We start from the raw sequence: 72,089 nt of genomic DNA on the forward strand, positions 1-72,089 counted from the left end.
CCCCATTCATCAGTATAGTTCCACTGACTGATTCTACCATCGTACATCCAGCCACGATTATCCATCCTCTAATCAGCACCAAAATAGACAAACATAGCATTTATATATCAAATAGGAAATAAATGCATCATATCTTTTTTTTTACGCGTGCATCAACCTGAAACTCTACTAGGTGGGCTCCTAGCAGCCGCCGGATCCGTAGATTGAGTACGTTCTCCCAGCTCTACCCCGATCCGAGGCAGAATTTCGGCAGCACCTCCCCGCTGCTCTCCCGATACACGTCCCGAGAGGGGTGTGCATCCGGAGAACAACGGGGAGGCGCTACCGAAATCCTGTCTCGGATCGGGGTAGAGCAGGGAGAACGTACCCAACTACGCATCCGCCGGCTGTCCCGATAAATGCCGTAAGAGTTACGGTTCATAATATACGAGACCACTAATGCATATTTATCCGCGTAACCCTTACGGTCGGGAAGAGACGCCTAGGTATCGCGACAGACTTGGTGATCTAGACCAACAAAAAAAACTAGGTACATGTAAAGGTGGGAGGGAGATTTATACCCTAGACGCGTGAGAGAATCGCCGAAGAAGATCCGGGACGCCGCCCCCCCGTCAAACACCCCTGCGACGCTGCCCCCCGTGTCCACCTCGAAGCATCACCTGCATACCGAGGAAATAAAATAGTCATGCAAGTGAACACGACTTTTTTACAATAGTGGTATAACAATATTACTTCACCATAAAGAATTAAAGTGCAAAATTTAATTTATTTGACCACTTTTACATAAAATTTCCTTGCAGCACATTTCTATACTAAATTCCCTAAATCATATACTAAAATCTACACTAAATACTACCATAAATCCTACACTAAAATCTACACTAACTCCTACACTAAAATCAACACTAAATCCTACACTATAATCTACAGTAGCTAACATCTTACCTGCAGGTGCTGGCGGACAGAGCTGAAGCGGGTGGTGGCGGGTGCTGCCGGCCAGGGGTGAGCAGCAGGGGCAGGGGTACCAGCCCCGGGTGGTGGCGGCGACAAGGGAGGGCAGGGGCAAGGGCGTGGCGCAGGGGAGGCCGCCCCTAGCTCCCGAGATCGGCCGCGGTGGCCATGGCGAGCAGCGGCGGTGCGGGGCGAGCTTGGGGCGAGCTGGGCGGGGGGGAGCAGCAGCAGCGGCGGGGGAGAGGCGGCGTCGTGCATGGCTGGTGGCGTGGCTGGTGGCGGGGGAGAGGCGGCGGTGGCGTGCTAGCGGCGGCGGCGAGGGGAAAAGGGGGCGGGCGCGGTCGAGCTTGATCCAGATGCGTGGCGTTTGTGTGGTCGTGACGACCCCGACAAGTGATAACTGCCAGACGTTGCTGTCAACACCCGGATTTTTAAGTCCAGATGCCTATTATGCCGTACATCGCAATCCCAGGAATATTGTTTTTGCGAGACATAATAGATTGATATCACAGAACATCATTAGTTACATACCATAATCGTCTTACATCAAAGGATCACATGACCCAGTCTTAATACAACATGGTGGATCTAGAGATCCTATTACAAAACACATAGCGGAAGCGAAGTAGCGGTTGCGGTCCATTTATTCCACAGGCAACTGTTGACGTCAGGAGTGGTCCTAGTTATCGTAGACGTCCTGCTGTCCATCTTCATGGTTCTGATACTCCTCTTCATAGTCTGGCCATTTGAATAGCCAGGGACAAAGCCATGAGTACTTTAAAGTACTCGCAAACTAAAACTAGTGTAAGCACTACACAACTATAGTAAGGGGGTTCTAAGCTCTAGGTTCATTTGCATAAAGCCAGTTTTATTTCATAAGCACTTTAGTAATAAAAGACTCTTCATTTGCCTAACTAACTCCTGTGGGAACATTAGTGTCATTCCCACAACTCGGTTGTGATCAATTCAAATTCACCTTTCAAGTTCAAGTCACAAGTCACCCTTCACATTTTGAAAATGATCTAATGACGGAACAGTATGGCCTTTCCAACCGTCCATAACCGTGGACACGGCTATTCGAAAAGTTTTACACTCTGCAGAGGTCGCACACTTTTGCCACAACATTTGCAATAATCCGTCAGGGTTAACTGGCCCTGATTTATCACACTCCGTGTGCGGACTACCAACCATAACCTTTCACTTACATACCCTAGTACAGGCACCTCTCCCCATGAGCTTGGCCTCCCAGTGAAGACAAACCGTCAGCCTGGGAACTGCACAGGGCTTGGGCCAGACATTCACCTCATTTCACGTCATTTCACATCATTTCACATTTCTTTGTGGAGGCAGCTCTCGGCATAACCCCGATGACGCTTGTTTAGAGGGAACCCATACTAAAGTACATAAACTTCCAGTTAAGCCCTTACCCATGTTGGGTATTGTGGGGGTACTTTCAAATTGGAATGGTATCGCATCCGAACCCAACCATCAGTTTTTGTAAAGTTCACCAAGTCATTCACCCGTCACATTCACCTTCAAAATCTTTCAATAGAATGACTCATCATTCCAAGGTTTTGAAAGTCATTGGTTTTCACAAGTTCCCATCTAGAGTAAACAATTTTAGTTTAGCACTAGCAACTAGTCATGAGGGGTGCTAGCTAACTTGTAGCTCTCTAGGCTAAGCTTGATACTCTTGTAAAACTCTATACTTAGACCAAAGTTAACTATAAAAGTAAGCTTGAAAAATCAAAGTAAAAGCTTGTAAGAATAAAACTTGGGATTGGATCCTTAAACACAAGTAATGATGCAATGGTGCCTTGCTCTAGTAGAGCTTTGCATTTGGGTAACTTGCAAGAATATAGCTTGCTCATGGTAATATCTGGGGGTAGCAATAGCTTGCCTTGATTGGTACAGTGGTCAAAGTTCTCTTCTTCTTCCTCGAAGTAGACCTCCTCCTCCTGGTATTCTTCGGTACTAGCGTCTATAAACGGATACGAGGTAACAAACACCAAATAATACTTAAGTAGACTAGTTTAGCCTTAAGGGCTCACTCAAGATGATCTAGCATCATCACTTAACATTGCTCCCCAAAATTATGCTAGGGTTTTCTTACTTAGTGTTAGGAAAATAATTTCCTCTCATTGAAATATGGATTAGGGTTTCTATTTAGTTCTTTGGAGAAATAATTTCCTCTCATTGAATCTTCTTAAGATTTAATCTCCTCAATTAATAAGTGTGAGATCATGTTGACCAAGGTCAATACTTCACATTTATCATTTGGGAAAAAGATTTAAATGAGATTCATCATCTCATGTATTTTAACTACTACTTTGATTTAAGATCCTCAAGTAAGCAAAGATGAGACAATGACTAGGGTCATCACTTTAATTCACCTTACTTGGGAAGATGATTTAAATGAGGTGCTACACCTCATAGATTTAAAATCCTAAATTTGAAAATGATTTAAATGGGCTAGTATTGACTACATAGCCAATTTTTGATTCTAGCCCATGATCATACAAACAACTATGCTATGTTTTTACATAAACAATTAGGGTACTTGAAATGTGAATTATAGCAATTGAATTCACCTCAAAATTCCTTATGGTTGATTTTATACATTTATTTGAATTCTGAAAACTCTCTGTCTTGTTATTTTTACTATTCAAATTCTACAACAGATCTTGGTTTGAAACCAGTGGGGTTGGATAGAACATTTCATAGGCTTTCCAACAATATACATTTCACCAAATTTGGTTCAGTAGATTTGAAGTTATTGAATTTCTAACTAAGCATCAGTATTGAATTTGACTGAAAGGATTTTATTCAAATTCAAAATAACTGGGCTTAGGCGGGAAACGGTATTGGGCCAGGGAGAGGTTAAACGGGCCAGCCCAGTGAGCTGCCACGCGGGACGCGAGTGGTCTGACGGCGGGGTCCACTGTCAGCCTCTATTTACTTTCACCGAAACGGTACGGAACATCGACCGTCGGATTAGAAGACGATCGCACGGTGGCTGGTCGTCCTCGTCCTCGCGACGAACGGCGGGGGAACGCTAGCTACTGGCGGCAGAGGGGGTTGCGAGAGGGGGGTTACCGGCGTCCAGCGAGTCCGGCGAGGCGGGCAATCGGCGTTGGAGACGACGGCGTGTCGATGGAGGGTCGCAGGAGGGGCTGAGGTGGTCGCAATCGACGGCGTCGTCGAGCTACCGTCGCGGCAGACTCCGGCGAAATTGGGGCTAGCTACGGCACAATGTGGAGGAGGAAGGGGTCGAGGAGGCTCAGAGGAGGGAGGTGAGTGAGGTGGTGTGCTCAGAGAGTGAAGGGGGAGGCTCTATTTATAGGGGCGCGATGTGCTGCGGGGGTGCGGGTGAGGTCGACCATGGCGCGGCGGTTTGGAGCGGTGAAGGGGTAAGGCGAGGAGCGCGTGCGGTTGGCGATGTCTCAGCGGTCACAGCGAGCGTCAGAGCGCAGCAGATGGAGGACGAACGCGTGCAGGAGGGTGATGTGAGCGGGCAGTGCCGTGGCGGAGGACGACGATCATGGCGACGGCGACAGGGCTCCCGCGTGCATTCGAGCATGTCTACGAGCTAGCTGGGTCAGAGAGGCGTGCGCGTGCGAAAGGAGAAGGCTAGGGGTGGACGACAGCGACGAGGCTCGGCCGTGTACTGGCGCATCCAGAGTCGTGCCAGTGCACGCTCTGGCGTAGCCTGGGCGTGGTGATCACGCTGGGTCTAGGGCTTTGGCTGCCTCTCCTTGTCCTGGGTTCATGTCTAGCATGTTCAGCATTGTCTGGTGAGGCTAGAGGACATGGTCCAAGGGAGAGGATAGGTCCAGGGGCAGGGGTGGCATGATGGTGAGCATGAGGGTGACATGGTCTGGCATGGAGATGCTTTGGGCATTGTTCTTTGTCTCTGAGGGTTTGTCATGCATGAGTGAGGTGAGGCAAGCCCTATTGACAAGGTTAGAGGGACTAGAGGGGTAGGAGTACCAGGGTTGGCATGGAGAGTTCAAATCAATGGCATGGGCATGGCATTGTCCTTGTGTGCATACTTCTTGTGTAACAAAGGTGCTGCAAGCTTGAGAGGGGTGAGAGGAGTGTGTATGACCTAGTGAGCATGGTTGGGGAAGGCTAGAGTGTGCACATTTGATTAAAGTGAAAAGTGTATGACACACATTGCAATGATGTAGGCATGCTTGGGCATGGTGATCATGGCAAGGTTGGGTCACTTCATTGGTGTGCTTTAGGGTACATGTGTACTAAGGAAAATGACAAGAGAGAGAGGGTGAGAAAAGTGAAAAGTGAGGGATAAAGTGAAGTGTACTTCTATATTACTCTATGTGGACTACTCATGTCTCAAGCAAAGGTCTCTCTTGTGTGCAATTTTGACCAACTTTCTGCATAGATGTGTTCTAAATAAGGTTTGGCAACAATGTGTGGCATTGGTTTGAAATTTGGAGAGGTTTGATGAAATTTCTAAAAGTGGAGGGAATCTAGAATCTGTTTCAACATAGCATCTTGGCTTGACTATTTTGAGCAATGGTCAATGGTCTGGTCAAAGTGGTCAACACCAAAGTTGTTCATCTTGATGAGGTCTTGGATGAGGTGCAAAGAGTTGGCAGGGTTTGGTTTAAGAATCTCTTAATAAAAGGGCTCAAAGTGGGTAAGATGTGAAAAAGGGCATAAGTGACCATTATCACATGCAATTTGGAAATTGCATTTCTTTGATTTTTGATTTGATTTTTCTTGACCCAAATGATGTTGTTGAGTGTTGAAATGGTATAGAGGAGTGATCCAACCATTCACACCAAGTCTTAGGGTCAATTCTCAAATTCATATTTTTGGCCATTTCCTCTCATATGCCTCTATGGACATTTTTATTTTCTTTATATTTTCTTTTGTTTCACCTATGATTTGATTGGTTAAGTACTAGGTAGTGTTTATCAAGGTTTTCCAATCCTCTAAACAAGGTAGAAGGGCCTAGGTTAAAGTTTTACAAAAATAGCCATAGCCCCATATGTGAAGCTATTTGCATTTTCCCTTTTTCTTAAATATTTCATTTTGACTCCAAAGAGCAAGGTTTAGGGTTTAATGTTATTTTCAAACACTTTAACAAACAATCATGGCATAGATCATCAACTACAAGCATGAGCACTATGCTCCTTATAGAACTTAAATAAAGTTTTTGTTGGTTCCAAATTTTGGATAAAGGAAATTCATTTTCTTCTTTGTTTTAAAATTTGGGATGTTACAAACCCTTCCCCCTTAAACAAATCTCGTCCCGAGATTTTAAGAAAAGTTAGGTTCCTAAGAGAGATTGAGCAATTGGATTAACAGGAAAACATACTTGGCATGGCCTGAGGTGCTTCCTGGGCTTCTGTTGCGCTCATGTGGTAGAGGCGGCCGTTGCGGTTGTTCGGGTTCCTTCTAGCTGCAAAGCGGCGCTGTTGCTGGGCAGGTGCAGTGGTATTGGGGGCTGTCTTCGCCAGTTTCTTGGGGCACTCATTGGAGTAATGTCCCACAGTTCCACATTCATAGCAGGTTACCGTTGACTTATCCTTTGGGGTGACGGGGATGGCATTGCTTCCAGTCCTCGGGCCAGTATTGAGGTTGTTGTTGTTACCATTGTTGCTGTTGCTGTTGTGGTTGTTGTTGTTGTTGCCTCCGGGCTTCGGGGGTCCTCCATTATTGTTGGTGTAGTTTGGGCGATACGTCTGAGCAGTTGGCTTGTTGTGTCTTGGGGTAAATCCTCCAGATGAATTGTTGCGGTACTTCTGTGTATGGTGGGGTCCATTCTGGTTCATCATCCTGCGCTTGCGGTTCTCGTTGGCTTGATGCAGCTTCCCTTCCATCTGTATGGCTGAGTCCACCAGGGCTTCCAAGTCAGCGAACGGAATGTTCACTAACACAGTTTGCATCTCATCGTGCAGTCCATTCAGAAATCTTTCCTTCCTCTTCTCGTTGGTGTCGGTCTCATCCGAGGCGTACCTTGACAGAGTGAGGAATCTGTCGCGGTATTCCACCACGGACATCCTTCCTTGTTTGAGTTCGCGGAACTCGTCTCTCATCTTCTTGATCAGTCCTTGGGGCACATGGTACTTGCTGAACTTGAGTTTGAAATCTTCCCAAGTCATCATTTGTCCCGCATTCATTGCACGGGCACTTGTCCACCAGGCTCTGGCAGGTCCTGACAGGTAGTGGGTGGCAAACAGTACTTTTTCTGCGGCTTCTACTCCCGCAACTTCTAAGTTATTCTCCATGGTTTGGAGCCAATCATCTGCATCTAGGGGCTCTTCTGTCTTGCTAAACATAGGTGGGTTGGTGTTCTGAAAGTTCTTCAACTTTGATCCAGGGTGATCGTGGTTTCCATGGCCTTGATTGTTCTGAGCTATCTGCTGCAGTGCGGCAATATTGGCTTGTCGCTCAGCTCTTTCGACTTCTCGGTCTGCCATCATCATCTGCAACATCTGCAGCATGGCGTCTTGGTTGGTGCTGCGGGTTGGTGGGGCCATCTGAACATTAAGGTAGATGATAAGATAAGAGGGAAATTTCTATGGTTTGTTTGGTTAAAGTTTTAAAAAGTTCAAAACTTGAAAACTTGAGTAGTGTTGAGGGGGTAAAACCAACAACACTTTTTCATTCATACCAAGCATCACACATTACATAACTAACACACCGGTGGTTTTAAGAACCATTCATTCGTTCTACGATACAAGGGATCCTGATACAAACTCACACCTACGAGAGTGCTCTAGTGATGCTACTCTTCTTCCGGAATGGTAGATTCTTCGTCTTCATGGGTAATGTGCTTGGCGAAAGGCGCGGGCATTGTCCAACTCCTTGCGGGCCTTGTACAGCATGAAATCCAGGTAGGCGACATAGTGGTTCATCTCCGGGTGCGGTGGCACGGTTATTGGTCTTCCCATGGGGTCATGCCTTGGGTAGTAATTGAAGCGGGTGTTCTTGATCCTGTTCACATTCTGTCCACACAGACGGGCAATTGCTTCTTGCATGGCTCTAGCTATTCCATCCTTCCAAGTGTTCCCCGTTACAGAAAACCAGATAGTTTCCCAAGTTGGGTCTCCAAGCTTTCCTCTCTGATCTGCAGTAACTTCCCACCGAGGTTGTCCTCCTGACTGATTATTGAGTGGTATTCCGAAGAACTCGGGGTACGGGCGTCCTAAGTATTCAACTAGTTGCTTCAACTCCTTCTCGAACATTAGGTTTCCTCCGTGACCAAGCTGATAGGACTCACAGTTGTACTCCATCTGTGAACCATTTAGGATGAGTAAGTTAGTGAAGCGATCAAGTGTGCAAACTTTTATGTAGAATTTTTTCAAGGAAAAGTAGAGCATGAATTTCTCATTTTGAAAAAGATCTCAAGGATAAGAGTGAGAATAAGTTTTCATAACTATTCACTTCCTTTGTTTTGAAACTAAGTTTTTCAGACGTCCATTCTAACTAGGGTCTCCTAAGGTCAAACAATGGCTCTGATACCAACTTGTCAACACCCGGATTTTTAAGTCCAGATGCCTATTATGCCGTACATCGCAATCCCAGGAATATTGTTTTTGCGAGACATAATAGATTGATATCACAGAACATCATTCATTACATACCATAATCGTCTTACATCAAAGGATCACATGACCCAGTCTTAATACAACATGGTGGATCTAGAGATCCTATTACAAAACACATAGCGGAAGCGAAGTAGCGGTTGCGGTCCATTTATTCCACAGGCAACTGTTGACGTCAGGAGTGGTCCTAGTTATCGTAGACGTCCTGCTGTCCATCTTCATGGTTCTGATACTCCTCTTCATAGTCTGGCCATTTGAATAGCCAGGGACAAAGCCATGAGTACTTTAAAGTACTCGCAAACTAAAACTAGTGTAAGCACTACACAACTATAGTAAGGGGGTTCTAAGCTCTAGGTTCATTTGCATAAAGCCTGTTTTATTTCATAAGCACTTTAGTAATAAAAGACTCTTCATTTGCCTAACTAACTCCAGTGGGAACATTAGTGTCATTCCCACAACTCGGTTGTGATCAATTCAAATTCACCTTTCAAGTTCAAGTCACAAGTCACCCTTCACATTTTGAAAATGATCTGATGACGGAACAGTATGGCCTTTCCAACCGTCCATAACCGTGGACACAGCTATTCGAATAGTTTTACACTCTGCAGAGGTCGCACACTTTTGCCACAACATTTGCAATAATCCATCAGGGTTAACTGGCCCTGATTTATCACATTCCGTGTGCGGACTACCAACCATAACCTTTCACTTACATACCCTAGTACAGGCACCTCTCCCCATGAGCTTGGCCTTCCAGTGAAGACAAACCGTCAGCACAGGAGCGCACAGGGCTTGGGCCGGACATTCACCTCATTTCACGTCATTTCACATCATTTCACATTTCTTTGTGGAGGCAGCTCTCGGCATAACCCCGATGACGCTTGTTTAGAGGGAACCCATACTAAAGTACATAAACTTCCAGTTAAGCCCTTACCCATGTTGGGTATTGTGGGGGTACTTTCAAATTGGAATGGTATCGCATCCGAACCCAACCATCAGTTTTTGTAAAGTTCACCAAGTCATTCACCCGTCACATTCACCTTCAAAATCTTTCAATAGAATGACTCATCATTCCAAGGTTTTCAAAGTCATTGGTTTTCACAAGTTCCCATCTAGAGTAAACAATTTTAGTTTAGCACTAGCAACTAGTCATGAGGGGTGCTAGCTAACTTGTAGCTCTCTAGGCTAAGCTTGATACTCTTGTAAAACTCTATACTTAGACCAAAGTTAACTATAAAAGTAAGCTTGAAAAATCAAAGTAAAAGCTTGTAAGAATAAAACTTGGGATTGGATCCTTAAACACAAGTAATGATGCAATGGTGCCTTGCTCTAGTAGAGCTTTGCATTTGGGTAACTTGCAAGAATATAGCTTGCGCATGGTAATATCTGGGGGTAGCAATAGCTTGCCTTGATTGGTACAGTGGTCAAAGTTCTCTTCTTCTTCCTCGAAGTAGACCTCCTCCTCCTGGTATTCTTCGGTACTAGCGTCTATAAACGGATACGAGGTAACAAACACCAATCAATACTTAAGTAGACTAGTTTAGCCTTAAGGGCTCACTCAAGATGATCTAGCATCATCACTTAACATTGCTCCCCAAAATTATGCTAGGGTTTTCTTACTTAGTGTTAGGAAAATAATTTCCTCTCATTGAAATATGGATTAGGGTTTCTATTTAGTTCTTTGGAGAAATAATTTCCTCTCATTGAATCTTCTTAAGATTTAATCTCCTCAATTAATAAGTGTGAGATCATGTTGACCAAGGTCAATACTTCACATTTATCATTTGGGAAAAAGATTTAAATGAGATTCATCATCTCATGTATTTTAACTACTACTTTGATTTAAGATCCTCAAGTAAGAAAAGATGAGACCATGACTAGGGTCATCACTTTACTTCACCTTACTTGGGAAGATGATTTAAATGAGGTGCTACACCTCATAGATTTAAAATCCTAAATTTGAAAATGATTTAAATGGGCTAGTATTGACTAGATAGCCAATTTTTGATTCTAGCCCATGATCATACAAACAACTATGCTATGTTTTTACATAAACAATTAGGGTACTTGAAATGTGAATTATAGCAATTGGATTCACCTCAAAATTCCTTATGGTTGATTTTATACATTTATTTGAATTCTGAAAACTCTCTGTCTTGTTATTTTTACTATTCAAATTCTACAACAGATCTTGGTTTGAAACCAGTGGGGTTGGATAGAACATTTCATAGGCTTTCCAACAATATACATTTCACCAAATTTGGTTCAGTAGATTTGAAGTTATTCAATTTCTAACTAAGCATCAGTATTGAATTTGACTGAAAGGATTTTATTCAAATTCAAAATAACTGGGCTTAGGCGGGAAACGGTATTGGGCCAGGGAGAGGTTAAACGGGCCAGCCCAGTGAGCTGCCACGCGGGACGCGAGTGGTCTGATAGCGGGGTCCACTGTCAGCCTCTATTTACTTTCACCGAAACGGTACGCAACATTGACCGTCGGATTAGAAGACGATCGCACGGTGGCTGGTCGTCCTCGTCCTCGCGACGAACGGCGGGGGAACCCTAGCTACTGGCGGCAGAGGGGGTTGCGAGAGGGGGGTTACCGGCGTCCAGCGAGTCCGGCGAGGCGGGCAATCGGCGTTGGAGATGACGGCGTGTCGATGGAGGGTCGCAGGAGGGGCTGAGGTGGTCGCAATCGACGGCGTCGTCGAGCTACCGTCGCGGCAGACTCCGGCGAAATTGGGGCTAGCTACGGCACAATGTGGAGGAGGAAGGGGTCGAGGAGGCTCAGAGGAGGGAGGTGAGTGAGGTGGTGTGCTCAGAGAGTGAAGGGGGAGGCTCTATTTATAGGGGCGCGATGTGCTGCGGGGGTGCGGGTGAGGTCGACCATGGCGCGGCGGTTTGGAGCGGTGAAGGGGTAAGGCGAGGAGCGCGTGCGGTTGGCGATGTCTCAGCGGTCACAGCGAGCGTCAGAGCGCAGCAGATGGAGGACGAACGCGTGCAGGAGGGTGATGTGAGCGGGCAGTGCCGTGGCGGAGGACGACGATCATGGCGACGGCGACAGGGCTCCCGCGTGCATTCGAGCATGTCTACGAGCTAGCTGGGTCAGAGAGGCGTGCGCGTGCGAAAGGAGAAGGCTAGGGGTGGACGACAGCGACGAGGCTCGGCCGTGTACTGGCGCATCCAGAGTCGTGCCAGTGCACGCTCTGGCGTAGCCTGGGCGTGGTGATCACGCTGGGTCTAGGGCTTTGGCTGCCTCTCCTTGTCCTGGGTTCATGTCTAGCATGTTCAGCATTGTCTGGTGAGGCTAGAGGACATGGTCCAAGGGAGAGGATAGGTCCAGGGGCAGGGGTGGCATGATGGTGAGCATGAGGGTGACATGGTCTGGCATGGAGATGCTTTGGGCATTGTTCTTTGTCTCTGAGGGTTTGTCATGCATGAGTGAGGTGAGGCAAGCCCTATTGACAAGGTTAGAGGGACAAGAGGGGTAGGAGTACCAGGGTTGGCATGGAGAGTTCAAATCAATGGCATGGGCATGGCATTGTCCTTGTGTGCATACTTCTTGTGTAACAAAGGTGCTGCAAGCTTGAGAGGGGTGAGAGGAGTGTGTATGACCTAGTGAGCATGGTTGGGGAAGGCTAGAGTGTGCACATTTGATTAAAGTGAAAAGTGTATGTCACACATTGCAATGATGTAGGCATGCTTGGGCATGGTGATCATGGCAAGGTTGGGTCACTTCATTGGTGTGCTTTAGGGTACATGTGTACTAAGGAAAATGACAAGAGAGAGAGGGTGAGAAAAGTGAAAAGTGAGGGATAAAGTGAAGTGTACTTCTATATTACTCTATGTGGACTACTCATGTCTCAAGCAAAGGTCTCTCTTGTGTGCAATTTTGACCAACTTTCTGCATAGATGTGTTCTAAATAAGGTTTGGCAACAATGTGTGGCATTGGTTTGAAATTTGGAGAGGTTTGATGAAATTTCTAAAAGTGGAGGGAATCTAGAATCTGTTTCAACATAGCATCTTGGCTTGACTATTTTGAGCAATGGTCAATGGTCTGGTCAAAGTGGTCAACACCAAAGTTGTTCATCTCGATGAGGTCTTGGATGAGGTGCAAAGAGTTGGCAGGGTTTGGTTTAAGAATCTCTTAATAAAAGGGCTCAAAGTGGGTAAGATGTGAAAAAGGGCATAAGTGACCATTATCACATGCAATTTGGAAATTGCATTTCTTTGATTTTTGATTTGATTTTTCTTGACCCAAATGATGTTGTTGAGTGTTGAAATGGTATAGAGGAGTGATCCAACCATTCACACCAAGTCTTAGGGTCAATTCTCAAATTCATATTTTTGGCCATTTCCTCTCATATGCCTCTATGGACATTTTTATTTTCTTTATATTTTCTTTTGTTTCACCTATGATTTGATTGGTTAAGTACTAGGTAGTGTTTATCAAGGTTTTCCAATCCTCTAAACAAGGTAGAAGGGCCTAGGTTAAAGTTTTACAAAAATAGCCATAGCCCCATATGTGAAGCTATTTGCATTTTCCCTTTTTCTTAAATATTTCATTTTGACTCCAAAGAGCAAGGTTTAGGGTTTAATGTTATTTTCAAACACTTTAACAAACAATCATGGCATAGATCATCAACTACAAGCATGAGCACTATGCTCCTTATAGAACTTAAATAAAGTTTTTGTTGGTTCCAAATTTTGGAAAAAGGAAATTCATTTTCTTCTTTGTTTTAAAATTTGGGATGTTACAGTTGCCGTGCGGTGCAGGCTTTGCCGTGCGGCAATGCTTCTTTGCCGTGCGGTGAGCTTTGCCGTGCGGCAAGCTTTCTTTGCCGTGCGGTGCAGCTTTGCCATGCGGCAAAGTGTCTTTGCCGTGCGCTTTTGATCTTTGCCGTGCGCTAGCGCACGGCAACGTTTTCTTTTAATTTTACCATTTCAATTGAACATTTAATTTTATTTCAAATTAAATTAAACCTATTTTTCCAACATGATTAATATTTTATAATGTTCTAATCATGTTTTCTTAAAGCTAGAGGGGTGCAAACTCGATCGCATAAATGCTAACCCTAACCGCCGGGGCACACATGCATACCGCTGTTTTGGGGGGAGGGGGAGAACGACCGCCGGAGCACCGGAACCCTAACCCTAACCCTAAACCTAAAAGAATGAAAAAGTACATTGGTGCACCCTCGCGCGGAGAAATCTAGGGGGTAGACCCGTCGGGGCACACATACCGTTGTTTTTGGGGGGAGGAGGGGGAGAACGACCGCCGGAGCACCGGAATCCCACCAAATCTTGCATGTGGACCTATGATATGTGTGAAAGTGTGGTGGAAGGTGTAATGGTGCAAAAGTAGCTCCCCTAAACTCTAAACCCTAAACTGGGGAGGCTTCGAGCCCTAAACCCCTAGACCCTAAACCATTAACTACACGTGCTGACACCGGAGCCTTGGTATGCCCACTTTTGAAGATTGTCTTGAAGAACAAGTTAACGAGAAGGGTGGCTCATGTGATAATGGCCCTAACCCTATACCCTAACCCTAAACCCTAACCCTAACCCTAACCAGTAGATCAAGGCAGTTCTTCTTACAATAATGTGCCTAAGTGGTGCCGTCAGCGCATGTGGACTACCTTGTTGAAGACAACGCGATGGATGATATCTGCTTATCTCACCGGCATTGGATGGGAACCTTGGTATCCCCACTTTTGAAGATTGTCTTGAAGAACAAGTTACCGAGAAGGGTGGCTCATGAGATAATGGCCCTAACCCTAAACCCTAACCCTAACCAATAGATCAAGGCAGTTCTTCTTGGAATAATGTGCCTAAGTGGTGCTGTCAGCGCATGTGGACTACCTTGTTGAAGACAACGCGATGGATGATATCTGCTTATCACCGGCATTGGATAGGAACCTTGGTATGCCCACTTTTGAAGATTATCTTGAAGAACAAGTTACCGAGAAGGGTGGCTCATGTGATAATGGCCCTAACCCTATACCCTAACCCTAACCAGTAGATCAAGGCAGTTCTTCTTGGAATAATGTGCCTAAGTGGTGCCGTCAGCGCATGTGGACTACCTTGTTGAAGACAACGCGATGGATGATATCTGCTTATCACCGGCATTGGATGGGAACCTTGGTATGCCCACTTTTGAAGATTGTCTTGAAGAACAAGTTACCGACAAGGGTGGCTCATGGGATAATGGCCCTAACCCTAAACCCTAAACCCTAACCCTAACCCTAACCCTAAACCTTACCGAGAAGGGTGGCGCATGGGATAATGGCCCTAACCCTAACCCTGAACCCTAACCCTAACCCTAACCCTAACCAGTAGATCAAGGCAGTTCTTCTTGGAATAATGTGCCTAAGTGGTGCCGTCAGCGCATGTGGACTACCTTGTTGAAGACAACGCGGTGGATGATATCTGCTTATCACCGGAATTGGATGGGAACCTTGGTATGCCCACTTTTGAAGATTGTCTTGAAGAACAAGTTACCGAGAAGGGTGCCTCATGTGATACTGGCTAGCTGTTTTTGGGGGAACAATGAAAACACCTGCATCATAAACCCTAACCCTAACCCTAAACCCTAAACCTATACCTAACCCTAAATCCTTACCTTGACCCTAAACCCTAGCCCTACCCCTAAACCCTAGCCCCAACCCTAAAGCTAACCCTAACCAGTAGATCAGGCACACCCTCGATCGTGTGATAATGGCTCTAGCTGCAGGTGTATGTGCCAAAGGGTCCCAATCTTGGTTCTCCATGTGTATATGTCCTAAACAAACCTAAAAGAATGAAAAAGTACATTGGTGCACCCTCGCGCGGAGAAATCTAGGGGGGTAGACCCGCCAGGGCACACATACCGCTGTTTTTGGGGGGAGGAGGGGGAGAACGACCGCCGGAGCACCGGAAGCCCACCAAATCTTGCATGTGGACCTATGATATGTGTGATAGTGTGGTGGAAGGTGTAATGGTGCAAAAGTAGCTCCCCTAAACCCTAAACCCTAAACTGGGGAGGCTTCGAGCCCTAAACCCCTAGACCCTAAACCATGAACTACACGTGCTGACACCGGAGCTGCAAAACCCTGCATCATAAACCCTAACCCTAACCCTGAACCCTAAACCTATACCTAACCCTAAATCCTTACCTTGACCCTAAACCCTAGCCCTACCCCTAAACCCTAGCCCTAACCCTAAAGCTAACCCTAACCAGTAGATCAGGCACACCCTCGATCGTGTGATAATGGCTCTAGCTACGGGTGTATGTGCCAAAGGGTCCCAATCTTGGTTCTCCATGTGTATATGTCCTAAACAAACCTAAAAGAATGAAAAAGTACATTGGTGCACCCTCGCGCGGAGAAATCTAGGGGGGTAGACCCGCCGGGGCACACATACCGCTGTTTTTGGGGGGAGGAGGGGGAGAACGACCGCCGGAGCACCGGAAGCCCACCAAATCTTGCATGTGGACCTATGATATGTGTGATAGTGTGGTGGAAGGTGTAATGGTGCAAAAGTAGCCCCCCGGTGTGACCTTCCTCACATTTGGGCGATAACACTTAGCAGATTTTCCGAAGCGCGGATTGCTCCGAAACCCTGATATATGTGGGGGATGAACATGGAGAGTAATTTTGTATTGCACAATGTCTTAAGTAACACTAATAAATAGTCATCAGAAAGTAAAACTAATTAAAAAAATAATTATAAGTATTCGATGAAATAAAATAGAAAGAAAAACAAATAAAATGTATGCTGGCGCACGGCAAAGAAAATAACGCACGGCAAAGACGCCTTTGCCGTACAACATGCCTGGCCGCACGGCAAAGGACGCGGCACGGCAACGTCCAGAGCCTTTGCCGTGAAGCATTTCTTTGCCGTGCGGCTCATAGGGTCTTTGCCGTGCTGCTTCTCTTTGCCGTGCGTATTGGTTGGACTTTGCCGTGAGAATGTTCTTTGCCGTGCGCCACTGCTGAGTATGCCGTGCAGGGATTCGTTGCCGTGCGCTGCGCTCAAGCTTTGCCGTGCGCTTTGTCTTTGCCGTGCGTGCTACTTGCTGCGCACGGCAAAGACATCTTTGCCGTGCAGCGGCTCACGGCAATGATTTGCTGCACGGCAATGCCTTTTTTTCCCGTAGTGTCAGAGGGCATTCCCAGGTACTTCTCACTTAGTGATTCATTTTGAACATTGAGTAACAACTTCAACTCATGCTTGATCATCGCGGGGCAACGTTTGCTAAAGAATATAGAGGATTTATCCAAATTGATGCGCTGACCCGAGGCTCGACAATAAGCATCCAGTATGTCCCGTGCAACACGAGCACTATCTCCATTTGCCTTGAAAAACAGCAGGCTATCATCTGCGAAAAGAAGGTGATTCACTGCCGGGGCAGTAGCTGCAACCTTTAATCCATGTAAGTTCGATGATTCACTTCTGACTTTTAGGAGGCACGAAAGGCCCTCTGCTGCTAACAAGAACAAATAAGGTGATATCGGATCCCCCTGATGAATGCCACGAGAAGGCTTGAAGTCATCCAAGCGCTCCCCATTAAATAACACTGAGAATGAAACAGTCGTTACCATTCTCATCACCATCTCCACCCATGATCTGTGGAAGCCCAATTTTTGCATAATCCCTTCCAAATAATCCCACTCCACACGATCATAAGCTTTCCTCATATCAAGTTTGAGTGCACAATATCTATGCTTAACCGCTTTGTTTATCTTCATGAAATGCAGACACTCGTACGCTGAGATAATATTATCCGTGATCAGTCTACCTGGTACAAAAGCGGATTGCTCCTCCGAGATAACTTCTGGCAACACCCTCTTCAGTCTATTAGCCAGAACCTTTGATGCGATTTTATAGATAACATTGCAAAGACTAATGGGGCGGAATTGACCCAACTCCTCGGGTTTAGGAACCTTTGGGATTAACACGATGAAGGTCCTATTAAAAGCTGCGGGATCATCTTCTCCACGCAGCACCCTAAGTACAATATTTGTTACCTCTTCCCCACACATATCCCAGTGTCGCTGAAAAAATGTGCTGGTAGTCCATCCGGGCCAGGCGCCTTGGTAGGAAACATCTGAAACAATGCATCACGAACTTCCTCTTTTGTGATTGTAGCCGTGAGCTCAGAGTTCATCTCTGCCGTGACACGGGCAGGCACGTTATCTAGCACCACCCTCATATTTTCTGTACCCTCATATTCTTTTGCATGGACTCATGAGTCCCGATCGATCTCTCCTCTATGGCCCATAGGCCTTTCTTTGCTGCTGGCTTTGACTGGAACACGCACACAGGGCCTGCACGTAAGTATATCTGGGTTGGGGCCTCTGGATTTTTGGGGCCTGGGGCGGCCGCACTGCCTGCCCCCCCCCTAGGGCCGGGCCTGTTTGACAGTGAAACAAGATCCATCCTCCTCCTCCGCAGATATAGTCTCTGTCCACTCGATCTGAGTCATACTCACAATAGTGACACTAGCTGTATCTACGGAATATGGCGACTGGAATGGCTGAACAGATAGTATGTCTCGTGGAATTAAAAATTTAGAACCGTCTCTGTCCAATGGAAAAATCTGCAAGGGTCTCAACTTCGCTTTATCTGGTGGAGAAGTCTTTGCTTCAGTGGAGCTTTCCTTCCTGGGCCATTGCATTGTTAATTTGGACGGCTCTTTAGAGAAGACCAGCAAAAAACTTCAACTAATACGACTTCCGACAACTCCGTCAGACCGTCACGACACTACTCTGCACCTCTTGTTTCTATTTTGTGTTGCTTCTTCTCTCCATAAAGCCTGGCAAAGCTCCTGCCTGTTATCTCAACGAAAAGAAAACTAGCCATGTTTGGACCTAAGCCGATGGATTCAGTCAGTTGGGTGCTACTTGTCTTTCTTGCAGTGCTTTCCGCACTAGCAATCACCTCCTGTGCCCATGGTGACGGTAACCTCACCATCCGATGCCATCCTGACCAGGCTGCAAGCCTCCTCCAGCTAAAGAAATCCTTCTCATTCTTCCGTTACCCTAGCGCCCTTGCGTCATGGCAGGATGGTACCGACTGTTGTCTTTGGGAAGGCATCAGCTGTAGCAGTTCCTCAGGCCATGTCACTGCTTTGGAACTCAGTGGACTTGGCTTGTACAGTCCAGGTCTTGACCCTGCAATCTTCGAGCTTACCTCGCTCCAACGACTAGACCTTAGCATGAATAGTTTTGGAGGGCAGAGTATCCCGACAAGTGGGTTTGAGAGGCTCTCCTTGCTCACCCACCTCAACCTCTCCAATTCGGCCTTCAGTGGCCAGATTCCTATTGGCATCGGCAGACTTGCCAACCTTATCTCCTTGCATCTTTCTGGTCTACTAGAAAATATGCACAGTTACAATCCTCTGTACGGTGATGATTATAGTTGGGATTATAGTTTTCTCCTGCTGGAGCAACCCAACTTCCGGATCCTAGTGGCTAACCTCAATAGTCTGAGAGAGCTCCACCTTGATAACGTGGATATGTCTAGCAGCAGAGATTGGTGTCATACTCTTGCTAAATCCCTGCCTGATCTCCGAGTTCTTAGCTTGAGCTACTGTAATCTCGTCGGTCCTATTTGTCCGTCCCTCTCAACCCTTCATTCCCTAACTGTGATCAACCTCAAAGGCAACTTTAGTACATCGCCTGCTCCATTTCCAGTATTTTTCATGGATTTTCTCAATTTAAGTGTGCTCAACCTTGCGGAAACAAATCTCCAAAGATTGTTCCCTCGTAGAACCTTTAGATCAAAAACTCTACGGGTTCTTGATTTATCCGGGAATCGGGATCTCTCTGGGCATGTGCCCTATCAAAGATAATTGTAGGGTTTGTCGTTGCCCAAACTTGGGTCGACGGTGTGACTTTATATTGCATACACAGACATACAACAGGGGACAGTCGGTATACGTTTCCTATACACATACGATATCCGACTGTATGAGGAGGTTGAACATTGTACGTTTAACACTTCCCCTCAATCATAACTTATCTAAGTTAAGATTGCGTCTAAATATTTCTAGCTGTCTAAAAGAAAGAGATTTAGTAAATCCATCAGCTAGTTGATCCCCTGATGGTATAAACCGTATATCTAAAAGCTTCCGAGCCACCCTCTCATGTACAAAGTGATAATCCACTTCAATATGTTTTGTCCTTGCATGAAACACAGGATTTGCAGAGAGATATGTAGCTCCAATATTGTCACACCATAAACACGCAGCTCTTGGCTGTGGTACTCCCAATTCTTTCATCAATGTCTGCACCCAAATGACCTCAGCTGTAGCATTTGCTAGCGCTTTGTATTCTGCTTCTGTGCTTGAGCGAGAAACCGTAGCTTGTTTCCTTGCACACCATGAGATCAGATTTGACCCCAAGAATACAGCAAAGCCACCTTTAGATCTTCTATCATCTGGACATCCTGCCCAGTCGGCATCTGAAAAAGCACTCACAAGAATAGAATCTGACTTACTCAACCGCAAGCCAACAGAGATAGTTCCTCTCAAGTACCTTAGTATCCTCTTTACTGCTGTCCAATGAAGTGAGGTTGGTGCATGTAAGAACTGGCAGACTTTGTTAACTGAAAAAGCTATATCAAGTCTTGTAAGAGTAAGATACTGCAATGCTCCAACAATGCTTCTATATCGAGTGGAATCATCACTACTCAAAGCTTCCCCATCTGCTATAGACAAATTTTCTGACACTGACAGAGGTGTCTCGACAACTTTGCATGACTGCATATTAACACGGGAAAATAGATCATTTGCATATTTCTGCTGAGAAAGAATTATTCCATCAGGAACCTTCTGAACTTCTATTCCCAGAAAGTAATGTAGTTCTCCGAGATCCTTTAGAGCAAACGCCATACCAAGATCATGAAGCAAAGCATCAACTGCTGCACCCGACGAGCTGACTACAACAATGTCATCAGCATAAATAAGCATGTAGATAGACACTCCCTCTTTGTTGTAGAAAAAGAGCGAGGTATCAGCTTTGGAAGCCAAAAAACCAAGGGCATTTAATTTAGAACTCAGCCGTGCATACCAAGCACGAGGAGCTTGTTTGAGACCATAGAGAGCCTTATCAAGTTTGCAGACATAACCCATATGACCAAGATCCTCATAACCAGGAGGTTGCCGCATATAGACCTCTTCTTCAAGAACACCATGTAAGAACGCGTTCTTCACATCTAGTTGTCGAAGCTGCCAATTACGAGAAACAGCAAATGCAAGTACCAAACGAATAGTGGCTGCCTTCACAACTGGGCTAAACGTATCCTCATAATCAATGCCATAACGTTGCTTGAAACCCTTTGCTACCAAACGAGCTTTATACCTGTCAACTGTGCCATCAGCCTTCTTCTTAACCTTATAAACCCATTTGCAGTCAATAATATTTCGTCCAGACGACGGAGGAACTAAATGCCATGTGTCATTGCGCATAAGAGCCGAGTATTCTTCATCCATAGCCAATTTCCAATGAGGAGAACTCAAAGCTTCTTGGAGATTAGTTGGTTCACCGGTAGCCAAAAAAATTGCAAACCTGCCTTTGTCATACCGAACAGTGCCGTCGGTAATAATTTTTGGTTGAAACACACCACGTTGAGACCGAGTAACATGACGTGCAGGAACAGCAGCAGGCGCAGCAACCACAGAAGATCCTGGACTGGATGTACCGGATCCAGAAAAGCTGCCAGAGGATTCGTCCGTATCTGCCACAGACGATCCAGGAACAGAGGCTGAAGAAGAAGGCGCCACAGAAGATCCGGAGCGCAGAGGAGACAGCGCGCCAACTGCGTCAGCCGCGTCAGCACGAGATTCGCCACCAGATCCTATCACGGGCCCCGCAGAGGCAGAAAAAGGCAACGCCATTGGCCCATGCGAGTTTCCGCCAGGAAACGACAGCGCGATCTGAGGCTGATCGTGGCGCTGGATCCAAGGCAGATAATGTCGCTGTTAAGGAAACATCACCAGAATTGTCTCCAAAACTGCTATTTGACAAAAAATCCTCTGATTCCTGGACAACAGACTCAACATGCAAATGATTAGCAGGATTAGCATCAACATTAGCTCCTAAATCATGACCCCCAATCATAGGTAAATGAAGATCGGGAGAAAGAAGCGAAATTTCTGCACGCAACTGTGCACCAGCATTAGGATGAAGATCAGCGAACGGAAAAACGGATTCATCAAAGACGACATCTCGGGAAATATAGACACGACCAGTGGATATATCGAGACATTTGTAGCCTTTATGGAGACTACTATAACCAAGAAAGGCACATTGCTTAGAACGAAACGCAAGCTTCCGTGCGTTGTAGGGACGAAGATTAGGCCAAACTGCACACCCAAAAATACGTAAAAACGAATAGTCAGGTTTGTGTTCAAACAGACGCTCAAGTGGTGATTGGGAAGCAATGACTTTGCTAGGAAGACGATTAATCAAGTAGACCGTCGTAGAAAACGCCTCATCCCAAAATTTGAGAGGCATGGAAGCATGTGCAAGAAGGGATAATCCAACCTCAACAATGTGCTAATGTTTTCGTTCAGCAGAGCCGTTCTGCTGATGAGCATGGGGACATGAAACATGGTGAGAGATGCCAACTTTTTGAAAGAAGGAATTAAGCTTTTGATATTCACCACCCCAGTCAGTTTGAAGAGCAAGGATTTTCTTGTCAAATAGTCGTTCAACATGATGCTGAAAGTCATGAAACCGTTGAAAAACATCAGACTTATTTCTTAACAAGTAGATCCAGGTATATTTGCTATAATCATCAATAAAACTGACATAGTAATTATTACGACCAACGGAAGTTGGAGCAGGACCCCATACATCAGAGAACACAAGTTCTAAAGGAGCAGAAGACAGACTTGAAGACTTAGGATAGGGTAGCTGATGACTCTTAGCCTTTTGACAGGCATCACATACAGACCCTTTATTCGACTCACTAAACTGAATATTATTATCTCGAAAAATTTGCTGAACTATAACTGAAGAAGGATGTCCTAGACGCATGTGCCAATGAGATGAAGACTGAACGCCAAAAGCTTGTTTCCTTGATGATGAAGATGAAGGAGGTAGTGGATAGAGGCCACCCACACATCTACCTTCCAGAAGAATTTTCCTCGTGTCCTGATCCTTAATAAAAAAAATGATTAGGCCAGTACTCAGCGAAGGCATGATTATCTTTTGTAAGCTGGTGAGTGGAAAGAAGGCTTTTAGTGGCTTCGGGTACATGAAGAATATTATTGAGACGAAGAGCATGACTAGGGGTATGATGTAAGGAGTGACCAATGTGATGTATATCCATACCTGAACCATTAGCATTATGGACCTGATCTTGACCAGGATAACGGTCTCTCACAGTCAACTTGTCAAGTTCTCCTGTAATGTGATCTGTCGCCCTTGTATCACTATACCAATTAGTGTCTATGCCATAAGAACTGGTCACCGCACCCACAGATCGTTCAGCCTAGGATTGGTAGTTCTTGTTGAAGCGCTTCTAACAGCGAAACGCTGGATGTCCCACTTTGCCACATATCTGGCATATCACATCAGAAGCTCCACCGTCCTGACCACGTCCACCCCCTCCTTGACGCTGCTGATACTGCCCGCCTTGAGGGTGGAAGCCTCCTCCTCCACCATTGTTATTTTGGGGATAAAAGCCACCCCCTCCATTGTAATTCTGTTGGCCGCCACCACGACCACCACCATAACTTCCACGCCCGCCACCATTATGGCCGCCTCGCTGTCCATAGCCACCCCTGCCTCCGCCACCGCCAAAGGCTCCATTGCCAGGAGCCCTGCCTTCTAGACGAGCTTCATATGGAAGAAACATGGAGTACAGATCACTGACCGTGACCTTCATCGCTGTCTTCAGTAACGCCGTGATCGACGCCACAAATCCGTCATACTGATCATCAAGACCAGCTAGGATATAGGATATAACCTGAGAATCATCCAATCTTTCCCCGGCGTTCGCCATCTCATCAGCCAGGGATTTAATCCGCCCGAAGTAGGCCTTCGCGGTCATGTTTTCCTTCTGCATCTTGGCCAACGCAGTGCGAAGATGAACGATCCGACTTTGCGAGACTGCAGAAAACATCTCTGTCACCGATGCCCAGACTTCCGCCACGCTTTCCAAGCCGGCGACCTGCACCAAAACCTCTCTTGTCATGTTCCTGAGAAGGTATCCAAGGACAATCTGATCTTCCGCAATCCAGTGTGCATAGGCGGGATTTGGGATACTGGTCTCCTTCCCGCTATCATCTTTGGTGATTAGCTCCACCTCTGGCGCCTTGATCGAGCCATCAAGGTAACCAGCCAACTGCGCTCCTCTTATCGCCGGCATGACTTGAGTTTTCCAGATCATGAAGTTCTCTCCCGTCAATTTTTCCGAGAGAGACTCGCCGAGCGAGCTGCCAGAGGGCGCCATGGAGGTAGACGAAGAAGCTCCAAAGTTCATGACGAACTAGATGCGATCTGATGAACTAGATGCGATTTCTGAAGAAGCGTGGCTCTGATACCATATCAAAGATAATTGTAGGGTTTGTCGTTGCCCAAACTTGGGTCGACGGTGTGACTTTATATTGCATACACAGACATACAACAGGGGACAGTCGGTATACGTTTCCTATATACATACGATATCCGACTGTATGAGGAGGTTGAACATTGTACGTTTAACATGCCCAACACAAGTTTTGTAGAGGCAATGATGCTAGATGGGACCAATTTCTCCTTTGCAAAACCAGGCTCTCTTGGCAATTTCAAGTATTTGACAATGTTAAGCCTTGATGTGAATTTCGTTAGTTTGGAGTCTCAATCTTCACTTGGTATATTCGGGTCTGTTGAGAATTTGGAACTCTCTCAGATGGACTCTACAAGAGATTCAGGGCCCATTTTGTCATGGATCTTCTCTCCGGCATCAATGTCTTCAGTTGCCAAACTCAAGAGTTTGAGAAGCCTGACACTCATTGACTGCAGCTTCACTAGGCCAGTTCTATTTGCTAATCTACTAGGCTTGACAAGCTTGGAGATCTCTCGTTGCAGCTTTAATGGTCCAATGCCATCAACAATTGGCAACCTGACCAACTTGAAAAGCTTGATTATCGATGAATTCTCAGGGACAATACCATCTTTAATTGGAAATCTCATGAACCTGAGAAGCTTGGTAATAAATTATTGTTTCAGTGATTTAGGTAACTTTTCATACATTTTTGTACTAATTCCTTGTTCAATTTTTTTCTCGATAAATGGGCAACCTCAGTAAGTTGATAAGATCGTAAATCTCTGATTGTGCGTTTTCAGGACCAATGCTATCTGCACTAGGCAATTTAAGTAATTTGGAGAGTTTGGAAATAACCTCCTCTGAGTTTTCTGGATCAATACCTTCCGAAGTTGGGCTACTCAAGAAGTTAACTTCACTACTGATTGTAGGGTGTGGCTGTTCTGGGACCATACCAAATTCGATATCTAATTTGACTCGTTTGATTGTGTTGGACCTTTCAGAGAATTTTCTTAATGGTAAGGTTTTAATTTGCCGATTCTTATGTAAATATTTTTTGTGTTTCGAGGATATTACAATGATTTATGTGATATGAAATTGATGTCACTAGATTCAGTTCAAAATATTTTCTTATGACTGTATTTTAGCATCACATAAATCACATATTAATGGAGTAGTTTTTGGTCAAAGTATTGTCTTAATGAAATAAATGATTCAAGCCTGTTAGTTAGTCTAAGTGGTACACCAGAGAAGGTAACATGCTTTACTCTATATACAGGGGAACTTTCAACATCTCTTTTTACTATTCCAACATTGGAACGCCTAGATATTCAGTCAAACCAGCTCTCTGGTTCTATACAAGATTTCGATGCAACTTTTTCACACATGGTGTATGTGGACTTAAACACAAATCGATTGACAGGAAATATTCCCACATCATTCCTTCAACTCAAAAGTTTGGCATATCTTGATATTGGTTGGAATAACTTTGTGGGTTTGGTGGATCTTTCCTCATTTTTGAGGTTGGGAAATCTCATTTATTTGAGTCTTTCCAACAACAATTTATCAGTCATGGATATGGATGGAGAAGGTAACAATTTTGCGTCAACCTTTCTCCCTCGAGTTACAAATTTAAGATTAGCAAGTTGCTATTTAACAAGATTCCCATCTTCATTGGCACACCTTAAACAAATGTATTACTTGGACCTGTCATGCAATGGAATCAGTGGGGCAATTCCAAAGTGGATATGGGTGACATGGAGTAGTAGTCTTACATACTTGAATCTTTCACACAACATGCTCAGCATTATGGAACTTAATTCATACGTTCTCCCTTTCAATCGGCCGCAAACTCTTGATGTCAGTTCCAATCAGCTCCAAGGGCAGATACCTATGCCAAGCCAACCAATGGCTGTCTTGGATTATTCAAACAATGGTTTTTCTTCACTACTTCCAAACTTCACTCTCTATCTTGGCCTTGAGTTCAGAATTTCTGAAAACAACATTAATGGACATATACCAAACTCAATTTGTGATGCAACTCTCCGTGTCTTCGACCTATCATCGAACAACTTCAATGGGAATATACCTTCATGTCTAATAGAAGATGGTTACATGGCCGTGTTGATTTTGCGGAATAATCAATTTGAAGGTGTGCTGCCTAATAATATCAAAGATCAATGTCAGCTTCAGACATTAGACTTGAACAACAACAAGATTGAAGGGGATCTTCCAATGACACTTACCAAGTGCTTGCAGCTTGATTTCCTTGACTTCGGGAATAATCACATGGTAGGTACTTTTCCATCATGGCTAGGGAAGCTCCCCGGACTCCGTATCCTCATCTTGAGATCCAACAGATTCTATGGCCCCATGGGTGGTGATCTTCACGGAGATGACAAATATGGAGAAGCCTTCTCTACCTTGCAGATTCTTGATCTTGCCTCGAACAATTTCTCTGGCAATTTAAGTCCAAAATTGTTTGTGGGGTTGAAATCAATGATGGCAGAGTACAACACCACAGGAGAAATTGTCGGTGCTTTCAACAGGACAAAATATCAAGATATTTTGGCGATAACATATAAAAGTGTCTATAGGACATTCGATAAGATCTTGACAACTTTGACGTTAATTGACCTGTCAGATAATGCATTTGATGGTACCATTCCTGAATCGCTTGGGTGGCTTATTTCACTACTTGTACTAAACATGTTAGGGAATTTTTTTTCGAAATGGGGATTAGAACCCCGGCTTCTGCATCATGATGATGCACACGGCCTTTTATTAAAAAGTTACGAGTACAAAGTTTTAAAACATCACAAGCATCGCCTAGGATTGATACAAGAATCAACCAGCGAAAGAAACAAAGCAAAATAAGAGTACACATCAATGTAGTCGCCTAGTGTGTCGCCAACCAGCCTGGCACAAGATATCCTGAGCGACCATCTGAAGCCGTGTGCAGCCAGTAGCCATAGCATCCCGCTGCTCTTCTGGTGACAGCAGAGCCCACAACTGAACCCAATGTGCCACCATATGGATAACCTGCAAAAAGTGAAAAAATTGTTTTTTGTTAAAAATAATATCATTCCTCGCCCTCCATATAGACCAACATAAGGCAGACACCCCAATACGGATGGATGCCTTAGATTGTCTATCAACTCCATTTAACCAATTACCAAACAGATTCGTAATATTGGTAGGAGGTGGAAGATCAAAAGTGAAATTGACTGTACGCCAAATTATTTTAGCTAAAGGACAAGTTATGAAGAGGTGTTCAATAGTCTCCTGCTCTCCACAAAAAACACATTTCGTACACCCATTCCAACGACGTTTAGCTAAATTATCTTTAGTAAGCAAAACCTTATTATTTAGAAACCACATAAATATTTTTATCTTAAGTGGGACTTTAACTTTGCATAGGTATTTTCTCAAGAAAGGGGTGTGGTCATTCATAAGATCTTCATACATAGATTTGACTGTAAACAAGCCATTGGTTGATAACTTCCACACAAATCTATCGTTTTCCTCATTTAGATTAACCATCATAAGTTTTTGACATAACTGTAACCACAAAGTCCATTTGTTACCCACCAACAGCCTCCTAAAACTAATATTCAGAGGTGTTTAAGCTAACACGTGGGCTACCGTTACATTCTTGTGATGCACAATATTATATAAAGATGGATATTGCTGGGCTAGTGGTACTTTTCCTAACCAAGTATCTTCCCAAAAACGAGTATTTGCTCCATTACCAACTTTGAAAAAACTTCTACTAAATAAATCATTCTTAACCCCCATCAATTCCTTCCAAAAAGGAGAGTCAGTAGGCTTAGTTGTGACCTCAGATAAGGTTCTTTGTCTTAGGTATTTATTATGTAGCAGTTCTTGCCACACCCCGTCCTTATTAAGAAGTTTATAAAGCCACTTACTCAATAAACATCTATTTTTGAGTTCAAGAACCTCAATCCCTAATCCCCCTTGATCTTTGGGTCGGCAGACAATATTCCATTTTGTAAGTCTATATTTTCTCTTTTTTTCATCGGACTGCCAAAAAAATCTCGACCTATAGAAGTCCAGTCTTTTCCTTACCCCAACAGGTATCTCTAGAAAGGACAATATAAACATAGGTAAGCTTGTTAAAACTGAATTGATAAGAACACGTCTATCCCCATAGGATAGTAATTTGCCTTTCCAGCATCCCAATTTGCTTTCAAAACGAGTCTCCACTGGATACCAATCAGAATTTCTGAGTTTTCTATAATAAATAGGAATACCTAAGTACCAAAAAGGTAAAGAGCCAGCATCGCATCCAAAAATTTGCCTCTACTGATCAACCTCATCTTTTGCCTTACCAAAAAAAAATCTCACTTTTGTGAAAATTTATTTTAAGTCCTGAGAGCTCTTCAAACAGGCATAAAATTAGTTTCATATTAACCGGTTTTAAGAGGTCGTGCTCCAAAAAAAGGATTGTATCATCAGCATATTGTAATATAGAGATGCCACCCTCAACCAGATGAGGAATAAGCCCCCCAACTTGACCATCACTCTTCGCTCATTCAATAATGATGGCTAGCATATCAACTACAATATTAAAGAGCATTGGAGACAATGGATCTCCTTGCCTCAAACCTTTTTTTGTCTGAAAATAATGACCAATGTCATCATTTACCTTTACACCTACACTCCCCCCTTGAATAAACTGTTGAACCATTGTACACCATTCTGGAGCAAATCCCTTCATTCTTAAAGTCTGTTGTAAGAAGGGCCATTTTACTTTATCATACGCCTTTTCAAAATCAGTTTTGAATAAAACCCCATCCATTTTCTTACTATGTAACTCATGAATAGTTTCATGCAGAATGACCACCCCTTCCAATATATTTCTCCCTGGCATAAAAGCCGATTGTGTTGGCTTTATAACTCTTGGGGAAATCCCCGTTATACGATTTGTACCCGCTTTAGTAAAAAAATTGAAGCACACATTTAATAAACAAATTGGTCTATATTGCTGAATCTGAACAACATCCTCTTTCTTAGGTAATAATGTGATAACGCCAAAATTCAGTTTGAAAAGAGGCAAATCCCCATTACTGAACTGATTAAACAGCGCCATCAAGTCCTCCTTTATTACCACCCAAATTTTTTGATAAAACTCCGCCGGGAAACCGTCAGGCCCGGGAGCTTTATTATGTTCCATCTGTGAGATTGCCTCATGAATCTCTTCCTCAGAAAAAGGAGCTGTCAAGATCTCATTCTCAACATCTGAGATCTGAGGAATGTCCTGCATCTCCTCCTCTACTAACAAAATATTATTTGACGCCGGTTCCCCAAACAATTTCTTATAGAATTCAGTAATATAGACCTTGAGATTATCTTCACCAACAATAGTGCCTTCTTGTTGTTCTAACTGAAAGTTTTTCTTTTTTCGATGCTTACCATTTGCAATCAAGTGGAAGTATCTCGTATTATTCCCCCCTTCCTGAACATGTTTAACCTTCGCTCTTTGAGCCCACTTAGACTACTCTTCTCTTCTTAATTTATTTAGCTTATCATTTGCGTTTTTTAGAACTTCCCTTTTCGACAAATTCAAGTTATTTGTTTCAGCTTTCACATCTAAATGATCAATAATACCTAGTAGTCTCTCCTTCTCTTTCTTATATTTCCCACTTTGATTTTTTGCCCATCATTTCAGAAACTTTCTTATATGTCTTAGCTTATTCAACCAAACATCCATCGGATTCAAACCTACCATAACCGAATTCCACTCTTTTTCAATCATATCGAAAAAACCTTCTTGTCGCAACCAATGCAACTCAAAAGAGAATTTAGGCTTATTACATAAGTGTGCTTTCACCCCTGAATCAATAAGAATCGGTGTATGGTCAGAATCCGCCCTTGTCAATGCACGAACAGTGACTAAGGGGAATTTTTGTTCCCAAGAGATGGAAGCTAGAACTCTATCTAGCTTCTCATAAGTTGGTACTGCTCAATGACTCGCCCACGTAAACTGTCTCCCTGATAGAGTAATTTCACGCAGGTTCAAGTGCTCAATAATTGCATTAAAGATAAAAGTCCAACGAGCCTTAAAGTTATTATTGTTTTTTTCTTCGCGCTTCCGAATAATATTGAAATCACCACCTACCAACATAGGTAATGTTTCAGTCTCACATGTTCGCACTAATTTCGCTAAAAATTTAGCTTTATGTGCATCTTGGGCAGCCCCATAGATTGGCACTAAGATCCATTCGAAACCATCTCTTTTACACTTAATGTGGAGTTTGACACAAAAATCTCCAATACTCACCTTTAACACCTCAAGAGTGTCTGAATTTATTCCTACTAAAATGCCTCCAGATCGACCATGAGGTGGTAAACAGAACCAAGAGTAATTGTATCCCGCAGCAAGTTGATTCAAAAAAGGAATAGAGAAATTAGATCTTCCAGTCTCCAACAAGGCTACAAAATCTAATTTATGCCTCCTAATTGCCTCTTTGACAAAAAGATGATTAGCAGTATCCCCAAAATCACCAGGTTTCCAAGTCATACCTTTTAAATTCTGCATTATGAAAACTGTTTTTTAATTCTTCTCCTAGTACTTTTATGAATATTACTAGTATCGTAAATTTTCCTGGCTCTACTTTTCTTTGCCTTGACTACCGGCTCTAGATGTTCCAAATGATCATCTAAGTCCAGTGGGATGCCATCATCCTCAATCAAATCCTCACAGAGAGTGGAAACTTTTGACATGACAAGAGTTGAAGGACCTTCATCCTTATTCACATTCTCATCTACATTCTTTTGCAAAATCGTTAAAATTCGTTCCTGTTCTAATAACTTAATTCCTTTAATTGATTTTAACACCTCCCCTTTGGATTGACCTAATGATATTCCCAGACGATCTGCCTTATGAATAATTTCAGACTCAGGTATATTAACAATTGAGTAATTTGGAGTTAAAGGCTTACCTGCACTAGAAGCTACATCCCTCAACTATGCATTCATCATTGCCTTCTCCAACTGGGGCCTATCCACTCCAGGCTGGCCACTCAACCTCTTACTAGTCCTCACATCCAATGAGGGCTTGGGAATTCCCCCAAAAGTAATAACCTCCTCCATAGTAGGTCGAGCTGGCATATTTTGAGGTGAGCATTCAATTAGGGATAAAGAAAAATTAGAACTTGCAGTGGTTGCTGAATCCAAAGACAAAACTGGAGTCTTACCATCAGTTCTTGGATATGAGGCAATCCCCATTGAATCCTGAATTCCTATGTTGGTAAGCCCCTCTCTTGTAATCATCAACACCTCATCAGCTTGACCCACCTTAGTTTGTTCCAACGAACTAACCAATTCGGGTCCCAAAACCGAACCTGCACCATGAGAAACATCTTCAGTATTTGAAAGATTGGAAATAAAATGCTCAACATTACCCATATAAGACATATTGTTCATATTTGCAACAGGGAACATACCACTACCCACACACAAACCATGCACACCAGATCCGTCCTCTGCCACATCTGCACCATGAGCAGGAATCATTGGCACATGATTGCCATTGCTCACCGTGCCCACTTCTCGTCGGCCAGCATGCGGTACCCGGATTTTCTATGGCTCAGAAAAGGCGCCCTCGGCCAAAATCTGCTGCTCAGCATCCACAGAAGATCCGCCAGCAGCTCCCCTCTAGCACGTGGCCGACAGAGGATGGCGTGTGAGCGCTGCCATCACGCTCGCGAGACGAGGCCGCAGGCGTCAGGACGCCACCAGTAGCTGGCTGCTGCTGCTTCTTCTGTCGGGCAGCGTGCGGCGTCCCATTGGCTCTAGGTGACAGCAGCACGCCATTGTCCACCCGCTGCCTAGTGGCAGGCTCGACAGGAGCGGATCCCCAGGCGGTTGCACGGGACAAAGGCTGCACACCGGCCACCTGCTGCCCAATAGGAGACTGCATGCACCGATCCCGAGCACTGACCGGTGAGGATCCCAAGGGCGATCCCCTGGGTCTCAAATCTGCACCAGAAAACATGCCAGGTTCGTCATTTAGTGGCAAAAAATCAACATAAGATAATGGCTTGTAATTAAGCTCTTTTTTGTTCAAATTTTTTGCACAAGAAGGAGAACCTGGAGGAGTAAGTGTGACACGCATTGTCCCAATCTGAATAGCCTCTAAAGAGCAAAGTTGCTCTTGCATACCATCAACATCATTATTCATATTCGATGCCTCTTGCTCATCAGTGTTGGATGGTCCATCCAAATCATTTCCTTTGGTCTCCATGTCCATAGTATGTCCACCACTGTCTTTCGCTTCTCCATTGTGTGCATCATCATTTCCATCATTTCCATTAGTTGCATCCATCATGTTCACTTCTTGAGACTGATGAGCTACTTCCACCTCAAACGGAGTTTAAAAAACCCCCTCCTAATAAACATGTCACAATCCTCCGGGATAAGGTTACGATCCAAACATCCAATCTTGATCCTAAGCACTTTATTCTTCCGAGTATATGCCATATCCACATCCAGAGTCTTTCCAAATAAAGTTCCCACACCCCATAAGGATAGATAATCTGATCTAATATCCGATGGCAAACCTAAAACACGAACCCAAACCTCTGGTTGCATATACAAAGGATCCTCCAAAGATGACCAGAGGTCAAAGGTCAGGTGAGATTCCCTGTCTGTGCAAATATAAGCGCCAAAAAATTTCAACCTCTGAACTTCAAGCTTGCTTGGTAGCTTAACTCTGTAAATATTATCTTTGAAATGGAAAACTTCCCAATTGAACTTCTCAGAAGGTACAATCTTCTTGAGTTGCTCAATTAATTGTGGTATAGTCATAGCATCTCCATCCACAGTAACTTTGGCCAAATTTGGATTTTCAGCTTTGGCCTTGAAAGCACCACATGGAAGTTCAAAAAGCATAAGTGCCTCATTTGCATACCCATGGAGAATAGCTGTAGGCTTTGGAGCATTCAGAAGATGACAAGCTGTGGTTGCATGGTGGATGGACTCACAGATATCACAGAAGGGCATTGGACAATCATCAATATAATGTCCAGGTTGCTTACAACGAAAACAGCCCGCTTTATCCTCCTTCTTCTTCGGAGGAGGACCCTGGACCTCATTATCCTTCCCCTTTGCACCAGCTTCCTGAATAACCTGAGCCTCCTGACCTGAAACAATCGGTTGTTGAAGAGTAGCACTTGGTGCCGCAGCCGGCATGCCCCCTGTTGATCCTTAGCCATACCCTAATCTGCAACTTGAGTTACCCTCATAGCTGGCGGTTCACTAACTTTTGTAGCAGCTGTCACCGCCGCCACCACCGCCTGCACCGTCTGCTGCAACAGCTCAGCGTCAATACCATTCATTGCATTTGCATCAGTTCCAGTGGCACGAGGGCGATTCACATAACCTCCTCCTCGCCCCGTGTTCCATCGCTGCTGATTGCCCCCATATACAAACCTGTTATTATTGCTGTAATTGTTACCCCTCTGGTAGTTGCCGTTCGGACCTTCCCAACTATCATCGCCATGACCCGCACCTTTGCCTGCCGAGTTGCTGGATTCACCCTGGAAGAAGGTACGGCCACCTCCAAAACCAACGTTGGCATTGTTGCCTTGATACCCTCGCCCATGTCCGTATCCCCGGCCACCACGAACGCCACCCTGGTTGTAGCGTCCCCGTGCCGCGAAAGCTCCACGTGAATTGCCATAACCGCCGCGACCTTGGCCCATGCCGCCACGACCAGCATGGAATCCACTGCGTCCTGGGTTAAATCCTCCCCGGCCACCATCGCCATTCATCGGAACGCCTGCACGCCGCCACTGAACCACAGGAGCACCAGACTCGCAGCGTTTCCAGGCTAACCCTAGTAGATTCCAAAACGCGTGCCCAGCGACAGCGTACCCAACCTTAAAGAGACGTGGACCCTGGTCACCGTTCAATCGAGATGAACCAAGGCCTTTGCGATGTCGTACCAAATTTGGGCCAGCAAAACTCGATCTGTTGTGGACTCCAGCCCGCAACCTGACGAAGCCCACATCTGATTTTTTTGAATTTTCCTCTTTCCTCGGATCTCGGATCTTCTCGTCAGACGCCGGCGACCAACGTCTCCGGCGAACGACAGTCCAACCCTCAACATTGTCGTCGAAAAACACGTTAGGTTCCAGAACAGGTGGTGCCTTGAGGCGAGCACCATGATTGCTGCCCAACGGCAGCGAAAGCGAATGGGACGGAGACATACCTTCCGTCACAGATAGCAGCAGCGCCGCTCTGGTAGCCAACCGCTGATCATCCCGCCTTTGGATCCTCTTTCGATGCCTCCTTGCCAGCTCCATCGATCCCTCATGGAGATCAGCATCGCTTACTGGCGAGGGAGATCGGCAGAAAAAACTTACCGAACCAGCCATGTCCTCATCCTTACCTTCTTCCCCGTCTTCTTCCCCATCGTCCTCATCATCTGAAGATTGTAGCATCCAAAAGCGACTCCCAGTAAGCCACTCCGGTGCGCTAACACCCTCGCTGGCCGTCGGAACCTTCATCGGCGTTGGGGTGGCGAGATCGCCGCCCGTGTCGCCAGGTGGAGAGCCAACGGTCATATCGCCCCAGGTTTATGTCATGTCCGGGAATGCCTTCACCGGTGTTATTCCGTGAGAATTTGGTGGGATGACTCTACTAGAATCACTAGACCTGTCTCAGAACCAGATTTCTGGTGATATTCCACAGTCTCTAACAAATCTCAGTTTTCTTGGTATCTTGAAGTTGAACAATAATCTGTTGGTAGGAAGGATACCTAAGTCAGGACAATTTTCAACGTTCCAAAACAGTTCATTTGAAGGGAATCTGGGGCTGTGCGGACCACCATTGTCCAATCCATGTGGCATTTCCCCTGCTGCTCCAAGACTAGTGCAGGTGGATGATTCGTCTCGTGTTGATGTGCTCTTGTTTCTCTTCACCGGGCTTGGCTTTGGTGTCGGATCCGCAGCGGCCATTCTGGTGAGATGGTGTCGGGTCAGCGAATTGTTTGTTAAATCTGCAAGAGCTCTGTGGACCTGATCAGAGGGCTGGAGATTGTATGTACGTATATGAGTGTAAGTAATTTGCAGTCGTTCTACGCGGTGCTTTCATGTACCAAGACAACTACACCTTACCGGTAGTGTAGTGTTACTATATTGTTTGGCCTAGATATATGATCTTGTGCTTGATATACTGTGATATGTGGCCTATGATATTTGTATGAGTTCTGTGTCCATGTCACTGCTTTGGAACTCAGTGGACGTGGCCTGTACAGTCCTGGTCTGTTTTTTTTTTTTTTGAGAGTATGTACAGTCCTGGTCTAGTGGTCTTGACCCTGCAATCTTCAACCTCGCCTCGCTCCAACGCCTCGACCTTAGAATGAATTGTTTTGGCCAGTACTGCCTGCCGCGGCATGTCGAGCCCAGGAGGCCGTGTCTCCTTCGGCCCGCTTTCCGCCTCTTCTCATTCGGCCCACCGGGCGGTCATCATCTTTTTGGCCCTTCTCTCTCCCGTCTATGAGCCTCCGCCAGACGCCCATGCTGCTCTCACCGGCCATCGCTCACCGCACTTTCTCTGCCGACGCTCGGGATCAGGTGGTAGGCTTCGCCATGACAGGCGAAAGTGCCTCCGCCGGGAATTCGAGCCACGGATCGATTCCCCGCCCCCACCCCAGGTTGCCGTTGCGGCTGATTCTCCTGTTAGCCCCGTCAGCCCGCAAGCCGGGTGGGGGCTCCGCTGAGAGCATCTCTAGGAGATCCCCATCCGACCCCCATTCGCATAATAACCGTCGATTTCGGATTCGAAGGGCAAAAAAGGTACCGTTCAGATCCCACATCGGACCTCCATTTTCAAAAAAAAAAATCCGGGCCGCCCCGATTCGTGCCGCGCGACCCCCAAGTTCCTGGGTCGGAGGGGCTATGCGAGGCCGGCCTCCATCCGTTTCCCCCCTTGGCGCGAAGGAAGTTTCAGCTCTTCCCTTCTCTTCTTCCTCCCACCAACCGCCGCCGCCGCAGATCCCGGCCTCCCCTGCCCTTCCCCTCCGATTCCGACCGGTAGAAGCACGCGCGCGGGCCTGCCGCGTACGCTCCGCCAGCCGGCGCGCGCTAATCGGGCTCTAATCGTCCAGAATCGACGCCGCCGCGCCCACCTCGCCGCCGGCCGGTAAGCCTTTTTCCCAAGCTCGTCGCAGCCACGGATTTGCCGCCGTAGCTCTGATGGTTAGCTGCGGTTGTTGCGCCTTGTAGATGGACCCGTGCGCGCTGTTTTTGTTGGAGGATTCGTCCTCCGACGACGACTCGGACTTGGAGGAGCTGCTCGACGACGGGTTGGAGCAGACGGCGGTGATACTCGCGGCGGTGGTCACGGACATGCGGCCGAAGAAGCGGAAGGGATCGACCATGGGGCGGCTGTGCATCCCGCGGAACCGCGCCCACGTCCACACCTTGCTCATGCACGATTATTTCGCCGAGGTACCGACATATCCGCCCCATCTTTTTCGCTGCCGGTACCGAATGCGGCGATCTTTGTTCAACAAAATCGTCGCAATGTGCGAGGACAACACGCGCTACTTCAAGCGCAAAAGGAATGCCACCGGGCTATTGGGATTTAACGCGCACCAGAAAATATCCGCCGTCATGTGCACCTTTGCATACGGCATTCCGGCGGACTATGCCGACAAGTATCTTCGCATAGGCGAGGATACGACGTTGGAGTCCGTCCGACGTTTTTGCAAGGTTATGATGCGTGTGTATGGGCCGATATATCTTCGAGCTCCCAATGAGAGATACCGCAAGTTTAATGGCGGAGAACGAACAACGGGGGTGGCCGGGCATGCTAGGCAGCATAGATTGTATGCATTGGACATGGAAAAATTGTCCAAAAGTTTGGCAAGGCTTGTATTGTGGCCAGAGCGGCGACCCAACAATCGTTCTTGAGGCCGTTGCATCGCAGGAACTTTGGATTTGGCACATCTTTTTTAGTTTGCCCGATTCGCTCAACGATATCAATGTCTTGCATCGATCCCATCTTCTTGTCCGGCTTGCTAAAGGTGATGCCCCGGCTTGCAACTACACTGTCAACGGAAGGGAGTACACAATGGGGTACTACCTTGCCAACGGTATATACCCGGATTGGGCCACATTTGTGAAAACCAACCGAGAGCCAGGGAATAGAGCTGAAGCTGAGTTTGCAAAAGCACAAGAGGCAGCTCGAAAAGATATAGAACGAGCTTTCGGCGTTTTGCAAGGTAGATTTGCAATAGTCCGAGGACCTGCCCGATTTTGGGATATGGACACACTCAAGGACATCATGACCACCTGTGTCATTCTGCACAACATAATCATTGCACTACTAGGAAAAGCACTACTGCCGGCGCACCGTTTTGGGCTACTGCCGGCGCACCAGAGCCCGCCGGTGAGAACGGGCTGGTGGTAACTGGCTACTGCCGGCGCACCGGCCAGTGCGCCGGCGGTAAATGAACTACCGCCGGCGCACCGAGCCAGCTTCGCCGGCAATAGGTGTTTACCGCTGGCGCACGGGGTGCTGCGCCGGCAGTAGGGCTGCCAGCAGTGACGCATGTGTTGTGCGCCGGCAGTAGGGAATGGAGGTGCGCCGGTGGTACCGTTCGAAAATCCAATTTTTACAGCTTTTTCCAGCGTATTACAATGCATATTTATACAGCAGTATATATTTATACAGCAGTACATATATCATCCAATACAGTACATATTTATGCAGCAGTACATGCAATATGAAAAGCACATAGAGAGCCAAGTCTCATTTCGGTATCAATACACAAATAGACAAATCTCGTTTCGAAATGTTGATTCATACAACACATGCAACACCGAACGATGAAGTTTCACAAAGTTAGAAGTCTCGGTACATAGTCGTCACAAGTGTCGTCATACACCTCACAATGTAGCTACTAACCTAAACTACAATCACATAAAACATGACCATGGTCACGATGAGCATCATCACGAAGGCCATGGTCTTCATCCGGTTCCTCCTCATGTCCCTCATCTCTCCCGCTAGATAACGCGTGTATCTTCCTTCCGCCTCCACCCTAGTGGGGTATCCCTTGTAGCTGTTGCCGCTGAAGCGGTGCACCTGTCTCCGACAGTCCTCCTAGTCGTCGTAGACTCTAGGAACCCTCCCCTTGTACACGACATATGTCGTCGGCATCTCCATGCACAAGACAAATAAAACGTCAGTACCAATGCAATTAACAAGTGCCAACTCAAATAAGAGACAAGTAGTATGAAATAAATAGCATGTGCCTCATACTTTGTCGGTCGAAACAAATATTAACATTCAGAGATGGGGTAAGTGAAGCCAAGTAGGATGCACAACAAATTGATATTTGTGCCATCACACTAGGTTCACTCACCCCACCCCAGAGTGTAGTGACCGAACATTCTAATCATCGGCCAATGTAATTAAGAAGTGCCAACTCGAATAAAAGACAAGTAGTACGAACTAAATAGCGTGCCTCATACTTTGTTAGTCGAAACAAATATTAACATCCAGGGATGGAGTCAGTGAGGCTAGGTAGGATGCACAATAGATTGATATTTGTGGCCATCACACCAAGGCTCACTGGCTCCACCCCCGAGTGTACGAGTGACCGAACATTCTAATCATCGGCGAACTCCAAATACGAGCCAAGTAAGGGTCGAGTAAATGCAAATGATTAAGGTAAACATGCCATAATCTAGAAATATATAGCAAAGTAAATGGAATTATAGACACAGGTTCACATGCACATCCAGACAAACTAAATAAAAGCGACAAGTCGATCGGGCCGGAATATATAGAAATTACAGTACGGAAGTTCATGGACATATCGTTCAAGCTTAAGCAAAAGAGTTCCCATCGTAGGATCAGGTTGTAGGCTTAGGGGGGAATGGACGGCAGCCCTTCAGCGTGTTGAATGGCCTGTCATCACGCGACATCTCCAAGCGGAGTTCTATCTCATCATTAGGTGGTAGACCGTAGCCGTAGAAGAACGCGCCATACCTATTGGTGACATCGTGCAGGATTATCGTGCAAATCAACTGCTGGATGCGACCCTAGTTATTTCTCAGCTCTCTATCGTCGACATCCGCAATGTTTTTAAACCTGTTTCTGAGAGTCTCTGGCAACAACATGTCATCTGCGTACTTTATGTACTCCTGCATCTGAAGGATGGCGTACCACGCGTCCATCCCATTGTCTTCCGACGACTGCCTGAGGTAGGCGAAGTTGGTTGTGTGGGTTAACGCCAAGCCTCCTCGTACTTTCCTCTGTACTTTGAGGGGGTCTGTCTTGGTGGCGAAGCCGGTGAGAGCATCATTGAGAACGCCCTTGATGTGGGTGTAGTCTTTCTTCTTGTCCCTACCCGAGTCGAGATAGATTGCATGCGAGTGTTGCGGGTGCACGACGATGAGGGTGCATAACTAGTCTCGGGGAAATGGTAATGGGGACTAGCGAGTGATTACTTACTCGGGGAAGTAAGGGATGAGAATGCCGCTCTTTTTAATGTTCGCCAGGAAGAAATCCTCGATCTGCTTGGTGGCAATCGCCCGATCCCCAGTGTTGGAGATGATGCTCTCCCGCATATAGAAGGGGTCCATTATCGCGATGTCCGGCGGCCCCTCCTTAACGATCTGGGAAGATAGGCTAAGAGCAACTAGCCGAACCACAGAAAAGTGGAGCATTTTCATGCGAAAGATGTCGAAGATGTCATTGAACCGGATGAAGCACAAGTCCGCGGGGTACTTTTCGACAAAGTTCATGCCAGTTGGCACCTTCGCCACGTACAAAGGGTAACCAGGATCTTTTGAATTGAGAAGTTGCTTCTCCACATACAGGACAGAGTTATGCAAGCTCCTCATATCCGAGGTGAGTATCTTGAGGACTTGCTCCGGCAGCATCGGTTCACCCAAGTGATGCTCAGGTCGCCAATTGTTTGGCAACTTGTCAAGGTGTCGGACCGTGTCCTTGGATTTGGCCACCGCCTTGGCTTTGGCGTCCTTCTTCGCTGGCCTCTTCCGCTTCTTGGGTTGTACTGTACCACCATCCATCGCCGTATTGGTCGTAGCACGGAGTGTGTTTGGGCTCAGCATCTTTGTTCAACAAAATCGTCGCAATGTGCGAGGACAACACGCGCTACTTCAAGCGCAAAAGGAATGCCACCGGGCTATTGGGATTTAACGCGCACTAGAAAATATACGCCGTCATGTGCACCTTTGCATACGGCATTCCGGCGGACTATGCCGACAAGTATCTTCGCATAGGCGAGGATACGACGTTGGAGTCCGTCCGACGTTTTTGCAAGGTTATGATGCGTGTGTATGGGCCGATATATCTTCGAGCTCCCAATGAGAGATACCGCAAGATTAATGGCGGAGAACGAACAACGGTGGTGGCCGGGCATGCTAGGCAGCATAGATTGTATGCATTGGACATGGAAAAATTGTCCAAAAGTTTGGCAAGGCTTGTATTGTGGCCAGAGCGGCGACCCAACAATCGTTCTTGAGGCCGTTGCATCGCAGGAACTTTGGATTTGGCACATCTTTTTTAGTTTGCCCGATTCGCTCAACGATATCAATGTCTTGCATCGATCCCATCTTCTTGTCCGGCTTGCTAAAGGTGATGCCCCGGCTTGCAACTACACTGTCAACAAAGGGAGTACACAATGGGGTACTACCTTGCCGACGGTATATACCCGGATTGGGCCACATTTGTGAAAACCAACCGAGAGCCAGGGAATAGAGCTGAAGCTGAGTTTGCAAAAGCACAAGAGGCAGCTCGAAAAGATATAGAACGAGCTTTCGGCGTTTTGCAAGGTAGATTTGCAATAGTCCGAGGACCTGCCCGATTTTGGGATATGGACACACTCAAGGACATCATGACCACCTGTGTCATTCTGCACAACATAATCATTGCACTACTAGGAAAAGCACTACTGCCGGCGCACCGTTTTGGGCTACTGCCGGCGCACCAGAGCCCGCCGGTGAGAACGGGCTGGTGGTAACTGGCTACTGCCGGCGCACCGGCCAGTGCGCCGGCGGTAAATGAACTACCGCCGGCGCACCGAGCCAGCTTCGCCGGCAATAGGTGTTTACCGCTGGCGCACGGGGTGCTGCGCCGGCAGTAGGGCTGCCAGCAGTGACGCATGTGTTGTGCGCCGGCAGTAGGGAATGGAGGTGCGCCGGTGGTACCGTTCGAAAATCCAATTTTTACAGCTTTTTCCAGCGTATTACAACGCATATTTATACAGCAGTACATATATCATCCAATACAGTACATATTTATACAGCAGTACATGCAATATGAAAAGCACATAGAGAGCCAAGTCTCATTTCGGTATCAATACACAAATAGACAAATCTCGTTTCGAAATGTTGATTCATACAACACATGCAACACCGAACGATGAAGTTTCACAAAGTTAGAAGTCTCGGTACATAGTCGTCACAAGTGTCGTCATACACCTCACAATGTAGCTACTAACCTAAACTACAATCACATAAAACATGACCATGGTCACGATGAGCATCATCACGAAGGCCATGGTCTTCATCCGATTCCTCCTCATGTCCCTCATCTCTCCCGCTAGATAACGCGCGTATCTTCCTTCCGCCTCCACCCTAGTGGGGTATCCCTTGTAGCTGTTGCCGCTGAAGCGGTGCACCTGTCTCCGACAGTCCTCCTAGTCGTCGTAGACTCTAGGAACCCTCCCCTTGTACACGACATATGTCGTCGGCATCTCCATGCACAAGACAAATAAAACGTCAGTACCAATGCAATTAACAAGTGCCAACTCAAATAAGAGACAAGTAGTATGAACTAAATAGCATGTGCCTCATACTTTGTCGGTCGAAACAAATATTAACATTCAGAGATGGGGTAAGTGAAGCCAAGTAGGATGCACAACAAATTTATATTTGTGCCATCACACTAGGTTCACTCACCCCACCCCAGAGTGTAGTGACCGAACATTCTAATCATCGGCCAATGTAATTAAGAAGTGCCAACTCGAATAAAAGACAAGTAGTACGAACTAAATAGCGTGCCTCATACTTTGTTGGTCGAAACAAATATTAACATCCAGGGATGGAGTCAGTGAGGCTAGGTAGGATGCACAATAGATTGATATTTGTGGCCATCACACCAAGGCTCACTGGCTCCACCCCCGAGTGTACGAGTGACCGAACATTCTAATCATCGGCGAACTCCAAATACGAGCCAAGTAAGGGTCGAGTAAATGCAAATGATTAAGGTAAACACGCCATAATCTAGAAATATATAGCAAAGTAAATGGAATTATAGACGCAGGTTCACATGCACATCCAGACAAACTAAATAAAAGCGACAAGTCGATCGGGCCGGAATATATAGAAATTACAGTACGGAAGTTCATGGACATATCGTTCAAGCTTAAGCAAAAGAGTTCCCATCGTAGGATCAGGTTGTAGGCTTAGGGGGGAATGGACGGAAGCCCTTCAGCGTGTTGAATGGCCTGTCATCACGCGACATCTCCAAGCGGAGTTCTATCTCGTCATTAGGTGGTAGACCGTAGCCGTAGAAGAACGCGCCATACCTATTGGTGACATCGTGCAGGATTATCGTGCAAATCAACTGCTGGATGCGACCCTAGTTATTTCTCAGCTCTCTATCGTCGACATCCGCAATGTTTTTAAACCTGTTTCTGAGAGTCTCTGGCAACAACATGTCATCTGCGTACTTTATGTACTCCTGCATCTGAAGGATGGCGTACCACGCGTCCATCCCATTGTCTTCCGACGACTGCCTGAGGCAGGCGAAGTTGGTTGTGTGGGTTAACGCCAAGCCTCCTCGTACTTTCCTCTGTACTTTGAGGGGGTCTGTCTTGGTGGCGAAGCCGGTGAGAGCATCATTGAGAACGCCCTTGATGTGGGTGTAGTCTTTCTTCTTGTCCCTACCCGAGTCGAGATAGATTGCATGCGAGTGTTGCGGGTGCACGACGATGAGGGTGCATAACTAGTCTCGGGGAAATGGTAATGGGGACTAGCGAGTGATTACTTACTCGGGGAAGTAAGGGATGAGAATGCCGCTCTTTTTAATGTTCGCCAGGAAGAAATCCTCGACCTGCTTGGTGGCAATCGCCCGATCCCCAGCGTTGGAGATGATGCTCTCCCGCATATAGAAGGGGTCCATTATCGCGATGTCCGGCGTCCCCTCCTTAACGATCTGGGAAGATAGGCTAAGAGCAACTAGCCGAACCACAGAAAAGTGGAGCATTTTCATGCGAAAGATGTCGAAGATGTCATTGAACCGGATGAAGCACAAGTCCGCGGGGTACTTTTCGACAAAGTTCATGCCAGTTGGCACCTTCGCCACGTACAAAGGGTAACCAGGATCTTTTGAATTGAGAAGTTGCTTCTCCACATATAGGACAGAGTTATGCAAGCTCCTCATATCCGAGGTGAGTATCTTGAGGACTTGCTCCGGCAGCATCGGTTCACCCAAGTGATGCTCAGGTCGCCAATTGTTTGGCAACTTGTCAAGGTGTCGGACCGTGTCCTTGGATTTGGCCACCGCCTTGGCTTTGGCGTCCTTCTTCGCTGGCCTCTTCCGCTTCTTGGGTTGTACTGTACCACCATCCATCGCCGTATTGGTCGTAGCACGGAGTGTGTTTGGGCTCAGCATCTTTGTTCAACAAAATCGTCGCAATGTGCGAGGACAACACGCGCTACTTCAAGCGCAAAAGGAATGCCACCGGGCTATTGGGATTTAACGCGCACTAGAAAATATACGCCGTCATGTGCACCTTTGCATACGGCATTCCGGCGGACTATGCCGACAAGTATCTTCGCATAGGCGAGGATACGACGTTGGAGTCCGTCCGACGTTTTTGCAAGGTTATGATGCGTGTGTATGGGCCGATATATCTTCGAGCTCCCAATGAGAGATACCGCAAGATTAATGGCGGAGAACGAACAACGGTGGTGGCCGGGCATGCTAGGCAGCATAGATTGTATGCATTGGACATGGAAAAATTGTCCAAAAGTTTGGCAAGGCTTGTATTGTGGCCAGAGCGGCGACCCAACAATCGTTCTTGAGGCCGTTGCATCGCAGGAACTTTGGATTTGGCACATCTTTTTTAGTTTGCCCGATTCGCTCAACGATATCAATGTCTTGCATCGATCCCATCTTCTTGTCCGGCTTGCTAAAGGTGATGCCCCGGCTTGCAACTACACTGTCAACAAAGGGAGTACACAATGGGGTACTACCTTGCCGACGGTATATACCCGGATTGGGCCACATTTGTGAAAACCAACCGAGAGCCAGGGAATAGAGCTGAAGCTGAGTTTGCAAAAGCACAAGAGGCAGCTCGAAAAGATATAGAACGAGCTTTCGGCGTTTTGCAAGCTAGATTTGCAATAATCCGAGGACCTGCCCGATTTTGGGATATGGACACACTCAAGGACATCATGACCACCTGTGTCATTCTGCACAACATAATCATTGCACTACTAGGAAAAGCACTACTGCCGGCGCACCGTTTTGGGCTACTACCGGCGCACCAGAGCCCGCCGGTGAGAACGGGCTGGTGGTAACTGGCTACTGCCGGCGCACCGGCCAGTGCGCCGGCGGTAAATGAACTACCACCGGCGCACCGAGCCAGCTTCGCCGGCAATAGGTGTTTACCGCTAGCGCACGTGGTGCTGCGCCGGCAGTAGGGCTGCCAGCAGTGACGCATGTGCTGTGCGCCGGCAGTAGGGAATGGAGGTGCGCCGGTGGTACCGTTCGAAAATCCAATTTTTACAGCTTTTTCCAGCGTATTACAATGCATATTTATACAGCAGTATATATTTATACAGCAGTACATATATCATCCAATATAGTACATATTTATACAGCAGTACATGCAATATGAAAAGCACATAGAGAGCCAAGTCTCATTTCGGTATCAATACACAAATAGACAAATCTCGTTTCGAAATGTTGATTCATACAACACATGCAACACCGAACGATGAAGTTTCACAAAGTTATAAGTCTCGGTACATAGTCGTCACAAGTGTCGTCATACACCTCACAATGTAGCTACTAACCTAAACTACAATCACATAAAACATGACCATGGTCACGATGAGCATCATCACGAAGGCCATGATCTTCATCCGGTACCTCCTCATGTCCCTCATCTCTCCCGCTAGATAACGCGCGTATCTTCCTTCCGCCTCCACCCTAGTGGGGTATCCCTTGTAGCTGTTGCCGCTGAAGCGGTGCACCTGTCTCCGACAGACCTCCTAGTCCTCGTAGACTCTAGGAACCCTCCCCTTGTACACGACATATGTCGTCGGCATCTCCATGCACAAGACAAATAAAACGTCAGTACCAATGCAATTAACAAGTGCCAAATCAAATAAGAGACAAGTAGTATGAACTAAATAGCATGTGCCTCATACTTTGTCGGTCGAAACAAATATTAACATTCAGAGATGGGGTAAGTGAAGCCAAGTAGGATGCACAACAGATTGATATTTGTGCCATCACACTAGGTTCACTCACCCCACCCCAGAGTGTAGTGACCGAACATTCTAATCATCGGCCAATGTAATTAAGAAGTGCCAACTCAAATAAATGACAAGTAGTACGAACTAAATAAAGTGCCTCATACTTTGTTGGTCGAAACAAATATTAATATCCAGGGATGGAGTCAGTGAGGCTAGGTAGGATGCACAATAGATTGATATTTGTGGCCATCACAACAAGGCTCACTGGCTCCACCCCCGAGTGTACGAGTGACCGAACATTCTAATCATCGGCGAACTCCAAATACGAGCCAAGTAAGGGTCGAGTAAATGCAAATGATTAAGGTAAACACGCCATAATCTAGAAATATATAGCAAAGTAAATGGAATTATAGACGCAGGTTCACATGCACATCCAGACAAACTAAATAAAAGTGACAAGTCGATCGGGCCGGAATATATAGAAATTATAGTACGGAAGTTCATGGACATATCGTTCAAGCTTAAGCAAAAGAGTTCCCATCGTAGGATCAGGTTGTAGGCTTAGGGGGGAATGGACGGCAGCCCTTCAGCGTGTTGAATGGCCTGTCATAACGCGACATCTCCAAGCGGAGTTCTATCTCATCATTAGGTGGTAGACCGTAGCCATAGAAGAACGCGCCATACCTATTGGTGACATCGTGCAGGATTATCGTGCAAATCAACTGCTGGATGCGACCCTAGTTATTTCTCAGCTCTCTATCGTCGACATCACCAATGTTTTTAAACCTGTTTCTGAGAGTCTCTGGCAACAACATGTCATCTGCGTACTTTATGTACTCCTGCATCTGAAGGATGGCGTACCACGCGTCCATCCCATTGTCTTCCGACGACTGCCTGAGGCAGGCGAAGTTGGTTGTGTGGGTTAACGCCAAGCCTCCTCGTACTTTCCTCTGTACTTTGAGGGGGTCTGTCTTGGTGGCGAAGCCGGTGAGAGCATCATTGAGAACGCCCTTGATGTGGGTGTAGTCTTTCTTCTTGTCCCTACCCGAGTCGAGATAGATTGCATGCGAGTGTTGCGGGTGCACGACGATGAGGGTGCAGAACTTGTCTCGGGGAAATGGTAATGGGGACTAGCGAGTGATTACTTACTCGGGGAAGTAAGGGATGAGAATGCCGCTCTTTTTAATGTTCGCCAGGAAGAAATCCTCGACCTGCTTGGTGGCAATCGCCCGATCCCCAGCGTTGGAGATGATGCTCTCCCGCATATAGAAGGGGTCCATTATCGCGATGTCCGGCGTCCCCTCCATAACGATCTGGGAAGACAGGCTAAGAGCAACTAGCCGAACCACAGAAAAGTGGAGCATTTTCATGCGAAAGATGTCGAAGATGTCATTGAACCGGATGAAGCACAAGTCCGCGGGGTACTTTTCGACAAAGTTCATGCCAGTTGGCACCTTCGCCACGTACAAAGGGTAACCAGGATCTTTTGAATTGAGAAGTTGCTTCTCCACATACAGGACAGAGTTATGCAAGCTCCTCATATCCGAGGTGAGTATCTTGAGGACATGCTCCGGCAGCATCGGTTCACCCAAGTGATGCTCAGGTCGCCAATTATTTGTCAACTTGTCAAGGTGTCGGACCGTGTCCTTGGATTTGGCCACCGCCTTGGCTTTGGCGTCCTTCTTCGCTGGCCTCTTCCGCTTCTTGGGTTGTACTGTACCACCATCCATCGCCGTATTGGTCGTAGCACGGAGTGTGTTTGGGCTCAGCATCTTTGGTCAACAAAATCGTCGGAATGTGCGAGGACAACACGCGCTACTTCAAGCGCAAAAGGAATGCCACCGGGCTATTGGGATTTAACGCGCACCAGAAAATATCTGCCGTCATGTGCACCTTTGCATACGGCATTCCGGCGGACTATGCCGACAAGTATCTTCGCATAGGCGAGGATACGACGTTGGAGTCCGTCCGACGTTTTTGCAAGGTTATGATGCGTGTGTATGGGCCGATATATCTTCGAGCTCCCAATGAGAGATACCGCAAGATTAATGGCGGAGAACGAACAACGGGGGTGGCCAGGCATGCTAGGCAGCATAGATTGTATGCATTGGACATGGAAAAATTGTCCAAAAGTTTGGCAAGGCTTGTATTGTGGCCAGAGCGGCGACCCAACAATCGTTCTTGAGGCCATTGCATCGCAGGAACTTTGGATTTGGCACATCTTTTTTAGTTTGCCCGATTCGCTCAACGATATCAATGTCTTGCATCGATCCCATCTTCTTGTCCGGCTTGCTAAAGGTGATGCCCTGGCTTGCAACTACACTGTCAACGGAAGGGAGTACACAATGGGGTACTACCTTGCCGACGGTATATACCCGGATTGGGCCACATTTCTGAAAACCAACCGAGAGCCAGGGAATAGAGCTGAAGCTGAGTTTGCGAAAGCACAAGAGGCAGCTCGAAAAGATATAGAACGAGCTTTCGGCGTTTTGCAAGCTAGATTTGCAATAGTCCGAGGACCTGCCCGATTTTGGGATATGGACACACTCAAGGACATCATGACCACCTGTGTCATTCTGCACAACATAATCATTGCACTACTAGGAAAAGCACTACTGCCGGCGCACCATTTTGGGTTACTGCCGGCGCACCAGAGCCCGCCGGTGAGAACGGGCCGGTGGTAACTGGCTACTGCCGGCGCACCGGCCAGTGCGCCGGCGGTAAATGAACTACCGCCGGCGCACCGAGCCAGCTTCGCCGGCAATAGGTGTTTACCGCTGGCGCACGTGGTGCTGCGCCGGCAGTAGGGCTGCCAGCAGTGACGCATGTGCTGTGCGCCGGCAGTAGGGAATGGAGGTGCGCCGGTGGTACCGTTCGAAAATCCAATTTTTACAGCTTTTTCCAGCGTATTACAATGCATATTTATACAGCAGTATATATTTATACAGTAGTACATATATCATCCAATACAGTACATATTTATACAGCAGTACATGCAATATGAAAAGCACATAGAGAGCCAAGTCTCATTTCGGTATCAATACACAAATAGGCAAATCTCGTTTCGAAATGTTGATTCATACAACACATGCAACACCGAACGATGAAGTTTCACAAAGTTAGAAGTCTCGGTACATAGTCATCACAAGTGTCGTCATACACCTCACAATGTAGCTACTAACCTAAACTACAATCACATCAAACATGACCATGGTCACGATGAGCATCATCACGAAAGCCATGGTCTTCATCCGGTTCCTCCTCATGTCCCTCATCTCTCCCGCTAGATAACACGCGTATCTTCCTTCCGCCTCCACCCTAGTGGGGTATCCCTTGTAGCTGTTGCCGCTGAAGCGGTGCACCTGTCTCCGACAGTCCTCCTAGTCGTCGTAGACTCCAGGAACCCTCCCCTTGTACACGACATATGTCGTCGGCATCTCCATGCACAAGACAAATAAAACGTCAGTACCAATGCAATTAACAAGTGCCAACTCAAATAAGAGACAAGTAGTATGAACTAAATAGCATGTGCCTCATACTTTGTCGGTCAAAACAAATATTAACATTCAGAGATGGGGTAAGTGAAGCCAAGTAGGATGCACAACAGATTGATATTTGTGCCATCACACTAGGTTCACTCACCCCACCCCAGAGTGTAGTGACCGAACATTCTAATCATCGGCCAATGTAATTAAGAAGTGCCAACTCAAATAAAAGACAAGTAGTACGAACTAAATAAAGTGCCTCATACTTTGTTGGTCGAAACAAATATTAATATCCAGGGATGGAGTCAGTGAGGCTAGGTAGGATGCACAATAGATTGATATTTGTGGCCATCACAACAAGGCTCACTGGCTCCACCCCGAGTGTACGAGTGACCGAACATTCTAATCATCGGCGAACTCCAAATACGAGCCAAGTAAGGGTCGAGTAAATGCAAATGATTAAGGTAAACACGCCATAATCTAGAAATATATAGCAAAGTAAATGGAATTATAGACGCAGGTTCACATGCACATCCAGACAAACTAAATAAAAGTGACAAGTCGATCGGGCCGGAATATATAGAAATTATAGTACGGAAGTTCATGGACATATCGTTCAAGCTTAAGCAAAAGAGTTCCCATCGTAGGATCAGGTTGTAGGCTTAGGGGGGAATGGACGGCAGCCCTTCAGCGTGTTGAATGGCCTGTCATCACGCGACATCTCCAAGCGGAGTTCTATCTCGTCATTAGGTGGTAGACCGTAGCCATAGAAGAACGCGCCATACCTATTGGTGACATCGTGCAGGATTATCGTGCAAATCAACTGCTGGATGCGACCCTAGTTATTTCTCAGCTCTCTATCGTCGACATCCGCAATGTTTTTAAACCTATTTCTGAGAGTCTCTGGCAACAACATGTCATCTGCGTACTTTATGTACTCCTGCATCTGAAGGATGGCGTACCACTCGTCCATCCCATTGTCTTCCGACGACTGCCTGAGGCAGGCGAAGTTGGTTGTGTGGGTTAATGCCAAGCCTCCTCGTACTTTCCTCTGTACTTTGAGGGGGTCTGTCTTGGTGGCGAAGCCGGTGAGAGCATCATTGAGAACGCCCTTGATGTGGGTGTAGTCTTTCTTCTTGTCCCTACCCGAGTCGAGATAGATTGCATGCGAGTGTTGCGGGTGCACGACGATGAGGGTGCAGAACTTGTCTCGGGGAAATGGTAATGGGGACTAGCGAGTGATTACTTACTCGGGGAAGTAAGGGATGAGAATGCCGCTCTTTTTAATGTTCGCCAGGAAGAAATCCTCGACCTGCTTGGTGGCAATCGCCCAATCCCCAGCGTTGGAGATGATGCTCTCCCGCATATAGAAGGGGTCCATTATCGCGATGTCCGGCGTCCCCTCCTTAACGATCTGGGAAGACAGGCTAAGAGCAACTAGCCGAACCACAGAAAAGTGGAGCATTTTCATGCGAAAGATGTCGAAGATGTCATTGAACCGGATGAAGCACAAGTCCGCGGGGTACTTTTCGACAAAGTTCATGCCAGTTGGCACCTTCGCCACGTACAAAGGGTAACCAGGATCTTTTGAATTGAGAAGTTGCTTCTCCACATACAGGACAGAGTTATGCAAGCTCCTCATATCCGAGGTGAGTATCTTGAGGACATGCTCCGGCAGCATCGGTTCACCCAAGTGATGCTCAGGTCGCCAATTGTTTGGCAACTTGTCAAGGTGTCGGACCGTGTCCTTGGATTTGGCCACCGCCTTGGCTTTGGCGTCCTTCTTCGCTGGCCTCTTCCGCTTCTTGGGTTGTACTGTACCACCATCCATCGCCATATTGGTTGTGGCACGGAGTGTGTTTGGGCTCAGCATCTTTTTGGCGGCAGCAGTGGCGGCCTCCTCAGGCGTTTCCTCCTCAGCTATTTCTTGAGAATCGAACAGCTTCTTGGAGCACATATATTTCGAGGTCGTCGCGTTCGGATCCACCGGGGCATCCTCATGGAGAACTTGTGAAGACGTAGGAATATCCCATTGGAAGTCATCACGTTCGTAGGCCTCGACCTCTGGCGCCGCTAGCTGTTGTGGTGGGGCGCTGACCTCTGGCGCCGCTAGCTGTTGTGGTGGGGCCCTGACCACCAGCGCCGCTGGCTGTTGTGGTGAGGCGCTGACCACTGGCACCGCTGGCTGTTGTGGAGGGACGCTGACCTGTGGTGCCGCAAGGTGGTTTCCTTTGCTTGCCGTCGACCCCGAGGAGGTGTTGATCCTAATTAGGGTCTTCGTCCATAGCAGTACCCAACTCTTTAGTGAGCTCAGCTTCAACGGGCTATCGGCACCATCCGGTTGATTAGGAGGATACAAATCCTCATAGCCCGGTAACGCCCGATCCACTTCAACCCTGTAAACGTCATCGGCCATATCTCGTGTGTGCCACTTCTTATCCAGAGGCCGAATGATGGACCCCCTCGCGACGTCTTTGGGTCCGTCGTTCACTTTCATCAGAAATGTGCATGGCGTTGAGAGCGCCTGCGAGAACATGTGTACGGCGTTAGAGAGAGGGCAAGGATGACGAAACTAATATATTAACTTGATGTACACTAGCTTAATTAGTTAATTACCGTGAGGGCGTTGAGCTCGGCTAATGACGACGGGCCGACACATGCGGCGGCGGGCGTGCAAGTGACGGAGGGGCTGCTACCCGGCATGGCCGGTGAATCCCTAGCACCTGCGACATTGCCGGCGGCCGGAGGAGTCTCCATTATAACATCGTCATTGCCGGCGGCGCCATCGAGTTACTGGCGCCTAAGCTAACCACTTGCATTTGCGGGGGGGGGGGGGGGGGGGGGGTTTTTTGCCACCCTCATACCACGCGACGACATCGTTGAAATCTGTTTGGACTGAAGCGACGACTTCAGCTTTGAGATCAGGTACGAGTGAAGCTTTGAGTTGCGGTACCAAACCAGCTTGTACTTCGGCTAGGATTGAGTTCCTCATTTCCTCCGCTTCCCGCTGCTTCCTCTCATTGCGCGCATTTTTATCGGCCGCATATGACAAGCCGTAGTGAGCATGCTTGTGGCCTGTACCGGCGCCAGCCACACGGCCTATATGCGGCCTTCTCGCAGGTGAATGGTCATTAACGAGGTTTATCGCCCGTACGAGAGGCTTGTCCCAGGCTACCCTGCCCGTCGACGCCTGGGACGAGGAGCCTTCGTCACATTGGGAAAGTCTTTGTCTTTCTTCTTCCTGCGGAAGAAACGTGAACCATTTAGAAATGTTGCTACTATTATATGAACGATACTTGATCTAATTAAACCGGTAAATTGCTTACCAGTTTTTCTCCATCACCAGGACCTTCTTGTCGTTCGTGAACCAAATTATGTCGGTTACCACCTTGGGGTCCGTGACAAGTTCCCCGGTTAGTTTCTTTTTATGGTACCGGGACCTGATAAATCTTCTTTCAAGCGGGTCCTTGCTTGAGCCAGGGGTTCTCAATGCCGGCATTTATATAGGCCTCGTCCTCCTTCACCCAATAGGGCTCCTTTCCCTCATACACACGGCTCCCAAGGTTGTGGTTGCCGATGTTAAGCTCCCGCATTTCCTTCCCCCACTCCTTGCGATTCTTGGTCGCTTGTAGCTCTTCATTGGCCACAAAAGCATCAAAGTCCGCGTGCGTAACATGCGGGAAGAAAGAGTGGACCTCTTCGAAACCTTTGCCTTCAGCAATCAATTTCCTCACCATGTACTTATAGCTGCTGAGGTGTTTGGTGAACTTCAGGAGGGCTTGTGAGTTCACAATGTTTTGGGTTTCATGAGTGAAGGAGAAGTTGCCTAGGAACTTGTATCATGTGTGCATCCTCGCAATGAGCTGGACTCGCAAATGCGCTTTGTTCTCGGCTCGGAGGTCCGTCTCGTTGAGATTGACGACCTCTCGGAGGATTGCTGCCAGTTGGTTGTCGTACCCCTTGGCAACATCCTTAGGCTCCACCGGCAAACCACTAGCAGGGTCCACCTCTGTGATTGTGTCTCTGCCGGTGGCGACCGTGTTTGGGTGCCTTGCCTTCCGCGGCCGCTTGGAGCCACTTGTCCCGGTGCCACTACTCCCGGCGGCGCCGCTTGGCTCGTCGCCACTTGTCTCGCCGCCACCCTCGGCGGCGCCGGTTGGCTCGTCGCCACTTGTTTCGCCGCCACCCCTGGCGGCGGAACTTGTCTCGTCACTGCTTGGCTCGTCGCCACTACCCCCAGCGGCATCCTCCATCTGATGGTCCTCATCGCCACTACCCCCAGCGGCCGCGGCATCCTCCGTCGACCTGAAGAAGTACTTATTGTATTGCGCCTCTAACTCTTGTTGAGACGACATGGTGGCTTGCACTAATAGAAGATGAAAGAGTTAGAATTCACGGAAAAATTCGGCATGACCTTTGCTAAAAAATGGTCATGCAGAGTGCTAGAATTGCCGGAACAGAAGTGAATCAACATTCCGGCAACTCAATAGCAACTCAAATCCCTGTAACAGAAATGCAAACATATATATAGCAGCTTTTCATTTTCAGCAACACCATAAACATCACCATAATCAGGAGCAACTTCATTTTCATTTCACCATGAACACCATAACCATCACCATAAACTAGAGACAATAGAACTTGACCATTACAGTAGGGGAGCAGCTTCATTTTCATTTTCATTTCACCATAACCATCACCATAAACCATCAGTAATAGCACTTACAGTAGCATTACAGTAGCACTTAACATTTTCATTTTCATTACAGTAGCACTTACAGTAGCATTTTCATTACAGTAGCACTTACAGTAGCATTTACAACAATAGAACTTGACCAAATTTTATCAACTAAACCTAAACAGGGGAAATGCTGCTCCGGCAGAAGAATCAGCACACTTCTTGCAAGCAAGAGTGTTCTTCAAATTAGCAGTTCAGAGAGCAAGTGTGGTTTTATCAGGTACGGTGACTTCACAAAAGAAAGGCATAATTAACTCATATTTTCACAAGCCAATTTCCAGAAAATGCACACACCTAGCATGAGACGAAACATAATGGAACACGAGCAAATGGGCAATTAGCTAAAAATAAATCTTTGGTGACATCTACTTGTGAGAAATAACTGCTGAACCAAATCAAGGTAGATGGCAGTAAAGATTTATTTTTTCTGATCAACCATCGTCAGTATGCAAGGGCATATCATATCATCATCATAATACTACTAGCCACATAACTAAGTAATGCCTCCCAGATACTAAGATTACTTGGCTACTGACTTTACCATGGACATATTCAGATATAAAGCACAAAGGCCCACATGAGTTGCACACCCTTATACAAGCACATCCCACAAAGCAGCATTTTTCATCGAATGAGACATTTTGGGACTACAATTACTTGGTCACTGATTCTATACCAATTAAAAGTAACTCATCTCCACATCATCCATAAAATAAGCACAGGCACATCAGTCGCGGACCGAGCCCTCGGCCCTGGCTAGCAAAAGGTGAGGAGCATCCCAGGATGATCATGACCCAGCTGTAGCACCTACCCGGCAAGTAATCCATGCTCCTCAGCCTGAATCGACTCAATTTAGCTGGACTGGACCTATCTGTGTTTTTCCAATCCTATATGTAAGAGGAGCACGTAAATTGGTGACACCTACCTGGTACAGGGGCAACGAATCAGCTTGCATCTCACTCTACCATCCAGCAAGAAAGGGAGAGCTATCTACTAACTAAACTGTCTGTACTTTTTGCATAACGGAAAAGCGCTCCACTGGGTTAGCAAACGCACTTTTCCAGCAGTATCAATCCATCAATCACTAATGGTCTACTAAGAGCATACGGTGGAATCTGAGAAGGCAGCATCTCGAATCAGAGAAGGCCACATAATCCACAATACCAGAATTATTGATCTCTCTGTTTCGTTAAGACTGCCATCGATTTCTCTACCTAGGAATTGCACAAGACCACCCAACCGATCCGTGGGACATGTGTAGCTACAAGATTGCACATGCCATGGTATCATCAGATATAGTTCAAGACAACCAAGAACGCATATGCAGAAAAAAAATAGTACTAATTAACCCAACAACAATGAACTAGCTCCATATCGAATCCTTGGTGTGGTTCCAATGTGTACCCAAGCTATACAAATGCATATACCCAAATGTGGGCGGAGGAACCCTAACCCTAACTAGCAGTAGGTAATTCCTAACCCTACCGAGGAGGGGCGAGGGAAGGGGGAGGGAAGGGGAGAGGGAAGGGAAGAGGGAAGGCGAGAGGGAAGCTCACCGTGGCTGGCGCGCGGCTCCTTCTTCTCCAACGGCAGCGCCAACGTCCCCTCCTCCAACGGCGGCAGCGTACGGGTCCTCCTCCAACGGCGCTTGGTCCGGGGCTTCCGCGGCGGCGTGGCGGGGCTGGTGGAGGGGGATGGAGGCGGGCGGTGGAGGACGGTGGCGGGGCAGAACGGCGGCGGACGGTGGAGGGGGGATTTGGCGGTGGGGCAGATGAGGAGAAGGGGGATGGGATCAACGACTGTGTGGAGAAGATGAGGCAAGAAAACGTTTAAGTCCCAGTTATACCTGTCCCACCCCCGGCGCACGCATATGCTGGTGCGCCGGCAGTAACGGTGGACATGTATACCTGGGACTTGTTTTATGTTTCTGTTCTTTTCCTTTTCTGCTCATTTTCTTTTCTGTTTCTTTCTTCTTTTACTTATTTTCTTTTATACTGCTAAGATAATAATATGAAGTAAATATACACTACCATTTTTCAACCTATATATTTCAAAAAATATAACATTAGAAAATTTAGATATATATAGGTCATCAACTTGCTTGCGCATATTTCGATATATATAGGTCCTCAACTTGACATACATAATATGAGTTATGTATTACAAAAAAATATAACCTTAACTTTATATGTCATACATTGCAAATAAAGTTTTACATCATCGATCGAGAAGAGTGTTTCACTTTCTTCTTGCTTTTCTTGCTAGTTGTTGAATAATTTAGCCCCGTGTCATGACTTCTTCTTTTCAAGGGTCGACCTGACCTCGGTAGCGTGGTCCTGCTTCTTCTTGTGGTGTATGTTGTGTCTTCGTCCTCGAATTCTTCCATCATTGGGTCTCCGACCTGTCCTTCGAAGTCTTCCTCGTTGGCGACTCCATCCATTCCGACGATGGTCATCTTGCCTCTCCTCACGATAATACGGCTAGGCCTGGATGGTCGGTTATGAAGAAGCATTGGTCCACGTGTTTAGCCAATACCCATGGCTCATTTTGCGCGGTGGCGTTCGTGGACTTTGATTTGTTGGCTTCGGGTAGAAACATGGTGGTGAAATACCGGTCTTCTTTTGTGACGCTCTTAGCCCATCTGATACGGAACATCGGCACTTTCTCCCCAGCATAGCTAAGCTCCTAGATTTCCTCGATCCTTATGTAGTATCTAGTCTTTACGTCACCAGTATAGAATTCCATCGTTACCCCCGAGTTCTGGTAAACGATGTTCTTGTCTTTTTCTTCCGTGTAGAATGTGTACCCGTTGATATCGTACGCTTGGTAAGTCATGATGTTGGGCGCGGGGCCATGTGACAAGGCCAATACTAGTTTATCGTTGTCACAATTCATTGGTGGGGGATTAGCATCAATGTGGTCTTTGAACCAGCGCGTGAAAGAGGAGTTGTGCTCTCTAAATATTTTTGCTTCCATCATCGGCTTGCCACTGTTCTCTATCATGGTTTTGTGCTCTATCAACCAAGGATCGATCAAGTCAATGTGTTGTAGCACTACTAAGTTGGCCCTGTCAAAGTCGGAAGTCCGACCAGACATGTGCACGTGCAGTTCCTTCCTTCCATTTTTGTGGCCTACTCCCTCGAACCTGCGGAGGTGCTTGTTTTGAGGCAAACCAACAGGGTTCTCGATGTCTAGATAATTCGTGCAGAAAGAGATGCACTCTTCGGTGAGCCAGCCCTAGACGATGCTTCCATCCGGATGCGACCTGTTATGAACGTATCCTTTAATGACCCCATTCATTCTTTCAAATGGCATCATGTTGTGTAGGAATGCCGGCCCTAGATTGGTGATATCATCCATGATATGGACCAACAGATGGACCATCACGTCAAAGAATGCAGGTGGGAAGTACACCTCAAGCTCACATAGGATCACCACGATCTCTTCCTGGAGCCTTGCGAGTTTCTTCACGCTTATCGACTTCCAAGTTATGACGTCGAAGAAGTTACAGAGCCCAGTCAGCGTTGCACGGACATGGTCATCCATTATACCTCGGATTGCAATCAAAAGAATCTGCGTCATCATCACGTGACAGTCATGAGACTTCATGCCGCTGAAGTTTCGTTTCTCGGGGTCCATGTATCTGCTTATTAGCCCGGAGTAACCGAAGGGCACTCTGACTCCTAGAAGGCAATTGAAAAATTGATCGACCTCAGCTGGACTAAAAGTGAAGCAGGAGGGGGTGCAGTAATAGTCTGGCTGCTTAATCCTTTTGCGCTTCTGACCGCCGTCCGTCTCCTCCTCCGACTGTCCGTCTTGGGTCGGCGGGATCTGAAGCTCTTCCCTGATGCACAAAACTTTCAGGTCGTGTCTTGCTTTTGGCCCATCTTTGGTCCGATCCGGCATGTTGAGAAGAGTGCCAAGAAAGCTCTCGCACACGTTCTTTGTGATATGCATGACATCAAGGCAGTGAGGTGTATCGAGAATTTTCCAGTACGGCAAGTCGCAAAACACGGACCTCCTTTTCCATACACCAATGAGCGGCGTCGTTGCCTTTTTCTTCTTCTCTCTGGACTTTTGATGAATCTTTCACGGCGCAGGGCACTCCTTCCAACCTTTCAGTAATGTATCGATCTCTTCGCCACTCCTCTTACGTGGAGGTCCTCGGGGTTCATCTGTACCATCGAATAGATCTCCACGCTTTCTCCACGGGTCAGTCTTGTGTAGCCACCTTCGATGCCCCATGTAAACGTTTTTCGAAGAGCCGAGATCCTTACCAAGCTGCAAAAACACCGTCTCTTCCATGCACCTGACACATGCCTTGTGTCCATGGCACACCTGGCACGAAATATAACCGTATCCGAGGCAGTCCTGCACCGTCGTGATCAACGCGGCTCTCAAAGGGAAATATTCTTCCGCGACGGCGTCCCATGTATCTACCCCTTCCTCCGCCCACAACGTTTCAAGCTCCTCCTTTAATAGTTTAAGATACATGTTGATATCGTTTCCTGGCTGTGTCGGCCCATGAATTAGCATACTCATCTGTATGTACTTCCTCTTCATGCATAGCCAGGGCGGGAGATTGTAGATCCATACAAACATGGGCCATGTGCTATGTGTGCTGCTCTGGTTTCCGAACGGCTTGAATCCGTCCGTGCTCGCACCCAACCTTATGTTTCTGGGATCAGCCCCGAAACTTCCGAATTCAATGTCTAATGCTTTCCACTGGCTTGCATCCGAAGGGTGTGTCAGCACTGGGTGTTCAATCCGCTCTACATCATTCAGCACTGCCTCCTTTCTTTCAGCGTGCCAGCGCATGACCTTTGCTTCCTTTCGGTCCGCGTAGAACCGTTGCAGCCGGGGGGCGAGCGGGAAGTACCACATAACTTTCCGAGGAGCTTTCTTCTTCCCTTTCTTGTACCGTTCAGCGTCACACAACAGACATTTGGTCTTGTCCACGTGCTCCTTGCGATAAACGATACAGTCGTTGATGCAGGCGTGATATTTTTCGTGGGGTAAGTCGAGAGGGCACGTGATTCTCTTGGCCTCAGCTAGACTACCAGGACACGTGTTCCCGGTAGGAAGGAGGTCTTTCAAGTATTCCAGAATGTCGTCGATGCTTGTGTCCGTCCATCCGTGTTTCGCCTTCATCTTTAGCACATCGAGCGCTACTCTCAAGCGGGACTCCTCCAACCCGCGACCTGAGTCGTACAACGGAGTATTCGAGTCTGTCTCCAGTTGCTCAAGCTTTGATTTCTGCTTGGCGCCTTTCGTCTTTTCGAGAAGCAGATCTTGAAGATGAGGGTCCCGCACGACTGAAGCTAGCGACACCTCTTCGTCGTCGTCAAGGTTATTGTCCGCGTCTTCAACATTTTGTTCATCATGATACTGATCTGCATCGTCCTGTGCGACAAACTCTTCATCGTCATCAATATCATGATGCCCTCCTTCTTCCCGGCCATTACCACCTGCTGTCGTCGCCCCATTGACCTCCGCGCCATCATCACTCATCCATTGAGTGTGTCCATGCATGAAACCATTAGTGAGCGGGTGCCCCTGCAATATGCCTAAATAGGGGTCAAACCATTTCCCTAGTTTGCATTTTCGACACGGACACAATACCTCCGTGAGCTTATTTTTATACATGTCGGTGATCGCGTGTTTCAGATATCTCATCACGACGCTTTCCCTCATCTTGATAACCATTATCGCCTGCACGGCAAGATATATAATTGATTAGAACCATGCATCCGTCGGTAGTTTTCACGGAAAATTTCGGCATGACCTTCCTACACGGTAGGACATAGGAGCGCCAGAAATGTGCCGAAACAGAAACTTCATGAATCAACATTTCGGCCCAACGTTGGCAACTCATTTTCAACGCCAACACACAAGCACAAACACAACATATATGCCACACACGAGCTTTGCTTCAAATTTCCAATATACGACGATTTCATTCCTCAATTTGTTCATTAATCACCTATTTGGTTGATATGTTAGTCGACGAGATTGAGACGTCACGCCGCGACCACGACGTATGGATTCCGACTTTCTAGATCTAGATCTAGTTCTAGAATGAGCGGTGCAGGATAGATAGATCTAGATCTACATAGGGATGTGGGAGATGCATGTAGGAAGGGAGGATTTGCTAAAAAAATATTATTTTCTTTGGTCAAATTGGCCAAATTTGGGGTAGAAAGGGGCAAAAACTAGCTGGGTTGGGAGAAGGCTCGGGTTGTGTGGGAGGAGTGGAGGAGTAGTGGGGTGTGAGTGCTGGTTGGTGGCAGAAATAATGCCCAGGTTACTGCCGGCGCACCGGGCTGTGGGTGCCACTAGTAGGAAAAGGCTCATTAGTGGCGCACCAAAAACCACATTCTGTGGCGCATGGGCCAGAAACATCGCCACAAAATTAAGGTTTCTGTGGCGCATGCACCAGCCCATGCGCCACAGAATTAAGGAGTTCTGTGGCGCACTATGGAGAGTGCGCCACAGAAATAAGAGGTTCGGTGGCGCATATGGACCACGCGCGCCACAGAAATAGCTGCGCCACTGAATTTAGTTTTGCTGCGCCACAGAATAATGTACAGGTATACTCGATTTTGTACTGCCTGGTGTATTATACCGGTTTTATCCAGGTTTTATACATAGTATACAGGTTATATACAGATATAATATAGATAGATATAATATGGACATATATAATATAGCAACATTATACATCATCATCACATTACTTAGAGCCCGATCGAGTTATACATATAGCTCCATACAACTCATAATCCATGCAAATTAAGTTCATCATCTCGAGATAGAAATGAAGTGACACTGGCGGCCGCCTACACTAGGATGAAATAGAGTACCGCTGCGACGATGGTGAGCAAGAGCGAGAGCACAACGAAGGTCTTCATCTTCATCTTGCTCTTGTTCGACTGGTATTTCCTCCACTTGGCAACCTCCTCGTGTCTAGTCGGGTATCCTTTGTAGCAGTTGCCGCTGAACTTGTGCACCTGTTTCTTGCAGTCCTCCCACTTCTCGTACACTCCTGGAACCCGCCCCTCGAACACGACGTAGTACGTCATCTCTATGGACACAAGGTATATTAGTATATAATGCAATGGAAAGAATTAGAGGGTTCACATGCATACATATTCACAAGAATGAAAGCAAGGAAATAATAATAAACCTAAAAGCAATAATAATAAACCTAAAAGACATATAGCATCGGTATCACATAAGTAATCAAGTTCAACGACAACGACTACAATAGTAATTGAAGTCCAACAACGACGACCGTTTCGAGCAAATTAAGCAAGTTTAGTTTACAACATAGTACATTGTCCATCGATTCAAAGTAATGCTAGGCACACCGGGCTCGGTCAATGAGACGTCTTCTTCAGCGGCTCCGGGAACGGTTTGTACATGCCCTTCGTCGTCCACGTCCTTCGATCACCCTGCCTATGAAGGCGTTGTTCGATATCCCTCTTACACAACCCTCTGAGTTGGTGTAAGAGCCCCGATCCATTGGATACATCTTCTAGGATAATTTCCGATAGCTTTACTTGGATGCGATGGAAGTCTTCTCTAAGATCAGCATCGTTGATCTCCCCCGCCATTTTAATGGGGTCTCGCTGACTAGGTGGCAGACACATCATCTCTACATCCGCGACAAACCCTTTAAGGTGATGGAGGACATAGAAGGCCTCCTTAATGCTGCCAGCTGGCTGCTTGATGCAAGGGAAGTCGATCACGTGCTTGAACCCGATCTTTTTAGTGTCCGGCCTGATAAATTCCCCCTTCTTGTCGAAGGTGCCTCCATTTTTGGAGTAGCCAAGGATAGCCTCATCGAGAACACCCCTTATTCTCGTGTAGTCTTTCTTCGTCGTCGTATTCGACGAGTCGAAATACTGGGCTAGTGACCACTTCGGGCAAAGGATGACGAGTGTGCAGTATTTGTCCCTGCTCAACACATGCAATTGAAATGGAATGTTGGAAAGGATCGGCAATGGAAGAAATATATAAGAAAGCATAAGTTACAACAGCCGTGAGCGGATGTGTACTTACTCGGGAAAGACAGGCAGAAGAATGGTGTTCTTCTCTTTGTTCATGAGCATGAAGCTCTGGAGGTACCGCACCGCCTTGGTCCGTGTCCTTGAGCCGTCCTCGAGCTGGCTATCGCGCATGTAGTAGGGATCCGCTACCACGATGTGGGGGGGTCTCTCTCTGTTGATCTTCATCTGAAGATTGATCGCGTATAGGCGGACCAAGTTATAGTTGAGCCGTTTCCAGTGAAATAGATTGAAGACGTCCTCGAACGCTATGAAGAAGATATCCGCGGGGTCTTCATGGACGAAGTTCGGGTCTTCTGGCACCTTGACCGAGAACACCGGGTAATTTGGATCCTTGTCTTTAAGAAGGATGCTCTCTAGATATTGAATACTGTGCTGCAAAGGGAGCATTAGTCCACTTCCGAGGTGTTCCATGTCCTTAGGCAGTATCGGTTTACCAGCTTCATGACACCGGGGCAAGCCATCCGGTGTCGGTGGTACCACGTCGTCGGCCCGGATCCTCTTAGGAAGAGGCTGGCTCGAAGATGCGCCCTTCTTGGCTCCTCTCTTCCTTGGCTTCTTCACCTGACCTGCTGGGAGTGCTTCGGGTGCTGGTGGTGCTGATGGTGGTGCTTCGGGTGCTGCAGGGGTTGCTTTGGGTTCTGGTGGGGTTGCTTGGGGGGTGCTGGTGGGGTTAATTTGGGTGGCTCCCCGACGATCGTCTTATGCAGCGTGTTAGGGCTGAAAATGGTAGCCGGCTTGACTTGAGCTGGATTGCCAGCCTCCGGAGGAGTGTCTTGCATAGAAAAACCCGTGAAGGTCAGGCGCTGCGTGACTGTAGTGGGACGACCAAGTTGATCGTCGTGAGTGCGGAAGGCTTCTTCATCCATAGGAGGCATGTATATATCTTGGCTGCAGGCACCAGTGTTGATGTAGGCATCGATGTCATCATCATCATCTCCATCGTTGCCATCAAGTGGCGCCATGTCCTGGACCTTAGGTGGTGGCGGTTGCGATGCCGCCGCTTGGCGTACCTTGCGTTTGGTCGACGGTCATTGCGGTAGCGTTCCCAACAGCTGTTGGTGGCGTGTGGTGGTGGCGGCGATCGCCGGTTCCTTCCGGGTGGCCGCGGCGGTCGCCGGTTCCTTTCGGGTGGCGGCAGCGACCGCCGTTTCCTTCAGGGTAGTGGGGGCGGCGACCGCCGTTTCCTTAAGGGTGGCAGCGGCGCGGGCGATCTTGGGCCGGATGATAGGGGAGGTGGCGCCGGTGCTGTGCCTAGCACTCGGAAGACCCCCCCCCCCCAGACGAATCTGGTTCTTCGGCCATGTCATAAGCCATGAGGTGCAATCCCCAAGGACCAAAACGTCATCCTCATCTTCGCCCGGAGGTTGATAGGGGGATGATGTAGCGGTACTCCGGCACTACCAGTGCCAACTTGACCTTCACCCCGTCTTCCGCAATTCTACCGTGGTGCATATCGCGGGTGGCCATGACAAGGCCGCTAGCAACTTCCATCAACTTGCCGCCGGGCTCAACCGTATGCAGGAGTATGCAAGGTTCATCCTGAGTCAGGCTGGGGCATGTTGGGCATCATGAGATGGCAGTCACGAAAGGCATATATAGTTAAAGAAGATGACGCAAAGGACTAACTAATGAGTTTACCTTCTTGATGGTGTCGATCTCGGCTAATGTCGATACAAGGGCGTCGGTGCCGGGTGCATTATCAAGCACCGCCACCCTATCAGCTTCCGCGGTTGGGGGCGTCGATGCGACCAGCTGGAGCGGCGGCGTCGATGCGACCAGCGGCGTCGGGGTCACCAGTTCCGGCGACACTTGGAAGCTTGAGTTGCTGCCGCTGATGCTGGGCACATGTATCGGCCCCACTTGACCTGCCGCATTTCAAGCAGCTAACCCCTCCATCAACCTAGGGGGATGATCTGCTGGATCTTCTCGTCCAATAACTTGTTCATCAGCTCGGTGTTCTCCGCAGGCTTTTTGGCCACCAGCTTCTCTAGTGACTCCACCTTCTTCTTCAGCTCCTGAACCTCGGATTTATCCTTAGCCGACGACCTCCTCTCCTTTCTCGTCTTGGCATCCGATCCGTTGTACTCGGATAGCTTCATACTTGTGCCAAAGCCGGACACACGGCCAGCCGACGTCGGCGGCTTATCCAGGTCCCTCTTCTTGTATTTGTTCGTTGCCCTGTTGAAAGGCGTGTCCCACGGTTCCATCGACCCCTGGGACGACGGGCCAGTCGTAGAACTAGCCTTCAACTCATCCTCCTTCAGACAAAGGAACTTAAGGTTAGCCCATTTGGCTTCACTGCCTAATAAGATCAGCGCAATAATATAGACTATCCTTACCAGGTGCTTCTCGAAGTCCTTCACGTCTTTGTAATCCCTAATAAATTCCCCCGTCTTCCAGTCTAAGTAGTAGCGGGACCGGACAGAGTTCCTAGCCGGTACATCCTCGATTTTTAGCCAGGGGTTTTCATTCCCCAGACGTATCATCTCGGCATCCTCCTTGTCCCAAGTGGGCTGTTTTCCTCGGTAACCGCCGCTTCCGCAATGGTGGGCCCCTAGGTTCAATTGCCGCATTTTCTTCCCCTAGGCGGTCCATTTTTTAGCATCAACAGTATCTATGGACAACTTGAATGCTTCATAATCTGCTATGGAGAGCGACGGGTCTTTGCTACTTATCTTCTCCCAGCTTTCACCGTCCTCGATCTTTTTCTTGAGCCGGTTTTTCCAGCTGCTCAAGGCGGTGCTCATCTTCGTGAGAGCTAAAGAGTCCACCTTTTTATTGAACGGCTCCGGGAACGTGTATCGTTGGTGAAGCTTCTGGAGGAGGGTTTCGGCCAAAGCCGCGTTGGCCTCACTTCTGATGTCCAGAGTGTTGATCGGCACGGTTTCACGGACGATGCACCCTAGTTGCATGCTGTACCCTTTGGCAACCCACGAAGGCTCCAAGGGTAGGCCACTTTCGGAGACTACCGTGAAAGCATCGGTGACGTTGGCGAGCACTTGCGGCCTCCGATCCCTCCTTGGCCTCCTCGCCTTCCTCTTCTTCTTAGCCTCCTCAGGGTTGCCGCCGCTATCACCTTCCGTGCGGTCGACCGTGGTCTCTTCACCGGTCTCTTCACCGGTCTCGGCGGCATCATCCCAGGCCTCTTCCTCGTCGCCAGTGTCGGCGGCGGCCCCCCAGCCGTCTCCCTCATCGCCAATGTCGGCGGCGGCCCCCCGGCCCTCTTCCTCATCGCCGGTCGACTCGGTGGCGGCCTTCCGGCGCTCTCCATCGTAGCCCTCCCAGAAGTCCTTGTTGGTCTCTCTGGCATCTTCCTCCCGGTTCCTGGGCTTAGAAGTGTCGGCCGACATGTTTATTTGCACTTAATTAAAAAGAGGCAACAAGTTAGTACAAAAGTCAACCAAAAAATTCAAAATTTCGGCATGACCTTTGCTAATTTTTCTACGTAGGAGTGCCCATTTCTCAGCCGAAACGGAAGTGAATCAACGCTTCAGGAGAAATGGGCAACTCAATGAAATCCCTGCAAAAATATATTCATACAAAATTGTATCCAGATTAATCATCGCCACACAAAATGATGACTTCATCATCACCACAGACAGCTGCTAGCACTACAGCACTACAGCACTACATCACTACAGCAGCTTTTCACATAGTATTTATTAATCAAAACCTGGACCATGAGCAGATTAATAGCAGCACTACAGCATCCCCAGTTTCACTTCAATTTTGGGCTTGATAGCAGCACTAAATCCTAAATTATATTATCACATATACATACATGCTCCTGATAAGCCAAAACCAAATAAACCTGCCAGAAAAATATTGACAGCAATATGGATTCTTGCAGAGTCCTAAATTCCATGTGAAATTGCATTACTGGAATATGAAGAGGATAAAAAATTGAGAAGCATCTTCTATAAGCCATGCACTAATACTACCATCATACAGTTATCAAATATATCAATAAGCAGGCAACAATATTATTTAGTTTAGCTACTATAGAATGAATTGCCAATAATTAGCATTCATTGTTTTATTTAGGATGTCCATAGCCTCTGACTCAATTACTAGTAGTATGAGATTACTAAATTTGAGGCAGAAACAATAGTATGACAGAAAAAGAAAGGAACTACTGTAACTGAAATACGTGATGCGATCATTTCCTCTTACCACTCTACAATTGATTGATTCCGCTTCCATGACAAAGCAAGTCAGCAGTTCGTGTTTATTCAATCTAACAGAGAAATGAAAAAAGAGGTAAGCCTACAACTCTGTTATGTACCTAACGAGCATCTGAACTTCTGCAAATTGTGTGGAAGCCCTGAGGGGACCATCTACTTGCTATTGATTTAGACTACAGCAGCATTACATCAAAATTCATACTGACTCTCTGTTAACCCTCTTTTGATGGCCTGAGGGGAGCATCTATTTGACTATATGAATTAGGCATCTCGAAATCGAGTGTTGATTTTCAGTTAACCCTCTTTTGACTCTCTGTTACAAAGCAAATTGAGGTGTTCTTGAAATTCTATTTGACTACAGCATCACTACATCAAAATTCTATTTGACTATATGTATATGCAACATTGTCAATTGCTCAATCGAAATTAACTACATCACCAGCAAGAAGTTAAGCAAATTGAGAACCAAATTGAGAGGCACAGGGGAGAGGGAGGGAGGCACAGGGGAGAGGGAGGGAAGCATAGGGGAGAGGGAGGGATCTCACCGACGGTGGCGCTAGGCGGCGATGGCGAGCGCAGGTGATGGTCCTCCTCCTCCTCCTCCTGCTCGTGGCGTGGGCGGGGTGGTCCTCCTCCTCCTCCTCCTCTTCCTCCTGCTCGGCGGTGCTAGGCGGTGGTGGCGAGTGCAGGGAAGCAACGACGGCGAGCGCAGGGAAGAGCTAGGGTTCGTCGCGCGATACGAATGGGGAAGAGAGAGATGGAGGGAAGGGCGAACCGCTCATTTCACCAAGTCAGTAAATTCTGTGGCGCACCTAGTTGGGCATGCGGGTGCGCCACAGAATTAAGGTGCGCCACAGAATGTTTACACTTAGTAAACAAACGGGGCTAATGTTGTGTTCTGTCAGAAACACAGCATTAGCCCAGTGGTTAAGCCCACTGTTAGGCTTGGGTAACCCAGGTTCGAACCCTGGCTGCCCCTACTTTTTTCCCTTTTTTAAAAATGTTTTTCTTACATTTTCAAGAAAGAACATAACATTTAAAAATTACTTGAGATTATCAATTATAAATTACTTGTCTCACACACACATGTTCTTGTCTCTCTCACACACACATGCATGTACTTGTCACACACACACACACCAAAAAAAGATCTTCTTCGTCCCGGCTCCGAGCTCTAGCATCTCTTCGCAATCTTCTTGCCCTTGTTGTTGGCGGTTGAATGCTTTATGCCGGCCACCTTGAGATTTCTTCGCGTGAACGGACAACCTTTAGAGGGTAGGGAGGTCTTCCTTCTTACTTTACTAGTAGTAGGCATGTCAAAGTGCTTGTCGAATTCCTCCTCGATCTTCGGGTCACCGTTCTTGTCCAAGTCTTCCTCGTTGGCATCTCCTTGCATTCCTATGATGCTCCTCTTGCCCCTCCTCACGACAACACGGCTAGGCCTCGACGGGTTTGTGATGAAGAAGCATTGGTCAACTTGGCTACCGAGTACCCATGGCTCATTTTTCGCGGATGCGTTCTTCGATTTGGCATCTGGTATAACCATGGTGGTGAAATATCGGCCTTCTTTTTCGACCTTCTTGGCCCATCTCACACGGAATATTGGCACCGTCTCTCCACAGTAATTGAGCTCCCATATCTCCTCGATCCTTCCGAAAAATCTTTCCTTGACATTAGTCTCGTCATCGGCGTATGACAGCATAGTTACTCCTGAGTTTTGATTTTCACTATTCCTGTCCTTTTCCTTGGTGTAGAATCTGTAACCGTTGATGTCGTACCCCTGATAGGTCCTTACGTTATGCCCGGGGCCCTGTGATAAGGTGTATATGAGTTTTTCATCTTCGGTAGAAGGCCTTTTTGTCTGTGCTTGAAGCAGTTGAGTTTGCTTCAACCAACGCGTGAAGCTGGAGTTGTGCTCTTTGGTTACGTCTCCCATCTTGCTCGGCCGGCCCATATCGATGTAATTCTGCTCGATCATGCTTTTGTGCTCTTGCACCAAAGGTTCGATCAATTTTAAGTGTTGTAGCGCGACCCGGTGAGCCCTTTCAAAGTCGTCGCGTCGATTGACAATGCCGACATGGACTGAGCGGTAGCCCTCGCGGTGACCGACTCTAGCGAGCCTGCCGAGGTGCGTCCTGGGGGGCAGACCAACATGATCCTGGTCGTCCTCGGTGGTTAGATAATTCTGGCAGAAGGAGATGCACTCGTAGGTTAGAAACCCCTTGGCCATGCTAGCATTTGGATGGGCCCTGTTGCGAACGTATCCTTTCATGACACCGTTCTGCCTTTCGAAAGGCATCATGTTGTGGAGGAACGTCGGGCCGAGATGCCTGATGTCATCGACGACATGGAGAAGGAGATGGACGCATATATCACAGAATGCGGGCGGGAAGTAAATCTCGAGCTCACATATTATCACCACGATCTCATCCTGTAGCATCTTGAGCTGCCTCACGACGATCGACTTCCTGGTGATAATGTCAAAAAAGTTGCAAAGGTCAAACCGCGTATCACGGACGTGCTCGTCCATTATCCCTCGGATCGCAACGGGAAGTATCTGCGTCATGAGCACGTGACAATCGCGAGACTTCATCCCGGTGAACCTCTTCTTCGCTACGTCCAGATATCTGCTTATATTCCCCGAGTAACCGTGAGGAACTTTCACTCCTAGGAGGCACCTGAAAAACTGCTCGAGCTCCTCCGGACTCGTTGTGAAGCAGGCAGCGGGAAGCACCACTGCGTTCTTCTTAGCCCTTTTGCGGAGACGTTGAGTCCCTTCCGTCTGATCATCATCATCATCATCGTCGTTGTCATCATCAGTATCGGGGGCTTGAAGATCTTTCCTGATGCCAAAATGTTTCAGATCGTATCTTGCTTTCGGCCCATCCTTGGACTTTTCTGAGTTGCAAAGAGTGCCAAGCAGACTCTCGGTAACGTTCTTCGTAATGTGCATGACATCGAGGCTGTGGGGCGTGTGGAGGACCTTCCAGTACTCCAAGTCGTGGAAAACAGACCTCGCTTTCCATACACTGAGCAGTGGCTCTAGCTTCGGTCGCTTCTTTCCCGGCGCTGGGCACTCCTTCCAATTTTTCAGAAGATCGTCGATTTCTGCGCTGCTCCTCGGGCGCGGGGGTCCATCGGGCTCATCTTTACCATTGAATAGATCACCACGTTTTCTCCACGGGTGATCCAAGCGAAGCCACCTTCGAGCACCTGGGTACACTGTTTTCGAGGACCTAGGATCCCTTGGTAGTTGTAGATGCGGGGTCTCGTCCATGCACTTCACACAGCCGCAGAATCCGTGGCCGACCTGGGCAGATACATATGCGTAACCAGGATAGTCCGTGACCGTCGTGATCAACGCGGCTCTCATATCGAAATAAGTTCTAGTGTAGGCGTCCCACGTACGGGGTGGCGTCTTCCACAACATGTCTAACTCCTCTTTCAGCAGCCCGAGATACAAATGCATGTCGACACCTGGTTGTTTCGGCCCCTGAATGAGAATACTCAGGTTTATGTACCTTTGCTTGGTGCACAGCCACGGGGGTAGGTTGTAGGGATTTCTATTTTCGTACCCCTGGTTCGTTAGTTGTACTCAGTTTTCCCCAGCCGCTTAACTTTTCCTCAGTTTTCCCCTCCCTCTAGTTTGAAACCCCTCGCAGACACTCGGATGGGAGGGTTGCCGTCTGGTCAGAGGCCTTGGCCGTTACCGCTGACGGCTAGGGAGCCGCGGTGGTTGTGAATTGACCGTTGCTTTTGAATGGTGTTGACTGTTGACCCAATGAGACACGTCGGACTGGCGGTCTCTCACTCACCCAAAGCTTTCCCCTCCGCCCGAGACTGGAAGAGCTCACACACCGCCCCTCCGCCGCCACACCGTCCTGCCCTCCTACCTTATGGCGTCGTCCGCCCCCGAGCCGCCCCCGCCCCCACCACCACCCCTGGGAGGCGGAGAGGGCTCCGCCTCCACTAGATCTACCCCTCTCGCGGTAGAGTTTGTACAGCCGTCAGGTGTGCCGATTATGCCCCTCAGCGGCGGAGAAGATTGGGAATCGGAGGGATCTAACGCATGGATTCCTTCTGGGTAAGCATCGTCTGCCTATGTGAATTAACAGTAGGCAGTTTTTGAGCGCCAATCGTTGTTGCTCAACTAACTGCGTTGCTTTTCGAATAGGATTGATCCAGCGCTGGCTTTTCGGCTGGTGGTTAGGCTGGATACTAGCTTTTTGCGTGATTCTGAACGCAATATGAGCGGATTTTACATCCCAGTGGTGGTTGCAACCACCATCTCGTTGAGGAATTTGAAAGATAACATCTGCGCTCTGTACCCCTGGGGCCCTCGCGATTCAATTGATTTCCAATATTTCAATGGCACGGAGGGAAGATTTGTTCCACTAATTTCCGACGAGGATCTGGGAATTCTTTTTTTCTTTGAATGATTCTTGCCGTGTCGGTAAAATTCGTATCTATGTGGACAGGGTCCAGGCATCATCTGGTGTTGGGGCATCATGTCTTTCTACTGTTGCTGCCTCTGCTAATCGTGTGCGCCGCCGCGCTCCTTGTAGGTCCACAGCAGCACCATCTGTCCCCAGTGCTAGTGGTAGCCAGATTGTTCCTACGGTCGATGTGGAGGACGATGCAGAGATTGAGGATCCGTCTCCTCAAGATGGTGAGGATGAGTTGATGTTTCCTGAATTGGTAGATCGATGCAGTAAGCAGGCAATGGAGGATCAATACATGGAATATATTGCACAAGGTGCCAGATTTGATGACACTGATGATGAAGAGAAGGATGAGAACAATGACAGCCTCGTTTTAGCCTATTACGAAGGTGATGACTTGCCAACAATTGAGTGGAACAGGGAGGATCCTCAGCTTGCAGAAGGCACCGTAGTTCAAACGATGATGGACTGCCGTAATGCAATTACTACATATTGCATTCTCAGCAAGAATGATTATGAGGTTATTAAAAGTGAGCCAGGTAGGTTCACAGTTAAGTACCCATACAAGAGGTGTAGGTGGAGGCTGCATGCATCCACAATGCTCAGAAGCACCGTGGTTCAGGTACTACGCCAACCAGTTGTGTATTTTAGATCATGGTGTAAAATTTGTTAACTGTTACTGACATCCCTTATCATTATGTTTCAGATAAAGAAGAACTCGATCGACCATACTTGTCCACCTCGAGCGGGAGAGCCAGAGGAGAAATCAAAGCTAGCGAAGACTAGGTGGTTGGCAGATGCAATCATAGATTGGCTGAGAGAAACTCTATCACTTGGTCCAACAGCACTCATATCCAAGATATCTGAGAAGTTTGATATAAAAATACCTTACATGAGGATGTTCTATGCAAAGGAAATGGCTCTTGACAGGATCAATGGTCCATTGAATGAAAGCTTTCAGTTGCTTTACACTTTCAAAGCTGAAGTGGAGATGGCTAGTCCAGGCAGTGTTGTAGCGATAGACAAGCATACAGTTCCCTACAAATTGAAAAGCGGGAGGATAATGCAGAAGGAATGTTTTAGAAGGGCTTTTGTTTGTTTCAAAGCTTGCTGGAAAGGCTTTCTGGACGGTTGCAGGCCTTATTTGGCCGTGGATGCAACAGCTCTTCATGGCAGGTTTAAATGACAGCTAGTTGCTGCTACTGCAGTTGATGGACACAATTGGATGTTCCCTGTTGCTTATGGAGTTTTGGAGGTTGAGTCAGAGGAAAGTTGGACTTGGTTTCTGCAGAATTTGCGCGACCTTATAGGTCATCCACCAGGACTTGCTATCCACACAGACGCTTGTAAAGGTTTGGAGAGTGCAGTAGAAGCAGTATTCCCTGGAGTGGAGCATAGGGAATGTATGCGACACTTGGTACAGAATTTTACAAAGAAATTCAAGGGTAAAGTTTTTACTGACAACCTATGGCCAGCTTCATACACATGCAGCATTAGGAAGCATCTGTTTCATTTGGATGTGTTGTATAAACAAAAACCTAGGGTGAAGGAGTATTTGGATGAACATCATGGTAGGGTGTGGTCAAGAAGCCAATGAAATTTGCAAGGTAGACTATGTAA

The 72,089-nt window shown here is 47.2% G+C and overlaps 2 pseudogenes; both read left to right on the top strand.

Annotated features, from left to right (window-relative positions):
• The first annotated feature begins 18,099 nt into the window (after positions 1-18,099).
• Positions 18,100-19,348, top strand: LOC139837489 (receptor-like protein 6; annotated as a pseudogene).
• A 7,009-nt stretch (positions 19,349-26,357) lies between these two features.
• On the top strand, positions 26,358-35,097 carry LOC127338085 (receptor like protein 27-like; annotated as a pseudogene).
• Positions 35,098-72,089: the final 36,992 nt, after the last annotated feature.

Source organism: Lolium perenne, chromosome 3, assembly GCF_019359855.2.
Source record: "Lolium perenne isolate Kyuss_39 chromosome 3, Kyuss_2.0, whole genome shotgun sequence".
NCBI lineage: Eukaryota > Viridiplantae > Streptophyta > Magnoliopsida > Poales > Poaceae > Lolium > Lolium perenne.